Consider the following 56,411-nt stretch of genomic DNA (forward strand, 5'->3'; position numbering starts at 1 on the left):
CTGGTGTTGGATCTACAAATGTTTGTCACTCCTGTGTTTGTGTTACAGTAATGAGCCCTCATCTGTCCTGGAGTGTTGTAACTGGTTGAGGAGCTTAATGTTGAGCGCTAGAACTGCATCGTGGGAAATGTAATTTATAAACACCTTGCGGACCACCAGCCTAAATTGGGACCTGTCACCGGGAAACATCCAGTGGTGTGCAGATATTTCACCAGAGGACAACTTGGCATTTGACCAGGAAATGCAGCTGATGAGCCAGACAGACACTTCCTGGCCCACAACGGTTGGGTGATGTCAGATGACCCCCTGAGGAACTTTGCAGAGCCAGGTCAGCTGATAGTTCAGTAGTATTAGGTTCCAGGTCAGCTGATAGTTCAGTAGTATTAGGTTCCAGGTCAGCTGATAGTTCAGTAGTATTAGGTTCCAGGTCAGCTGATAGTTCAGTAGTATTAGGTTCCAGGTCAGCTGATAGTTCAGTGGTATTAGGTTCCAGGTCAGCTGATAGTTCAGTGGTATTAGGTTCCAGGTCAGCTGATAGTTCAGTGGTATTAGGTTCCAGGTCAGCTGATAGTTCAGTGGTATTAGGTTCCAGGTCAGCTGATAGTTCAGTGGTATTAGGTTCCAGGTCAGCTGATAGTTCAGTGGTATTAGGTTCCAGGTCAGCTGATAGTTCAGTGGTATTAGGTTCCAGGTCAGCTGATAGTTCAGTGGTATTAGGTTCCAGGTCAGCTGATAGTTCAGTGGTATTAGGTTCCAGGTCAGCTGATAGTTCAGTAGTATTAGGTTACAGGTCAGCTGATAGTTCGGTAGTATTAGGTTACAGGTCAGCTCATAGTTCGGTAGTATTAGGTTCCAGGTCAGCTGATAGTTCGGTAGTATAAGGTTCCAGGTCAGCTGCTAGTGCTGTTGTAACTGTGGCCTAGTTTCGTCCTATAATTGCCATATCCAGTCTATACCAAAAGGGGGTGGTAAAGATTGACCTTTTCCTGAGAAATGTGACTCTTTTTCGTTTTAGATATCATTGATATTTCTAACTCTTCTGTTTCATCCCTGTCTGTCTCTACCTTGTACCTGAGGGGAGAGCTGATCTGCTGGGGAGACAGCCTGAAGCTGTGCTGCTGAGGGGAGAGCTGACCTGCTGGGGAGACAGCCTGAAGCTGTGCTGCTGAGGGGAGAGCTGACCTGCTGGGGAGACAGCCTGAAGCTGTGTTGCTGAGGGGAGAGCTGATCTGCTGGGGAGACAGCCTGAAGCTGTGCTGCTGGGGGGAGAGCTGATCTGCTGGGGAGACAGCCTGAAGCTGTGCTGCTGAGGGGAGAGCTGATCTGCTGGGGAGACAGCCTGAAGCTGTGCTGCTGAGGGGAGAGCTGATCTGCTGGGGAGACATGAAGTAGTACACAGAGATCACGACCAAACAATTTACAGGCGTACGCCTGGACAACTGTCGCTTCGCTACACTTGCATGACCGAGATACAGCATGCTGATCTGACTGTAGATCCACACATTCATATCTGCATATCCTGGTGAATATTTTCCATGATACTCTTAAATTGAATGTACTGAGTATTACAGGTGTTACTAGGCCAACATTATCCTCTATTGCTAGGGGGAAAACGCTGAAGTCTTTCTAGAAAAGGGAACCCCTAGTCTTCCTGCCATCTTGTGTGAATGTGGAACATCTAGAGCGTTATGAAAAATTACCAATGCTGTCAAATAAATCTAAGTACATACAGTGCCGTGAAAGGGGGCAAATACTTTATCACAGCACAGTAGTGTTTAAGAACAAATTGTAGCCCCAGGATTCTTTACTGTGATGTGGTGGTCTCTGTAGGCGATGCTGGCACCAGCCAAGGCGGTCAGACCTAACCTGTATGTGATAGTCTGGTCAGAGGCCATGCTACTGCCATATCGTGGTGTAGGACTGTACGGGAACTGGACTAATGCATTGTCCTGACTGAGCATGATGCTAAATCTGTCTGTCTCTCCTGCTCTCTTTCTATTGGTCATCTTATTCCACTGCTTACTTTAAATCTCACATCTTTTGTAAAAAATCATTAATATACACGGAGTATACCAAACATTAGGAACACATCCCTAATATTGAGTTGTGCCCCCCCCCTCCCCTTTTTTGGGGGGGGGGGGGGCAATGCTGACTCTGATGCTTCCCACAGTTGTCAAGATGGCAGGAAGTCCTTTGGGAGGTAGAGCATTCTTTATACACACTGGAAACGGTTGAGTGTGAAAAACCCAGCAGCGATGCAGTTCTTGACACAAACCACTGTGCCTGGCACCTACTACCATACCCTGTTCAAAGGCACATAACAGGTGTTCTTAATATACAAAACATTAAGTGTATAACTATATTTTCCATTATCACCGGACTACCTTTGCACATTCACTTAAACATAAATTGATTTTGTTACTACATTTCCCAACATCCCTTTAACCGGGCTAATTCCCACCATTAACTTGTTTGTTGCCTGGTAATTGACATGTCCCCCTCCCCTCTGTATGTCGTTTTCATATTTACTTTATTTCTTGCCAAAGCCTGTACCCCTTCACTTTCCCTTTCCCATCTCTTGCCCTCTCCTCCTCTCTTGTCTCATATCTATCTCTTTCTATATCCTCTTCCCATCTCTCGCCCTCTCCTCCTCTCTTGTCTCATCTATCTCTTTCTCCCTTCCCCAACATTGCCTGTGTTGCATTGTGTGCCCTGGTCTGTGTATATGTGGTGTGGCTGTGTTATATGTAGTCCATGCTGGAGAGAGCTCGCAAGCTGAAGCCGGACCTGTGTATGGTGGCTGAGCTGTTCACGGGCAGCGAGGAGCTGGACAATGTCTTTGTCACTAGACTGGCCATTATCTCCCTCATCAGAGGTAAGAGCCTGGGAAATGCACAAATGGCACGTAATCTATAGCCTGACTGCCAGTCTATTTGTGAAATCATGCCAACTCCTTGACAATTAGGAAATGAGTTGAGCATTGGAGTTAACCAGAGCACATACAGATCTGGGACCAGGCTACATAATCTGGTAGAAATTGAAAAATAAGTGTTCACTGTTTCTGTTTTGCTTCAACAGTTGGGTATTGCCTTTGTTCATGGTATATTGATACACATGAAATTAAATACATCTGCAATTGATTGTCTCTTGGCTAAAAAGGACCGTTGGGGGTAATATTAGAATATTGGCTATAACCATTTGCCTGTTTTATCTAGTTGCTACAATAACAATCTCTATCTCTCTGTCTGTCTCTGTTCCTCAGAGGCCATGAGTGCAGGAGAGCGTCACGAGGAGGGCAGGCTGGTCTACACATTTGGTGGAGAGCCTGTGGGCTCGTTCGTTCAGCCCAGCCTCAGACGTCTAGTGCCCTCTATCGCCCATGCCATGTTCCTCGACGTTACCCATGACAACGATATGGTGCAATTCACAAACCTATCAACATAACTCCTTGTAACCCCTACTGCCTCTGATCTGGCAGAATCACTGTATTTGTGAATGCTGGAGTGTGCCCCTGTCTGTAAATTAAAAAAGCAAATTAAAATGGTGTTTGGTTTGCTTAATGTGAGGAATTTGATGTATAGCTTTTACTTTTACTCAAGTAAAACAAATGTAGTATTTTTTTCCACCACTGTACAAAATCTTTCAAAAAGAGGTGGTGGGTTCTGGAGGCCAGGACTGTGGAGAGGATCGGATCGCTGGGTCAAACCCGAAAGACAGGAACGGCATCAACAGTCTGCCTAAGCACACTGTAGACATCAGAGAACACATCCAGGTAACATGAAAACAGCACCATAGAATTACAACTTTACCTCCCAGCTAGGGTTACAGGCATGTCTCTATATGCCTGGCATGTGATTGTACACAATGGACAATTTTAGTTTATAAGACATGAGAACCTGGGGATTATTGTGTGATAATTAAGGGCTGTTCTTAGACCTGATGTTTTGTGCTTGGGTCACTTCAGTCTATACACATGTACATGAGTTATATTCCTTTTGTAAGGCACTGCTAGTACCATTATTTCTACTGGAACTGTCCAGCAACATGACAGCAAGATTGTGAAGCATGCTGACGTCACTGGTAAGGGCCGCAGTGAATTTGTTAAGCAGACTAAATTTGAACAGCTCACCCTGGTAGTGTGATATTGTTCAGGTAAGAATACACTGTCCTATTGATTGTCCCAGGTGCCCTATGTATCAAGTGTCAGAGTAGGAGTGTCCCGTGTGTCCATGTAATATGATCTAAATCAGCACGCCTACTCTGAGACAAATGATACACATGGCCTGTGGGTGACAAGTCATGGCTCATCCTATATAACTACTGCTGTACACTCCGTTTCTATTCATATACTGTCTATTCACATTACACACCAGACATACACTGAGTATACCAAACATGATATATGTATATATACACACACATATATACAGTACCAGTCAAAAGTTTGGACACCTACTCATTCAAGAGTTTCTTTATTTTTACTGTTTTCTACAATGTAGAATAATATTGAAGACATCCGTATTCATTCAGAATGCCGTATTCATTGACCTGGCCAAGGCTTTCGACTCTGTCAATCACCACATCCTCATCGGCAGACTCAACAGCCTTGGTTTCTCAAATGATTGCCTCACCTGGTTCACCAACTACTTCTCAGACAGAGTTCAGTGTGTCAAATCTGAGGGCCTGTTGTCCGGGCCTCTGGCAGTCTCTATGGGGGTGCCACAGGGTTCAATTCTTGGGTCGACTCTCTTCTCTGTATACATCAATGATGTCGCTCTTGCTGCTGGTGAGTCTCTGATCCACCTCTACGCAGACGACACCGCCTCTCCTTCCAGTTCTCTGCTGCCATTGACTGGAACGAACTACAAAAATCTCTGAAACTGGAAACACTTATCTCCCTCACTAGCTTTAAGCACCAGCTGTCAGAGCAGCTCACTGCACCTGTACATAGCCCATCTATAAATAGCCCAAACAACTACCTCTTCCCCTAATGTATTTATTTATTTTGCACGCAAGTATTTCTACTTCGCACACTCATCTACTGTCAAATCTACCATTCCAGTGTTTTAATTGCTATATTGTATTTACTTTGCCACCATGGCCTATTTATTGCCTTTACCTCCCTTATCTCAACTTATTTGCTCACATTGTATATAGACTGATTTTTCTACAGTATTATTGACTGTATGTTTGTTTTACTCCATGTGTTCTTATATGTGTCGAACTGCTTTGCTTTATCTTGGCCAGGTCGCAGTTGTAAATGAGAACCTGTTCTCAACTTGCCTACCTGGTTAAATAAAGGTGAAATATATATATATATATCTTTTTTAAACATCAAAACTATGAAATAACATATGGAATCATGTAGTAACCAAAAAAGTGTTAAACAAATCAAAAAGTATATTTGATATTTGAGATTCTTCAAAGTATCCTCCCTTTACCTTGACAGCTTTGCACACTGCATTCTCTCCAACAGCTTCATGAGGTAATCACCTGGAATGCATTTGTGGAATTTCTTTCCTTAATGCATTTGAGCCAATCAGTTGTGTTGTGACAAGGTAGGTTTGGTATACAGAAGATAGCCCTGTTTGGTAAAAGACCAAGTCCATATTATGGCAAGAACAGCTCAAATAAGCAAAGAGAAACGACAGTCCATCATTACTTTAATTAAGACATGGTCAGTCAATCCAGAACATTTCAAGAACTTTGAAAGTTTCTTGAAGTGCAGTCGCAAAAACCATCAAGCTTTATGACCCAGAGTTACCTCTGCTGCAGAATATAAGTTCATTAGAGTTACCAGCCTCAGAAATTGCAGCCCAAATAAATGCGTCACAGAGTTCAAGTAACAGACATCTCAACATCAACTTTTCAGAGGAGACCTCGTGAATCTACTACTAAAGGACACCAATAAGAAGCCAAGAAACATGAGAAATTGACATTAGACCGGTGGAAATCTGTCCTTTGTGGTGAGCAGGTGAACGGATGATCTCACGTGTAGTTCCCACTGGGAAGCATGGAAGAGGAGGTGAAATGGTGTAGGGGTGCTTTGCTGGTGACACGGTCAGTGATTTATTTAGCGTTCAAGGCACACTTAACCAGCATGGCTACCACAGCATTCTGCAGCGATACGCCATCCCATCTGGTTTACGCTTAGTGGGACTATCATTTGTTTTTCAACAGGACAATGACCCAACACACCTCCAGGCTGTGTAAGTGCAATTTGACCAAGAAGGAGAGTGATGGAGTGCTGCATCAGATGACCTGGCCTCCGCAATCACCCGACCTCAACCCAATTGAGATGGTTTGGGATGAGTTGGACCGCAGAGTGAAGGAAAAGCAGCCAACAAGTGCTCAGCATGTGAGAACTCCTTCAAAACTGTTGGAAAAGCATTCCAGGTGAAGCTGGTTGAGAGAATGCCAAGATTGTTCAAAGCTGTCATCAAGGCAAAGGGTGGCTACTTTAAAGAATCGAAAAATATATTTTGATTTAACACTTTTTTGGTTACTACATGATTCCAAGTGTGTTATTTCATAGTTTTGATGTCTTCACTGTTATTCTACAATGTAGAAAATAGTAAAAATAAATAAAAACCCTTGAATGAGTAGGTGTGTCCAAACTTTTGACTGGTACTGTATATAAATTCCGGAGACTGATATTACTCGTTCTGATATTTCTTAATTTCTTATTTCTTTAAAAACGTTTGGTATTATGTTTGTATAAGCATTTTGCTGCACCTGCGATAACATCTGCAAATTTGTGAATGCGACCAATACATTTTTATCTAATTTGAAGTAAAACTTACAGACTCTAGTAGTCTGTAACCCATGTTGTCCTCCCAGGACGAGTCTGGACCCCAAGTTCCAGGAGTAGGTGGGGGTTCTGAGGAGACATCTCGTCCACTTCTGTAATCACTACAAGACAGGTAGTGTGCTTGACGCCAACTCTCCAGCCGTACTCACTACTCCACTGGCAGTACAGTTACTCAACATGATTCTTTTACTTGGTTGTTTTTGTGATGAATCTCAGCCCATACAATATCTGACATATGCATTGCAGACATAGGGCCTATTCATTCACAAAATTAACTACCATAAGACTATGCTGTCTTCTACTGGTAAATGGTAATCTACCTCTTGAGCAAGCAGTAGACTTACAAACCTAACAAAACAAACCACATCACACACAATCTTTGCAGCTGTGTTGTATTGCATTGATTATGTACTGTTTACACTTGGTGTACAAAACATTAAGAACACCTGCTCTTTCCATGACAGACTGACCAGGTGAATCCAGGTGAAAGCTATGATCCTTTATTGATGTCACTTGTTAAATCCACTTTAGTCAGTGTAGATAAAGGGGAGGGGATAGTTTCAAAATATATTTTTTAAGCCTTGAGACAATTGAGACATGGATTGTGTATAGTATGTGTGACATTCAGAGGGTGAATGGGCAGGACAAAAGATTGAAGTGGCTTTGAACGGGGTGTGGTAGTAGGTATCAGGCACACTGGTTTGAATGTGTCAAACTACAACGTTGTTGGATTTTTCACCCTCAACAGTTTCCTGTGTATCAAGAATGGTCCACCATAGAAAGGACATCCAGCCAACTTGACGCAATTAGAGTCAACATGTGCCAGCATCCCTTTGGAACGCTTTCGACACCTTGTAGAGTCCATGTCCTGATGAACTGAGGCTGTTCTGAGGGCAAACGGGTGCAACTCAATATTAGGAAGGTGTTCCTAATGTTTTGTTCGCTCAGTGTTTTTTTTTAGACTGGTGGTGACTATAAACAAATACTGTTCTGCAGTTAAATGATATGTCTCGTGTTGTCCCTCCATGTGAGCAAGTGGTTCCAGGCTATGTTCACATATCCCTTGTACATCACTGGTTACCTGGTGCTGTGCTACTTTGACTCCATCATTGTTGGGGTCTATACAACCATCAATCAAATGTAAAACTGTCTTTAATGACAACTTGCTATTCCTATTCAGAAATAAAATTGAAAAATCTGAATTTGTCAACAAGACTAGTCATGACCAGAGTAAAAGAAATACTGCTGTTCTGAATTAACTTGAAAATGTTCCACAAACCTCTAAGTTCATGGACAGTCCTTCAGTTTATAATATTTGTGTGTTAAGCTTTATCCAGACTGGTTCCACCCTGGTGAAGCAGTTAGCTCTGGGCTCAGTACAGATGTGTGGTGTGGGCCTGCACCTGGCCATGTCCCTGCCTCCCTCGCACCCATGCTGCACGACGTGCCCTACTGTCTCAACGATATATCCAATGATAAAGAGCAGTGATGTGTTTCCCTGGCTGCAGGTAAGGCTTTCAATTCAGTCAAGTTCAATTTAAATCCAATTCATTACAACTTTATTTTTGCCCTTCTGGGTATGGAAAATCCCTCTGACTGTACTGTTACAGAGATACAGATACATCCACATAATGTTGCTCCCTTTCTTTCTCTTTCAGTTACTGGGTGGCCGATATTAATGTTTGTCTTTCTGGCACATTCAGGTTTCCCTCATTTTGCAGCTGGGATCTTCCGTTGCTGGAGCCGGGACAACTTCATCGTGCTGCGAGGTCTGATGCTGGTGACAGGAAGACATCTGGAGGCCAGTTATGTCTCACACTCTCAGCTCTCACCTATAAAGTTTCCATGTGCATGGAGAATAAAACTATCCATAAAAAGTAAGAAACTCCAGTGCACCTGTGATTTTGGATGCTGCCAAACAATTGAATGCATCTCACATAAACGTTTTGGTCAACAGACCTTTATCAGGGTTATACAGATGATTGCTTAAATTTATCTAATGGCTTATATCTGTCACTTTTTTCCACATAAACTTCATCCTGGTGTTCGCGGCAGCCTGAGGTGTGGCCTGAACCCCAACCTGCAGTGTCACAGGACTGGCACTCGCTATAACTGCCGTGACGCAGTGTGGTGGTGGCTGCAGTGCGTTCATGACTACTGCAACATGGTGCCTGACAGTGTCGACGTCCTCATGTTCCCTGTGGCCAGGATGTACCCCACAAACATGTCCAAGCCACAGCCTGCCGGAGCCTGGGTACACACACACACTTTTGTAGACAGTGTTCAATTTTACTTGTCTTTATTGACTGTACATATCAAAGTGGATTTGCAATGTCACTTCTGCAGATCCAGCCGCTGTATGATGTCATTCATGAAGCGATGACGCATCACATGCAAGGGGTGGAGTTCAGGGAGAGGAACGCTGGACCACAGATAGACCGCAACATGACAGATGATGGCACACAGGGCAGTAGCTACATATGCGGACACCGAGGTCTGGACTAAAAATGTTATTAAAAAATATATTTTGGACTCAACCTACTGTTGGGAGTTAGAATGGTAGAATACACAAGGTGCAGTTTTGAAACTTGGTTGTGCATCAGCAATTTCCCTCTTGTTATATGTGACTCATTGACAGGCATTCAATTAGCCCATGTCAGTTAACATTTTTGTTAAATTGGTCTAGTTAGTCTAGCCAGCTATCTAAATTTGTAGTAATCATGGCCGAATTACCAACCGTGAACACTGTGCACGTGCCCAGTTAATATGTAGCGGCTAATCATTTAGTTCTGAACAGAACCACTATTTTTTGTTATTTTTTCATTCCGTACCACTGTTCCGACTAGCAAAAAAAGTTCTAACCCGATCCAACCCCTAGTTGAACACACTGGCCTAGTTAAATAAAGGTAAAACATTTTTTACAAAAATTGGTTTATCTTTCCTTTCTGTTCCTTTTTTAACCTGTGAATTTTTATTTTTTACATTTAGCTCATTAAATTACTTCACCCATCACTGCTGATAAAGCAGGCATGCAAGTTATTTACATACGTGATGGACAGACAAGTGTAGCCTATGACTCAAGATGCGACTGAAATGTTATGGGTGGAGAGAGAGTTGAGGCTTGAAGCGCTGGGCATCTTGTTATGACATGCATTATCTTAATTGGGTCCACAGTATTATAACTAGGAGGAGCGGCTTCTATGAAAGAACTTTGAATGTCATTTGAGCTAGCTAGCTCACAGGCGTGTGTAAAAAGCGGCACCAGAATTTATAAACACATCTTACGTTTTTGTAGTTAGAAATCCAATGTGAAAGGTGATAACTAGGCCTATTGTATCCTTAACTACCATTGAAAAAAGTGAATCCATTCTTCTCTAGCTAATTAAAAATCTCTCCTATCTTCTGAACCACGCTTGTAACGTCAGTACAGTAGCCTATGGTAACGTCAGTACAGTAGCCTATGGTAACGGCAGTACAGTAGCCTATGGTAACGTCAGTACAGTAGCCTATGCGTTGGAGGGGGGAGGGGCAGGTAGCCTAAACACGCACACACGGGCAAAGATTTTCAGCTTGCAGGCAGATACTGGAATACATTTCTGAGTGACAGAGTGAGGGCTTTGCAGATGCACTTTGTTGCGTTTTTTTGTGGGACTAGGAACCTAAAGAACGTGATTAACCGGTTCCCATGTTTTAAAAATAATGGTTCTGTTCCGGAACAGTATGGACTACTTCGTTTCCATTTATGTTCCTTGAAAATGTTTGTTATTTTACAGTTTTCTGTTCCCTGAACCGGTTCCAACCCCTGATTGTTTAGCTAATAGGCTATGTGTTTTTAGATCGACTGAGGGGAATGAAGCTACAGCAACCAATGTGATAATGGTTGGGCTAATTTCTGCTTGTTTTTTCTGTTCTCCAAATTGCATTTTAGAGTTTTTCAATTGTATACAAATGCTGTAAATGAGCTTCAACTTTCTTAAAGTTCTTAAACACACACACAAGGTTTGTTCTTCTATCCTCGTGAGGACCTAAAATGTATTTCCATTCAAAATCCTATTTTCCCTAACCTTAACCCTAGCCCAAACCCTAAACCTAACACCTAACAACTAACGCATTACATTAACTCTAATTGTAACCCTAATCTTAAACCTAACCCCAAAACTAAAAATAGCCTTTGTCCTCATGGGGACATATGAAAGGATTTTCCTTGTTTTACTATCCTTGTGGGGACTTTGGGAGATTTTATGTCCCCACAAGGATAGAAGAACGAACACACACACGCATACACATACATTGCATCGCAGTGCTAGCTGTGCTACTAGAGATTCTGAGTTCGAGTCCAGACTCTGTCGCAGCCGTCCGCGACCGGGAGACCCATAGGGTGGCGCACAATTGGCCTAGCGTCGTCAGGTTTAGGGGAGGGTTTGGCCGGCAGGAATGTCCTTGTCCCATCGTTCACTAGCGACTCCTGTGGCAGGCCAGGTGCAGTGCACGCTGACACGGTTGCCAGGTGCACTGTGTTTCCTCTGACACATTGGTGCTGCTGGCTTCCGGGTTAAGTGGGCATTGTGCCAAGAAACAGTGTGGCTCTCGACCTTCGCCTCTTCTGAGTCCTTACGGGAGTTGCAGCAATGGGACATGACTGTAACTACCAATTAGATACCACAAAATTGTGGAGAAAACAGAGTAAAAATGAATTAATAAATAAACACATACAGTGCCTTCAGAAAGTATTCAGACCCCTTGATTTTCCCCCACATTTTGTTACATTACAGCCTTATTCTAAAATGGATTAAAACATAATACTCCTCAGTAATCTACTACACACAATACCCCACTATGACAAAGTGAAAACAGGTTTTTAGAAATTTTGGCAAATTTATTAAAAATAAAAATCATAAATACCTTATTTACATAATTATTCAGACCCTTTGATATGAGAGTCGAAATTGAGCTCAGGTGCTTATTGTTTTCATTGATCATCTTTGAGATGTTTCTACAACTTGATTGGAGTCCACCTGTGGTACATTCAATTGATTGTATATGATTTGGAACCTGTCTATGTAATGTCCCACTGTTGACCGTGCATGTCAGAGCAAAAATCAAGCCATGAGGTCGAAGGAATCCGTAGATGTCCGAGACAGAATTGTGTCGAGGCACAGATCTGGAGAAGGTTACAAACAATGGCCTCCATAATTCTTAAATGGAAGAAGTTTGGAACCACCCGGCCAAACTGAGCAGTCGGGGGAGAGGGGCCATGGTCAGGGAGGTGACCAAGAACCCAATGGTCACTCTGACAGAGCTCTAGAGTTCCTCTGTGGAGATGGGAGAACCTTCCAGAAGGACAACCATCTCTGCAGCACTCCACCAATCAGGCCTTTATGGTAGGGTAGCCAGACGGAAGCCACTCCTCAGTAAAAGGCACGTGACAGCCCACTTGGAGTTTGCCAGAAGGAACCTAAAGACTCTCAGACCATGAGAAACAAGATTATCTGGTCTGATGAAACCAAGATTGAACTCTTTGGCCTGAATGCCAAGCGTCACGTCCGGAGGAAACCTGGCACCATCCTTTCGGGGAAGCATGGTTGTGGCAGCATCATGCTGTGGGGATGTTTTTCAGTGGCAGGGACTGGGAGACTAGTCAGGATCGAGAGAAAGATGAACAGAGCAAAGTACAGAGACATCCTTGATGAAAACCTGCTCCAGAGGACTCAGGACCTCAGACTGGGCAAAGGTTCACCTTCCAACAGGACAACGACCCTCACAGCCAAGACAACGCAGGAGTGGCTTTGGGACAAATCTCTGAATGTCCTTGAGTGGCCCAGCCAGAGCCCGGACTTGAACCCGAGCGAACATCTCAGGAGAGACCTGAAAAAAGCTGTGCGGCAACGCTCCCCATCCAACCTGACAGAGCTTGAGAGGATCTGCAGAGAAGAATGGGAGGAACTCCCCAAATAAAGATGTGCCACGCTTGTAGGGTCATATCCAAGAAGACTTGAGGCTGTCATCGCTGTCAAAGGTGCTTCAACAAAGTACTGAGTAAAGGGTCTGAATACTTATAATATATTTCTATATATATTTTTAAAATAAATGAGCAAAAATGTCTAAACCTCTTTTTACTTCTTAATTGGTTATTGTGTGTAGATTGAGAGAGAAAAAAACGATTTAATCATTTTTAGAATACGGCTGTAACGTAACAAAATGTGAAAATAGTCAAGGGGTCTGAATAGTTTCCGAAGTTTTTTTCATTAACTTAAGAGTATGTTTCATTTACAGATGCAGGGTTGATCAGCTTTTTTCTTTTTCTCATGACTTGGTTGTCTTTCCCCACCAGGGTTTAATGTTAAGGTCAGGGTGAATGAAGACTGGGTTTGTCTATTGAGGAAATTGTTTTAACTGTGGGACATGGATGGACAAGATGGGAGAGAGTGACAAAGCTCAAAGGAATCCCAGCTACACCTACACCATTGGAACACAGGAGTGATGGTTGCTGATAATGGGCCTCTGTACGCCTATGTAGATATTTCATAAGAAATCAGCCGTTTCTAGCTACAATAGTCATTTACAACATTAACAATGTCTACACTGTATTTCTGATCAATTTGATGTTATTTTAATGGACAAAAAATTTGCTTTTCTTTCAAAAACAAAGACAATTCTAAGTGACCCCAAACTTTTGAACGGTAGTGTATCTGTTTTGTTCTTAGTCGTAATATCTCTTTGCCCTGTGAAGAGTGGAACAGGAGGATCCAGCAGAACTTTGAGATGTTCTATCCCACTGGAATTATACGTTGAATCGACTTCTGTGCCCAGTGTGATGTGTCTCACAACCTTCAGGATCCCAATGAGAAACATCCAGACCTGGTGCACAAGAGAGGCATCTACAAGAACTGCCACCCGTCCCTGGTGTGACTAGCAGCTAAGGCCTAACTTTGCTATCGCCATTGTGGTGGTAAGCACTGTTCCTTTTTACTGCCTCAGCCTTGTAGCTAACGTCCTAGTGTCCTGTCCAGGGAAAATACTTCTACATCAAACTGCCTCATGCTAAATAAACAAGAAGATAGGCCCCTACCCTATGGGCCACTCTGGCTCTGTTAAGGCATACTTAGCTACGTCATTAGTATTGTAAAGGCTAGTCAGTACTCTGGATAACCCTAACACTATAAAGGGGGTTTTATGTTTCCATTGCACCAACATTTTTCTGAATAAGAGGTCACCACTTGGCACAAAATCAGACCCTGCATTTGTCAGCACAGGCTTTAGAAATTGGAAGAAGTTTTCAGCTCATGCTAAAAGTCACTCCCATTGCCACTCGGGTACAGTGAATGCACAAGAATCACAATTCTTACAAATTCACCGGAAATAACAATTTCACAGCTATTTTTTTTTAAATCACCAGAACCTATTGACCCTGACCCTCCCAATATGCAACACAAAGTTACGCCCTTGCATCAACATCACACCAAACATACACAGAACATGGTTGCCATGTATCATGGTGCCGGAGAAGATGGCTGACGATTTACGTGCTCCTAACCAAATGTGTTTAATTTTCTTCGTTTTTTTGCATTGTTTGTAACTTATTTTTGAACTTATTCTGTACATAATGTTGCTGCTACCAACGAACCATCAAACAGGCAAAGCGTCAGTACAGGACAAAGATTGAATTGTACTACACCGGCTCTGAAGCTCGTCGGATGTGGCAGGGCCTGCAAACCATTACAGACTACAGAGGGAAGCACAGCCGAGAGCTGCCCAGTGACACGAGCCTACCAGACAAGCTTAACTACTTCTATGCTCGCTTTGAGGCAAATAACACTGAAACATGCATGAGAGCCCCAACTGATCCAGACGACTGTGTGTTCATGGTCTCTGCAGCCGATGTAAGTAAGACCTTTAAACAGTTCAACATTCACAAGGCCGCAGGGCCAGACGGATTACCAGGACGTGTATTGCGAGCATACACTGACCAACTGGCAAGTGTCTTCACTGACATTTTCAACCTCTCCCTCTCCGAGTCTGTAATACCAACATGTTTTAAGCAAACCACCATACTCCCTGTGCCCAAAAACACCAAGGTAACCTGCCTCCGAGCTTAAGGCACTACAGAGGGTAGTGTGTACGACCTAGTACATCACTGGGGCCAGGCTTCCTGCCATCCAGGACCTTTATACAAGGCGTTGTCAGAGGAAGGCCCTACAAATTGTCAAACTCCAGCCACCCTAGTCATAGACTGTTCTCCCTGCTACCGCACGGCAAGCGGTATCGGACCGCCAAGTCTAGGTCCAAGAGGCTTCTAAATAGCTTCTACCCCCAAGCCATAAGACTCCTGAACATCTAATCAAATGGCTACCCAGACTATTTGCGTTGCCCCCCCTCTGTTACGCCTCTGCTACTCTCTGTTATTATCTATGCATAGTCACTTTAATAACTCTACCTAAATGTACATATTACCTCAATTACTCCATCTAACTGGTGCCCCGCACATTGACTCTGTACCGGTACCCCTGTATATAGTCTCGCTATTGTTATTTTACTGTTGCTCTTTAATTACTTGTTCCTGTTATTTGTATTTTTTAAACTGCATTGTTGGTTAGGGGCTTGTAAGTAAGCATTGCACTGTAAGGAGTTGTATTCGGCGCATGTGACTAATAACATTTGATTTGATTTGATGTTCTCAGAATCAAATCAAATTTTATTGGTCACATACACATATTTAGCAGATGATTTTGCGGGTGTAGTGAAATGCTTGTGTTCCTTGCTCCAATAGTGCAGTATTATTTAACAATTCACAACAATACACACATCTAAAACGATGGAATTGAGAAATATATAAATATTTGGACGAGCAATGTCCGAGTGGCATTGACTAAAATACGATAGAATACAGTGGTATTATACATATGAAATGAGTAAAACAGTATGTAAACATTATTAAAGTGACTAGTGTTCAGTTTATTAAGGTTACCAGTGATTCCATGTCTATGTACATAGGGCAGCAGGCTCTAAGGTGCAGGGTTGAGTAACCGGGTGGTAGTCGGCTAGTGATGGCTATTTAACAGTCTGATGGCCTTGAGATAGAAGCTGTTTTTCAGTCTCTCGGTCCCAGCTTTGATGTAAATTTCATCAACGTCACACCAGACATGTTTCATGGGAACGTGTCCAATGACATTTAAAACACAGGACATTCTGTCATGGTCTCCTGGAGGTTTTTGTCTAGTTCCCAGCTTGTTCCAGGGACGTCCCTAAAGACATTTTTAGGACATTGCCTGATGGTCCTAAAGAAACGTTCTCCAAAAAAGAAAAACTTTACACACCACCCCTTATTACTGTTGCCAGCCCATCAAGGTCCTGATTGGTGAACCACTGATCTATTTACAGCTCTTTGTCTGTTGACAAGGTTAGCGACACCCACACGCAGTGCTTTTAACTTACATTGTTTTCAACTTACATATTTGACACACATGATTACATTGTCTATGTTCATTTATACAGTAAATATTATTCATCATGTTCTCAACTGGGACTCACAATCTCTTGGTTCACGACATTCCGTTCTTGCTACGCCACTATGCCGGTGTCAGTTATCAGTTAATCTAACTAATCTCTCATCTTTGATTTACTTATTTCAGCAATTTGGGGATTTTCTGTGTAGTTGTCTAATGTTTGTGGGGCATATTACTGTGTTTTAATGTTGCTCCTGAATCACTATGATAAATACAATATGTTTTTCTCGAGTGTACTTTTAACAGAGCTGAGATTTACTTGCAATGCATGTGAAATCAATCACTGACAAATACATGGTGGCGTAGCAGGAATATGATAATGCCGTAAACCAAGAGGTTGTGAGTTCAAATCCCAGGTGAGGACATGTTTAATAATAATGACTGTATGTATGAACATGCACAACATAATCATGTATGTCAAAGTGTGTCATATACTGTATGTATGTTGAAAGCACTGTTTGTGGGTGTCCTGAACATTGCCAACATGCAAAGAGTTGTTAAAGTGGCAATCAGATGTAGAAACAATAACAAAGTGATTTCCCCATCCCTGATTCAGTAAAAAGCTGAGTTATAGGGCTGGAGTTCTCCCAAATTCATAAACAGTGATATGGAAGCAAGGACTGATCATCCATGATATCAAAATCATAGGTTTAACCATGTTTTGAGGCTAGATAGTGTTTGTTTACATTTTCTTTGTTTGCAAACATTGAAATAAAACAGGTTTATTTTTGGGGTTCTCATGGGTACGACAGTTGAACTAAGTACATGAGGCATTTATAAGTTATATTCTTCAAGAATCAATGGGTACATATCATAAATGTATACGTCCAAAAATTGATGTAGCAACTAAGGATTGCCGCTTTAATGGATCAGTGGTGCACCTACCAGGGCCTTGATGGGCTCAGCAACAGTAACAAGGGATGGTGTGTAAGGAAACAAGTTTTAATTGGGAGAACATTTCTTTGGGACCATCAGGTGAACATCAGTCTTCAGGGATGTCCCAGGAACAAGCTGAGAACTAGACAAAAAGCTCTAGGGGACCATGAGAGAATGTCCTGTGTTTTAAATGTTCTTGGACACAGGAATGTTCTTCCAATGAAACATATCGTTCTCCAAACCCTCAGAAAGCTGAACACATGAATGTTCTTGCAACATCCCATGAAACATGTCTGGAACAGTAATATTTTATAGAATGAAAACATGGTAACCATGTTATGGGTAACTTCTGTTTGACATGAAGGGAGTGTCTCTACTTTTTTTGTTGCCCCCCCCCCACACATACATTTTTTCAAGAGAAATGTGTTGCCTTGGCAAACACACTTTCAGTTTAGTGGGCAGTGTTAACTATGAACCCTGATTCCAGAAACAAGCAATCAAAAAAACTGTAATATTTGTTGTGATATCAGGCCTATGTAACGAATGGTGAGACTACTTTCTTAATAGATGACAAATTATACCGTTTTGAGAAAGGTACTCTAAGTTGCAAGTGATGCAACTGCCATACCTGGCCTGAAGTAAGTTCTGGCCTGGTGCACCAACCGTAATGTCATGTTAGGCCTACAGTGTGTTCACAACCATGATAAACCAATAGCATGTGTACTTAGTGATAATGAATATACAGACTTCGCTGCGGATTCTGGTAGAGAACACGCTGTAGGCCTAACATCACTGTCATGTGAGGCCTACAGCGTGTTGTATGCGAAGCTATTGCAAATAACAGTTTAGAGGGTGTTAGTTAATTTTGCTAAATAAATCTTCTCATTAATGACAAATTATACTGTTTTGATGTAGTGATTTTAATTTTGAGATGGGTATTTTAAGCTTTGATGGTGTTAGTGCATTTTGCAAGAGAAATGTGTTGTTTTGGCAAACCCACTTCAGTTTAGTGGGCTGCGTTAGTTTGTCTCGATTCATTGAATGCTCAAGGAAACTGCAATCCACATGAGCAAAACTGGGATCCAAATAACTGTATAGCCAGTTAGCCTAGTAATTTCTGATTATCACACTAAATGCAAATGCTAAACAGTTTTTTTTAACATTATATGTAACTATCACAAGACAGTTTTTGCAAAACAGTGGAACCACATGAGACACAAACAGCAATTGTCCAAAAATATTTTTGATCTTTATCGACCAACATGTAAACTCCATTTGCATAATTGTTAACCTAGGCCTACCCCGGCCAAACCCTAACCCGGACTGGGCCAATTGTACACTGCCCAATGTGACTCCCAATCAAGGCTGGTTGTGATACAGACTGGAATCGAACCAGGGTCTGTAGTGACGCCTTTAGCACTGTGATGCAGTGCCTTAGACCGCTGTGCCACTCGGGAGCCCAAGTTGCATTGGGCAGAATATCAGATCTCACAACGATTGGAGGAGTGTTTAACATTACCAGTGTATCACCAATACTCAGATTATCATTATTTAGAGACCCCCCCCCAAAGTTGGACTTTTATTGCCTAGAGGGGAGCTCATGTCTCATTCGCACCCTGATTACAGGTAACATTACAAAAATGTTCTCTCTCCCTAGAATTGTTAGCTGGGATGTCTGTACCTTGTCCCTCTCTGTGTTCTCCAGGCTCCAGAGCTGTTCACAGTGGATAGAGTCTGGGGAGGCACTAGAGATGGCAGAGCAGAAGCTACTCAGTCCCCTGGGAATGAAGACGTTGGTCCCCTGGGAATGAACACTACTTATGACCAGGACCCATAGGGAATAGGGTATAATTTCAGACACAACCACTGACATATTTCATCCACACATTCACATACAGTACATCATTCTTCTTGTGTTGTTGCTTTATTTAGACACATCAGATCAGGATAGAAAGGTGAAAGATAGAGAACAAACAGTTGTAAAATTGACAGCGTAACAAAGATTCGCTCCCCAGCAATAGTCAGGAGACGTCTGTGTTACTCACTAGACTAGACCCATCTCTTGCACCACACTCAGACTTTCATTCTTAACCCACAGTTAACATATCTATTTCCTTTCCCCTCATGAAGTGACATGAAGTACCGTGGTGTCTATGATACCGCTCTGGATAGCGAGGATTTCAATGTCGCTAAGGGCTTCAAGTACCACTAAGGATCCGTTAACGCATTTACAGCCCACATAAACATTTCTTAATAGCTAGGAACTGTAGTTTTCCAAGAAGATGGGAGATCTAAGACAAGACTGCTAACCTAGTGAAGAGGAGGCTTCACATCCACTTGGAGAGGTAAGACACAAGCCAAAGAATGGAAGTGACCGCACATACTATAACGTTCTCAATTGTTTAAACGGTAAGTGACCAAAATGGTCACACGATGGAATAATGTTATTTTTGAGTCAGAAGTACATTACATTTTTCCATTGTTTCACTCAATTGTTATGGTTGATTGTAATTGTCACATAATCAATATTTTCTCTTATCACCTACCAGATTATCTTGGAAGGGTCTACTTGAGCTGACCAATGACAATGGCCAGTACTGTCCCTTCAGCTGTGAGACCCAGGCCTGGTCTATCACCACCTTACTGGAGGTCCTACAAGATCTGTAGATGGAAAATATTTTCTCCTCTTTTATTTTCTACTTTTCTCTTCCCAACACATTACAGTTTCAGCCTCCCAGTTTTCAAAAATATTTCACTTATGACAGTATTTTCAGTGAAGACATTTGAAACATTATCTCATACTCCATAGCTGGAACCCTGTGTCTATCTAAAAAAAAACTGCCTTTAACAACATAAGAAACCTCTAAACCCCTCAAACTCTGTTACATTTGGATATTATGCCAATGTGTGTTTTTATAAATGTGGCTTGCATGGTCAATGTAGGCCTAGTCAATACTTCTTGAATTGCTTTGAAATCTTGTAGACTATAATAATACTTTAGAAGTACTTTTTTCTTAATTCTGCACTCATCCCTGCAAGGGTGAATTGCCCTTCTTCCAGTTCTAAATGCTGTCTCATACTGTAGCCTGTATATTTTTGCCTTCATGACTGATGAGACAAACTGTGAATCAGAAATATCAAATATTTTGTGAAAATCTATAAATCCACATGTTACACCACCGACCACTTTAATAAAAAATAACACATTTTTGTTCCAGTTTAAACTTGTATGCATAATACCAGTAGAAATAATCCTCTTGCTGTTTTCTGCATAGTCATGATGATTCAGCCCCTTTTTTTCTGCATAGTCATGATGATTCAGCCCCTTTTTTTCTGCATAGTCATGATGATTCAGCCCCTCTTTTCTGCAAAGTCATTGTATATTCATCCTCTTACTGGAATCTCCAACACATTGTTATTAGATACTGGTAGTGGCATTGTCCAATGTGTTGATGTTTTTCTTCGCCCATTTAGGTGTGGAAAAAAAGGAGACGCACATCATCTTAGTCACACACACAACATGCCTTAAACACACACACACACCACAAAGAGGGGGGAAGATCGTGGGAAAAACACAGTCTGATGTACAGAACACTGCACAGGCATTATAAACAACCTCACCTGCACATCTTTATTCATCACACACATTCCTGAGTGAACCACAACCGCTCAACCACGCCTCCCCACACATCGAACCAGTCACTAACACAAATAAACACACTTAAACACCTGCACGTACATCATCAACACACACTCCTGAGTGAACGAAATCCGCCAAACCACACCCAGACACGCATCGGAACACCTGACCTACTTAACGTACACTACCGTTCAAAGGTTTGGGGTTTGGGGTTAAAATAACATCCAATTGATCAGAAATACAGTGCAGACACTGTTAATGTGGTAAATGACTATTGTATCTGGAAAATGCTGATTTTCTAATGGAATATCTACATAGGCATACAGAGGCCCATTATCAGCAACCATCACTCCTGTGTTCCAATTGCACGTTGAGTTAGCTAATCCAAGTTTATAATTTTAAAAGGCTAATTGATCATTAGAAAACCCTTTTGGAATTATGTTAGCACAGCTGAAAACTGTTGTTCTGATTAAAGAAGCAATAAAACTGGCCTTCTTTAGACTGGTTGAGTATCTGGAGCGTCAGCATTTGTGGATTCGATTACAGGCTCAAAATGGCCAGAAACAAAGGACTTTCTCTGAAACTCGTCAGTTTATTCTTGTTCTGAGAAACGAAGGCTATTCCATGTGAGAAATTGCCAAGAAACTGAAGATCTTGTACAATGCTGCATACTACTCCCTTCACAGAACAGCACAAACTGTCTCTAACCAGAATAGAAAGAGGAGTGGGAGGCCCCGGTACACAACTGAGCAAGAGGACAAGTACATTAGAGTGTCTAGTTTGAGAAACAGATGCCTCACAAGTCCTCAACTGGCAGCTTCATTAAATAGTACCCGCAAAACACCAGTCTCAACGTCAACAGTGAAGAGGCGACTCCGAGATGCTGGCCTTCTAGGCAGAGTTGCATAGAAAAAGCCATATCTCAGACTGGCCAATAAAAAGTAAAGATTAAGATGGGTAAAATAACACAGACACTGGACAGAGGAACCCTGCCTAGAAGGCCAGCATCCCAGAGTCACCTCTTCACTGTTGACATTGAGACTGGTGTCTTAATATAACCTCGGCTCCAGGCTTCACTCATTGTCTTTCTATTGTCACTGATGGGAAAGGTAGGGGCTTCAGCACTTGTGTCCTAATCTCGTTCACCATACACTTACTGGTTACTTGGCATCTATTGGGTTCCCCAAAAGGTTCTGCCTGGAACCAAAAGGGGTTCTTTAAAGTTTCCTACAGGGACAGCCGAAGAACGATTTTGGTTCTAGATTTGACCTTTTTTTCTACTATTGGAAGTTGATATAAAGTGAACAATAATGTTATTTCAACAATTCATGTTCAATACCCTTTAGTGACATATTTTGAACTGATAGTAGATCAATTATATTTAAATGTTTGTAGGCTATAAAATATATATTTTATATGGCCATCTAAATGGTTATAAAGGGTTAATTAATAATAATCTATTTCTGTTTTACTTTATTATTGTAATAAGTCCATCTGAAGCTCTGTGAGATGGAAAGATGCCATGTCTGAAGTAGGCTATCTGTGAGGGAGAGGCATTGGACTCTTTTGAATGTGTATGAAAGTTATTTCTTCAGAGCAAGCGTGTTTGTATGTTTTGTATTCATCAACATTCAAATCCTTCCACAGCCTACTCAGCGCTTACTATCAGTCCCAACCGTAAGCAGTTAATTGTTTAAGTATTTTATTTGTCTTAATTTTGAGTAGCTAAGTTTTGTATGGCAGGTCACACTCCAGGTGTACCTGATTAGTTAATTGCTCAAGCCACAGTATAAAACCAGTGTTTTTAGAATGTTCTAATCTAGAAGGTCCATGTCTGAAAGGTTAGATGTTGTTTTATCACATGATACTGCCATTTAGTTTTGTTTTATCGTTTTTGCTAAATGAAAGCTGCAATATGTAACTTTATAGAGTTATAGATCAGACATTCTCATTGAAAGCAAGTCTAAGAAGTTGTAGATCTGTTCTATGTGAGCAATTTCTATGCTTCCCATTCTTAAGTTTCGTTTTCGTGTCTTTTACTTTTGGTTTTGTTCCACAGCTTCAAACAGATGAAAATACAATATTTTTGGTTACTGAAAATATATTTCACAGTGGTTTAGATGGTACAATGATTCTGTACACCAGGGGTATTCAACTCTTACCCTACGAGGTCCGGAGCCTGATGCTTTTCTGTTCCAACTGATAATTAATTGCACACACCTGGTGTCCCAGGTCTAAATCAGTCCCTGATTAGAGGGGAACAATGACAAAATGCAGTGGCACTGGCTTCGAGGTCCGGAGTTGAGTTTGGGGCTCTACACCTGCTTGTTTTGTCACATAAACTGAAATTCGACAAACAATTTAAAAAAATTGCAACCAGGAAATGGCGAAGAGATTTCTGCACCTTTAAGTATTTAAAAAAAAAAACGTTTTACCTTCAATGTACTTTTTAAGCCTTTAAGTCACGTGTCAAACTCATTCCACGGAGGGCCGAGTGTCTGTGGGCTTTCGATCCACCCTTGTACTTGAATGATGAATTAAGGTCACTAATTAGTAAGGAACTCCCCTCACCTGGATGTCTAGGTCTTAATTGAAATGAAAAAAACAAAATCCCGCAGGCACTCAGCCCTTCGTGGAATGAGTTTGACACCCCTGCTTTAAGTGCTCAAGGCTACAGCCAGCTTTGTCAAACTAGCTATCCAGGGCCCGGTTTCCCAAAAGCATCTTAAGGCTAAGTACATTTACATTTACATTTAAGTCATTTAGCAGACGCTCTTATCCAGAGCGACTTACAAATTGGTGCATTCACCTTATGATATCCAGTGGAACAACCACTTTACAATAGTGCATCTAACTCTTTTAAGGGGGAGGGGGGGGGGGGTAGTACATCGTAGGCGCATTGTTAAATCTCCGAGCTGTTTCCCAAAACCATTTTTTTGCACTTGAAAACGACCGTAATCTAACACCTGTCTCAGACCGCTTGTAGAACAGCTAAGTGGGTTGTTAGATGCTTTTTTGCCCTCGTGCGTCACTTTATAAACAGAAGATCTCCGCTAAATATAGAATTACATGGTTTATCTGCCTCCTGTGACACCAATAACTTCAAAACAAGGTTGACTACAAATTCAAGGTTGCGATGTCTTTGCAATTGATACAAACAAGCGAAATATAAAAAGATGCCTCAAATTAAAACTGAGATGACGCATTAAAATATACTATACAGTAGGCTATAGGCCTATTTCAATGGCTACCCCTACCCCGGTCAACAGCTCTGCACCCCCCACAGCAACTTGCCCAAGCATCCCCCATTTCTCCTTCACCCAAATTCAGATAGTATCTGAAAGATCTGCAAAATCTGGATCCCTACAAATCAGCTGGGCTAGACAATCTGGACCCTCTCTTTCTAAAACTATCAGCCTCAAATGTTGCAACCCCTATTACTAGCCTGTTCAACCTCTCTTTTGTATCGTCTGAGATCCCCAAAGATTGTTAAGCTGCCGCGGTCATCCCCTCTTCAAAGAGGGAGACACTAGACCCAAACTATTACAGACCTATATCTATCCTACCCTGCCTTTCCAAGGTCTTCGAAAGCCAAGTTAACAAACAGATCACTGACCATTTCGAATCCCACCGTACCTTCTCCGCTATGCAATCTGGTTTCCAAGCTGGTCATGGGTGCACCTCAGCCACGCTCAAGGTCCTAAACGATTTCATAACCGCCATCGATAAGAGACAATACTGTGCAGCCGTATTCATCGACTTGGCCAAGGCTTTCGACTCTGTCAATCACCGAATTCTTATCGGCAGACTCAACAGCCTTGGTTTCTCAAATGACTGCCTCGCCTGGTTCACCAACTACTTCTCAGATAGAGTTCAGTGTGTCAAATCGGAGGGCCTGTTGTCCTGACCTCTGGCAGTCTCTATGGGGGTGCCACAGGGTTCAATTCTCGGGCCGACTCTTTTCTCTGTATACATCAATGATGTCGCTCTTGCTGCTGGTGATTCTCTGATCCACCTCTATGCAGACGGCATCATTCTGTATACTTCTGGCCCTTCTTTGGACACTGTGTTAACTAACCTCCAGATGAGCTTCAATGCCATACAACTCTCCTTTGTGGCCTTCAACCGACGGTTCTGACTTAGAATATGTGGACAACTACAAATACCTAGGTGTCTGGTTAGACTGTAAACTCTCATTCCAGACTCACATTAAGCATCTCCAATACAAAATGAAATCTAGAATCAGTTTCCTATTTTGCAACAAAGCATCCTTCACTCATGCTGCCAAACATACCCTCGTAAAACTGACTATCCTACCGATCCTTGACTTCGGCGGTGTCATTTACAAAATAGACTCCAACACTCTACTCAGCAAATTGGATGCAGTCTATCACAGTGCCATCCGTTTTGTCACCAAAGCCCCATATACTACCCACCACTGCGGCCTGTATGCTCTCGTTGGCTGGCCCTCGCTTCATATTCGTCGCCAAACCCACTGGCTCCAGGTCATCTAAGTCTTTGCTAGGTAAAGCCTCGCCTTATCTCAGCTCACTGGTCACCATAGCAGCACCCATCCGTAGCACGCGCTCTAGCAGGTATATTTCACTGGTCACCCCCAAAGCCAACTCCTCCTTTGGCCGCCTTTCCTTCCAGTTCTCTGCTGCCAATGACTGGAACAAATTGCAAAATCACTGAAGCTGGAGACTCATATCTCCCTCACTAACTTTAAGCATCAGCTATCAGAGCAGCTTACAGATCATTGCACCTATACACAGCTCATCTATAATTTTTGCTCCTTTGCACCCAGTATCTCTACTTGCACGTTCATCTTCTGCACATCTATCACTCCAGTTTTTAATTGCTAAATTGGAATGATTTCGCCACTATGGCCTATTTATTGCCTTACCTCCCTAATCTTACTTCATTTGCACACACTGTATGTAGACTTTTCTATTGTGTTATTGACTGTACGTTTGTTTATTCCATGTGTAACTCTGTCGCACTGCTTTGCTGTATCTTGTCCAGGTCACAGTTGTAAATAAGAACTTGTTCTCAACTGGCCTACCTGGTTAAATAAAGGTGAAATAAAAATAAAATATTGAAATACATTTCATGTTCAATCAATTGAGTTATATTTTGCTACTTGTAGGTTACTGTCTGTAATTTGTCTCAATATATTTTATAATGTGTTGTGCCAAATCTTCATTTAGTGCATTAATATAGGGTAAGCATTGGAATAAGCTGCCTCTATCACGTTTCAGGGAAGACCCAGATGCAAGACAATGTCGAAGTAACAAAAGTTTATTGCTAGAACGGGGCAGGAAAAACCACAGGTCAAGGGCAGGCAGAGGTCAGTAATCCAGATCAGAGTCCAAAAGGTACAGAACAGCAGGCAGTCTCAGGGTCAGGGCAGAGAGAATGGTCAAAACCGGGAAAACTAGAAACAGACAGGAGCAAGGGGAAAAATGCTGGTAGGCTTGACGAACAAAACGAACTGGCAACAGACAAACAGAGTACACAGGTATAAATAGAGGCGGCAGGTAGCCTAGTGGTTAGAGCGTTGGGCCAGTAACTGAAAGGTTGCTTGATTGAATCCCCGAGCTGATAAGGAAAAAATCTGTCATTCTGCCCCTGAGCAAGGCAATTAACCTACTGTTCCCCGGGCGCCGAAGACATGTCTGTCGATTATGGCAGCCCCCCACACCTCTGTGATTCAGAGAGGTTGGGTTAAATGTGGAAGACACATTTCAGTTGAATCAAATCAAATCAAATGTATTTATATAGCCCTTCTTACATCAGCTGATGTCACAAAGTGCTGAACAGAAACCCAGCCTAAAACCCCAAACAGCAAGCAATGCAGGTGTAGAAGCACGGTGGCTAGGAAAAACTCCCTAGAAAGGCCAAAACCTAGGAAGAAACCTAGAGAGGAACCAGGCTATGAGGGGTGGCCAGTCCTCTTCTGGCTGTGCCGGGTGGAGATTATAACAGAACATGGCCAAGATGTTGAAATGTTCATAAATGACCAGCATGGTCAAATAATAATAATCACAGTAGTTGTCGAGGGTGCAGCAAGTCAGTACCTCAGGAGTAAATGTCAGTTGGCTTTTCATAGCTGATCATTAAGAGTATCTCTACCGCTCCTGCTGTCTCTAGAGAGTTGAAAACAGCCGATCTGGGACAGGTAGCACATCCGGTGAACAGGTCAGTGTTCCATAGCCGCAGGCAGAACAGTTGAAACTGGAGCAGCAGCACGGCCAGGTGGACTGGGGACAGCAAGGAGTCATCATGCCAGGTAGTCCTGAGGCATGGTCCTAGGGCTCAGGTCCTCCGAGAGAGAGAAAGACAGAGCATACATAAATTCACACAGGACACTGGATAAGACGAGAAGTACTCCAGATATAACAAACTGACCCTAGCCCCCCGACACATAAACTACTGCAGCATAAATACTGGAGGCTGAGACAGGAGGGGTCAGGAGACACTGTGGCCCCATCCGATGATACCCCCGGACAGGGCCAAACAGGAAGGAAATAACCCCACCCACTTTGCCAAAGCACAGCCCCCACACCACTAGAGGGATGTCTTCAACCACCAACTTACCATCCTGAGACAAGGCCGTGTATAGCCCACAAAGATCTCCGCCACGACACCAGACAGGAAGATCACGTCAGTGACTCAACCCACTCAAGTGACGCACCCCTCCTAGAGACGGCATGAAAGAGCACCAGTAAGCCAGTGACTCAGCCCTTGTAATAGGGTTAGAGGCAGAGAATCCCAGTGGAGAGAGGGGAACCGGCCAGGCAGAGACAGCAAGAGCGTTTTGTTGCTCCAGAGCCTTTCCGTTCACCTTCACACTCCTGGGTCAGACTACACTCAATAATATGACCCACTGAAGAGATGAGTCTCTCACATGGATAGGCAGACCATTCCATAAAAATGGAGCTCTATAGGCGAAAGCCCTGCCACCAGCTGTTTGCTTAGAAATTCTAGGGACAATTAGGAGGCCTGCGTCTTGTGACCATAGCGTACGTGTAGGTATGTACGGCAGGACCAAATCAGAAAGATAGGTAGGAGCAAGCCCATGTAATGCTTTGTAGGTTAGCAGTAAAACCTTGAAATCAGCCCTTGCCTTCTTAACAGGAAGCCAGTGTAGGGAGGCTAGCACTGGAGTAATATGATAAAATTTTGGGGTTCTAGTCAGGATTCTAGCAGCCGTATTTAGCACTAACTGAAGTTTATTTAGTGCTTTATCTGGGTAGCCGGAAAGTAGAGCATTGCAGTAGTCTAACCTAGAAGTAACAAAAGCATGGATTAATTTTTCTGCATCATTTTTGGACAGAAAGTTTCTGATTTTTGCAATGTTACGTAGATGGAAAAAAGCTGTCCTTGAAACAGTCTTGATATGTTCGTCAAAATAGAGATCAGGGTCCAGAGTAACGCCGAGGTCCTTCACAGTTTTATTTGAGACGACTTTACAACCATCAAGATTAATTGTCAGATTCAACAGAAGATCTCTTTGTTTCTTGGGACCTAGAACAAGCATCTCTGTTTTGTCCGAGTTTAAAAGTAGAAAGTTTGCAGCCATCCACTTCCTTATGTCTGAAACACAGGCTTCTAGCGAGGGCAATTTTGGGGCTTCACCATGTTTCATTGAAATGTACAGCTGTGTGTCATCCGCATAGCAGTGAAAGTTAACATTATGTGTTCGAATGACATCCCCAAGAGGTAAAATATATAGTGAAAACAATAGTGGTCCCAAAACGGAACCTTGAGGAACACCAAAATGTACAGTTGATTTGTCAGAGGACAAACCATTCACAGAGACAAACTGATATCTTTCCGACAGATAAGATCTAAACCAGGCCAGAACTTGTCCGTGTAGACCAATTTTGGTTTCCAATCTCTCCAAAAGAATGTGGTGATCGATGGTATCAAAGGCAGCACTAAGGTCTAGGACGAGGACAGATGCAGAGCCTCGGTCTGACGCCATTAAAAGGTCATTTACCACCTTCACAAGTGCAGTCTCAGTGCTATGATGGGGTCTAATATCAGACTGAAGCATTTCGTATACATTGTTAGTCTTCAGGAAGGCAGTGAGTTGCTGCGCAACAGCTTTTTCTAAAATTTTTGAGAGGAATGGAAGATTCGATATAGGCCGATAGTTTTTTATACACTGCTCAAAAAAATAAAGGGAACACTTAAACAACACAATGTAACTCCAAGTCAATCACACTTCTGTGAAATAAAACTGTCCACTTAGGAAGCAACACTGATTGACAATACATTTCACATGCTGTTGTGCAAATGGAATAGACAAAAGGTGGAAATTATAGGCAATTAGCAAGACACCCCCAATAAAGGAGTGATTCTTCAGGTGGTGACCAGAGACCACTTCTCAGTTCCTATGCTTCATGGCTGATGTTTTGGTCTCTTTTGAATGCTGGCGGTGCTCTCACTCTAGTGGTAGCATGAGACGGAGTCTACAACCCACACAAGTGGCTCAGGTAGTGCAGCTCATCCAGGATGGCACATCAATGCAAGCTGTGGCAAGAAGGTTTGCTGTGTCTGTCAGCGTAGTGTCCAGAGCATGGAGGCGCTACCAGGAGACAGGTCAGTACATCAGGAGACGTGGAGGAGGCCGTAGGAGGGCAACAACCCAGCAGCAGGACCGCTACCTCCGCCTTTGTGCAAGGAGGAGCACTGCCAGAGCCCTGCAAAATGACCTCCAGCAGGCCACAAATGTGCATGTGTCAGCATATGGTCTCACAAGGGGTCTGAGGATCTCATCTCGGTACCTAATGGCAGTCAGGCTACCTCTGGCGAGCACATGGAGGGCTGTGCGGCCCCACAAAGAAATGCCACCCCACACCATGACTGACCCACCGCCAAACCGGTCATGCTGGAGGATGTTGCAGGCAGCAGAACGTTCTCCACGGCGTCTCCAGACTCTGTCACGTCTGTCACATGTGCTCATGTGCTCAGTGTGAACCTGCTTTCATCTGTGAAGAGCACAGGGCGCCAGTGGCGAATTTGCCAATCTTGGTGTTCTCTGGCAAATGCCAAACGTCCTGCACGGTGTTGGGCTGTAAGCACTACCCCCACCTGTGGACGTCGGGCCCTCATACCACCCTCATGGAGTCTGTTTCTGACCGTTTGAGCAGACACATGCACATTTGTGGCCTGCTGGAGGTCATTTTGCAGGGCTCTGGCAGTGCTCCTCCTTGCATAAAGGCAGAGGTAGCGGTCCTGCTGCTGGGTTGTTGCCCTCCTACGGCCTCCTCCACGTCTCCTGATGTACTGGCCTGTCTCCTGGTAGCGCCTCCATGCTCTGGACACTACGCTGACAGACACAGCAAACCTTCTTGCCACAGCTCGCATTGATGTGCCATCCTGGATGAGCTGCACTACCTGAGCCACTTGTGTGGGTTGTAGACTCCGTCTCATGCTACCACTAGAGTGAGAGCACCGCCAGCATTCAAAAGAGACCAAAACATCAGCCAGGAAGCATAGGAACTGAGAAGTGGTCTGTGGTCACCACCTGCAGAATCACTCCTTTATTGGGGGTGTCTTGCTAATTGCCTATAATTTCCACCTTTTGTCTATTCCATTTGCACAACAGCATGTGAAATGTATTGTCAATCAGTGTTGCTTCCTAAGTAGACAGTTTGATTTCACAGAAGTGTGATTGACTTGGAGTTACATTGTGTTGTTTAAGTGTTCCCTTTATTTTTTTGAGCAGTGTATTTTCTGGGTCAAGATTTCGCTTTTTCAAGAGAGGCTTTATTACTGCCACTTTTAGTGAGTTTGGTACACATCCGGTGGATAGAGAGCCGTTTATTATGTTCAACATAGGCGGGCCGAGCACAGGAAACAGCTCTTTCAGTAGTTTAGTTGGAATAGGGTCCAGTATGCAGCTTGAAGGTTTAGAGAACATGATTATTTTCATCATTGTGTCAAGAGATATAGTACTAAAACACTTGAGTGTCTCCCTTGATCCTAGGTCCTGGCAGAGTTGTGCAGACTCAGGACAGCTGAGCTTTGGAGGAATACGCAGATTTAAAGAGGAGTCCGTAATTTGCTTTCTAATGATCATGATATTTTCCTCAAAGAAGTTCATGAATTTATTACTGCTGAAGTGAAAGCCATTCTCACTTGGGGAATGCTGCTTTTTAGTTAGCTTTGCGACAGTATCACAAATAAATTTAGGATTGTTCTTATTTTCCTCAATTAAGTTGGAAAAATAGGATGTTCGAGCAGCAGTGAGGGCTCTTCGATACTGCATGGTACTGTCTTTCCAAGCTAGTCAGAAGACTTCCAGTTTGGTGTGGCGCCATTTCCGTTCCAATTTTCTGGGAATTTTCTGTGTACCAGGGAGCTAGTTTCTTATGACAAATGTTTTTAGTTTTTAGGGGTGCAACTGCATCTAGGGTATTGCGCAAGGTTAAATTGAGTTCCTCAGTTAGGTGGTTAACTGATTTTTGTCCTTTGACGTCCTTGGGTAGGCAGAGGGAGTCTGGAAGGGCATCAAGGAATCTTTGTGTTGTCTGAGAATTTATAGCACGACTTTTGATGCTCCTTGGTTGGGGTCTGAGCAGATTATTTGTTGAGATTGCAAACGTAATAGAATGGTGGTCCGATAGTCCAGGATTATGAGGAAAAACATTAAGATCTACAACATTTATTCCATGGGACAAAACTAGGTCCAGAGTATGACTTTGACAGTGAGTAGGTCCAGAGACATGTTGGACAAAACCCACTGAGTCGATGATGGCTCCGAAAGACTTTTGGAGTGGGTCTGTGAACTTTTCCATGTGAATATTAAAATCACCAAAAATTAGAATATTATCTGCTATGACTACAAGGTCCGATAGGAATTCAGGGAACTCAGTGAGGAACGCTGTATATGCCCCAGGAGGCCTGTAAACAGTAGGTAGCAGGCAAGCCTGGAGAAGTGGGCCCACTCAAGGACCAAGGAGCCAACCGCATCAGGAATGAACATCCGGTTATCTGCCCCCCCAAGATGGGAGCTGTGGTGAAACGGTGTTTGAGATTCCGGAATGCCCGGTCAGCAGTTGGGGACCACGTGAACGGAACGTTGGGAGAGGTGAGTGCAGACAGGGGAAGCCAGGGTGCTGTAACCCTGGATAAAGCGGCGATGAAAGTTGGCGAATCCCAGGAAATGTAGCAGCTGCACCCTGGACGTAGGCTGGGGCCAATCCACCACCCTGCGATGATGTAACCCAGGAAGGGTATGGTGGAGCAACGGAATTCGCACTTCTCTGCTTTCACAAAAAGCTGGTTTGCCAGGAGGCGTTGGAGAACCAGTCGGACGTGGAGCACGTGTTCTTGGGTGGTCAGGGGGGAGACGAGGATGTCGTTGAGGAAGACTAACCGTTTCAAGATGTCGCAGAGAACATCATTAACCAGAGCCTGGAACACAGCTGGGGTGTTGTTAAGGCCAAATGGCATGACCAGATACTCGTAGTGAACGCTGGCCGTGTTGAAAGCCGTCTTTCACTCGTCCTCTTCCCGTATCCGCACCAGGTGGTAGGCATTCCGTAGGTCCAGCTTGGAGAACACGGTGGCCCCCTGGAGCGGCTCGAAGGCCGAGGAGATGAGTGGTAGTGGGTAGCGGTTCTTCACCATGATGTCATTGAGGCTCCGGTAGTCGATGAACGGGCGCAGGTACCCGAGAGGTCCGGGGCAACTACCGAGCCCTTAGGAAGACGTCCCGGGGCAGGCTGCGCTGACTTCTGGCAATGAGTGTGGCAGAACGGGCTCCAGACCATTATGGCACCAGCAGACCACTCAAAAAGGGGATTGTTTCGCTGGAGGCAAGATAATACCAATACCATGGGAACCTAAGGAGACTTAATGAGCAGAAATTGGATCGTCTCGCTGTGGTTCTCTGACACACGTAGGTTGATGGGGTGGTAATTGTGGGTGACCCGGCCTATATAGCACCCGTCCAGGGCTCAAACGTCCATGGGAATGGAAAGGGGCTGAGTGAGGATGCCCAGTCCATAATCACTTAACCGTTTGGTAAACCTATAGATTTTAAACTGTTTTTTCTACTACAGATTTTGAGAACTACATAACGAAAATTTATGTTTGTAAAGTATTAACATATAAAGTATGATATACTGTCATGTACTATTATGATGATGACTTATTATTTTACACAGAAAGTTTGAAACAATCTGATATGGACAAGATCAGAGATGTATTCTGCTTAACAATTAAGACTGAAGTCTTTGTGTTATCTGAAAATCCAAGTAAAAACTAAGGAAAACAGCAGTAAGTAAAGTTACTGCACTCTGGCTTTGTTCCACCATGTTTTGACTGCAGTTACTACGGTTTGCCTTGGTATTCTATCGCGTTCCGAGTTCAGGCCATCACGATCATGACACACCATGAGACACATTTGCTTTACCCATGTAGTTTTAAGGTCATACAAAGGCAGAGTGCAGTATCAGCAGTCCGCTTCCTGTCCCTCCTATCGCCATAGGTACACCTTCCTGAGAACTATGGCACTATACTTTGCTTAAACCTGTTCTGCCTTAAAGATTAGATGCCTTTAAAGATTAGAATGTTCCATTGTGGTTAGCCAAAAAGATGACAAAATATTTCACACATTCATCATTCAGGGTTACTGTCAGAGATATGGTCACATTTCTGTTTTGTCCATAACATTTTCCCTACTTGTAGCAGGTCGCATTTACATAAATCTTTTTCTATAACCAGGATTTCATGAGAAAATGTTTCTGCAGTGAAGGGTGTGTAATGCAAGTCAAGGTGTCCTTGGATGAATGTCAACAAGCTGTATAAACAGCATTGTTAAATGGCAACTCCGCCACTTTTCAACGTATTCATTATCTCCAGCATCAAACCGGGGCCTACATGTGAAAATGGTGTGTTTCTGTGGTGAAAAAGATTAGAAGAAAAGTTCTAAATGTAAGAAAAACTGTGATTTTCAAAACTGGCAATGAGTTTCTAGCCAGAGGGAGGGTATTTTCGTGCTCCCCGTGTTACTGCGAATCACATAGTGTTTGAAATATCACCATTTTTAAAAATGTAACTTTTGATGTCATCCGGTAGAACTTTAAGGTTATATTTTTTTCTACAAAATGAAGAAATGCAGCATTTTCACATACTGATTTGGAGCTAGAGATAATGAATGAGGTTGAAAAGTGGCAGTTAATTTGTGGAATTTCTTTCCTTCTTAATGTGTTTGAGCCAATCAGCTGTGTTATGACATGGTATGCAACCTTTATTAAACTAGGCAAGTTAGTTAGGAACAAATTCTTATTTACAATGTCGGCCTACCAGGGAACAGTGGGTTAACTGTCTTGTTCAGGGGCAGAAGACAGGTTTTTACCTTGTCAGCTCGGGGATTCGATCCAGCAAACTTTCGGTTACTGGCCCAACGCGCTAACCACTAGGCTACCTGCCGTAGGTGTGATATACAGAAAATATCCATATGGGGATGCCTTGCTTGACCACACCCTCCTTCCTTGCTCCTGGCCTGCCCTGCCTCTTCCACCAATCCATTTGTTTTTTATGGACAGAAAAGAGCAGAAGCTCTGAGCTGTCCGATCAGGTCCATTGTTTACTGATCGCAAGAACAGCTCAAATAAGCAAAGAGAAATGACAGTCCATCATTACTTTAAGACATGAAGGTCAGTTAATCCGGAAAAGGTCAAAAACTTTAAAAGTTTCTTCAAGTGCAGTCGAAAAAACCATCACGCGCTATCATGAAACTAGCTCTCATGAGGACCGCCAAAGGAAAGGAAGACCCAGAGTTACCTCTGCTGCAGAGGATACGTTCATTAGAGTTACCAGCCTCAGATATTGCAGCCCAAATAAATGCTTCACAGAGTTCAAGTAACAGACACATCTCAACATCAACTGCTCAGAGGAGACTACGTGAATCAGGCCATAGTTGAATTGCTGCAAAGAAACCACTACTAAAGGATACAAATAAGAGACTTTCTTGTGCCAAGAAACACGAGCAATGGACATTAGACCGGTGGAAATCTTTACTTTGGTCTGATAATTCCAAATTTGAGATTTTTGGTTCCAACCGCTGTGTCTTTGTGAGACGCAGAGTAGGTGAACAGATGATCTCTGCATGTGTGGATCCCACAATGAAGCATGGAGGAGGAGGTGTGATGGTGTGGGGGTGCTTGCTGGTGACACTGTCAAATTCAAGGCACGCTTAACCAGCATTATACAATGATACGCCATCCAATTTGGTTTGCGCTTAGTGGGGCTATCATTTGTTTTTCAACAGGACAATGACCCAACACACCTCCAGACTGTGTAAATTTATTTTATTTAACCTTTATTTAACTAGGCAAGTCAGGCTGTGTAAGGGCTATTTGACAAAGGAGGGATGGAGTGCTGTATCAGATGACTTGGCCTCCGCAATCACCTGACCTCAACCCAATTGAGATGGTTTGGGATGAGTTGGACCGCAGAGTGAAGGAAAATCAGCAAACAAGTGCTCAGCATATGTGGGAACTCCTTCAAGACTGTTGGGAAAGCATTCCAGGTGAAGCTGGTTGAGAGAATGCCAAGAGTGCTTTGAAGAATCAAAAATATATTTTTTATTTGTTTTAACACTTGTTTTGGTTACTACATGATTCCATATGTGTTATTTCATAGTTTTGATGTCTTCACTGTTATTCTACAATGTAGAAAATAGTACAAATAAAGAAAAACCCTGGAATGAGTAGGTGTCCAAAGTTTTGACTGGTACTGTATTTGAGGCTTGATGTTTTTTTCCCCAGGTGTATGAACAATGAGGAGAGTTACTGTGATGTCGATGAGAACCAATGGCCAAATGCTCAAGATTGATTCAAACTAGTGGCTGCTAAACGTTACGTTTCATTCAATTCCTTTGTTTCATTTGATTACAGTTATCGGTTTGGATTTTTGTACTAAGAGTTTAGAAAATTCATCACATACTTGTGATAATTGCACCAAAGCTAATGTAGAAAACTGTAAGCCTGGAAGGAACATTGGTACGGTATTGTGGGAAGCAACCATAGAGATGCATACAGCCCCACAGTGGAGGTGAACTAATACCCATAAAACCTAGCGGTCAAACAGGGAATTTTGACAAATGTCAACTTGTCCAAGAGATTTACAGGGTTATCAAAACATCACACCAGGGTAAGCCTACACGAAACACAGCTCTTATTTTAAATGTTTCTAAAATCCCCCATGGGAAAAATGAATGGTGGAAAAACAATTGGAACCTTTTTCCTGTTTGACCGCTAGGTTCTATGGGTATTACGACTCATACTGTGGTACTCTATAGAGGTCTCGAGTACCCAAAAGCCAGTTTTAGCATGGGCAGCACCATTGAGGACTTTCACCATTTTAAAGTAGTCAACTGGATGGGAACTAGATTCAGCCACGGGCCATTTTTCTTTTCTTGAGTGGATGGTCAAGGGGCCGGAACATAATAACAAATAATTTGTAGATGGCAAATTTGGGCAAGAAGCCCTTCTATGGAAGCAACCTGTTATACCCTGCATTCATAACCCAGTGGGAAGGTGGTATTTACCCATACAACTCTGAAAAATCCACTTGAATGCCCTTCCAACTGGTAATTACGAAAGGAAAACTCGTCTATCATACCTGAGCTCCGACTTCTCCCACATGCTGACCTCTGAAGTCAAGGAAGTGACCTCGATAACAGCATTTTCGGCAGTTAAATGCAACAACAAAACACAATTTCTTAAAAACAATCTATTAATGTGGTTTTTGAACACTATCATTTGTTTACAAGCATAATGGCTGTACTTTTAGTTTATGGTTGACAGAGCTTGTTGGTGAACTTGGCCATTAGCCAATCAGCATTCTATCAAGGAGTGAATGCATCCAACTAATATTTACGACGTCACAATTGGTCATTTCCACCATCCCACTTGGTTATGAAAGCAGCATAACCTGTCGCGACTAGTCTACTCTCCACCCACAAGGCACTATAATACAAATTCTACCCCTCACCCAAACTTCACAATTTTCCGGCATCGGTGGGTTATGGTCTCCATCAGTAGGCAATTTTTTTACAGTTTTCGTTTTAATAATTTAATCTAAATGGAACGATACATATTTATCATTGTGTTATTGGCGTGTTATCTGCGTGCGGTGCAGTGCTACAGCTCCGGAAAGGTGACTGGGGCGTGTGACAATATGACACCGCAACACAAAAAAGGCGCGCATCAAAGTCCCGCTCCATTCTCTGTCACCACTGACCGGTTTAGCTTTAAGGAGGGCGATGAAATCATAGGTGAGACATCATGTAGTTTCCTCTATTACTGGAGGGTTCATGCAGAGATATTGAACCCTCACTATAGGCCTATAGGCTTTATTAATCTATCTATGGTTTGGCTATTATAGGTAGATATGCTGAAAAGTAGATATGGAATGAATAACGGTCTCCATTTTCTATGGTGGTGTTTAAATCAACTAAACACTGTTGTTTACAGTCAGGCTCCTGGCAGCTTCCACTCCATTCATTGGGTTTATGTTACAAGCCAGAGAGGTTGGAGGAAGCAGTCCTCTGGGATCCTTCACTGTAACAAGTGGAGAAGCCCAGCTACTCAACTGCAACGGACTACCTGTGAGTCTATTCCCATAGAGACTGTATAATTCCATTTAATTCTGTTTATTCCCACCTATCTATTACCACCTGACCTATTGCCTGCTTTTCTGTTATGTTATGAGAGCTACAGTATTACATATAACCAGGGGCGTAACTTTGGTTTTAGTAGTGGGGGTGCATAACTATTTTTTTGTATTATTATTTTTATCCACTCGGATAAACACTCCAAACAGCCTACCCGACCACTCGGAGGTATCCGCATGGTTCTAAAGCACACCATTGCCTCGTTTTGTATCACATTCCAATGATAGGGAACCCGAGTGGTGCAGCGGTCTAAGGCACTGCATCTCAGTGCATGAGGCGTCACTACAGACACCCTGGTTCGAATCCAGGCTGTATCACATCCGGCCATGATGGAGTCCCATAGGGTGGCGCACAATTGGCGCCACCCGTCGTCTGGGTTGGCGCCTAGCAACGCCACCCGTCGTCACAATTGGCGCCTAGCGTCGTCTGGGTTTGGTCGGGGTAGGCCGTCATTGTAAATAAGAATTTGTTCTTAACTGACTTGCCTAGTTAAATAATGGTTAAAAAAATGCAATTTCAGAATGTGAAAGTTGCACCTCTGCATATAACATTGAAACAGTAATGGTTGTTTAGATCTTATAAATGTATTTATGAGACAGAAGAAAAAAACAGATCAGTTATTCCGTGTTCCTGCATGGGTCCTCCTGCTACCCTGTCAGGTAGAGTAGAGGCTGTAAGTCTACACTGAAAAACTTTAACAATGCAGTATAAAAATCAAAAATAGCAGTGTCAATATAGAAGTAAAAAATACAAATAAATGTAAGTGTCAATGCCAGTAGAGAAAGAACACAAGAATGTACATGTACTGATATGACTGCAGGGACACTGGTGATACAGTTGAAGTCGGAAGTTTACATACACCTTAGCCAAATACATTTAAAGTCAGTTTTTCACAATTCCTGACATTTAATCCTAGTAAAAATTAGGATAGGATCATAACTTTATTTTAAGAATGTGAAATGTCAGAATAATAGTAGAGAGAATGGTTTATTTCAGCTTTTATTTCTTTCATCACATTCCCAGTGGGTAAGAAGTTTACATACACTCAATTAGTATTTGGTAGCATTGCCTTTAAATTGTTTAACTTGGGTCAAACATTTCGGGTAGCCTTCCACAAGCTTCCCACAATAAGTTGGGTGAATTTTGGCCCAATCCTCCTGACAGAGCTGGCATGCTTTTTCAGTTCTGCCCACACATTTTCTATGGGATTGAGGTCAGGGCTTTGTGATGGCCACTTCAATACCTTGACTTTGTTGTCTTTAAGCCATTTTGCCACAACTTTGGAAGTATGCTTGGGGTCATTGACCATTTGGAAGACCCATTTGCGACCAAGCTTTAACTTCCTGACTGATGTCTTGAGATGTTGCTTCAATATATCCAGATCATTTTTCTTCCTCATAATGCCATCTATTTTGTGAAGTGCACCAGTCCCTCCTGCAGCAAAGCACCCCCACAACATGATGTTGCCACCCCCGTGCTTCACGGTTGGGATGGTGTTATTCGGCTTGCAAGCCTCCCCCTTTTTCCTCCAAACATAACGATGGTCATTATGGCCAAACAGTTCTATTTTTGTTTCATCAGACCAGAGGACATTTCGCCAAAAGTACGATCTTTGTCCCCATGTGCAGTTGCAAACCGTAGTCTGGCTTTTCTTATGGCGGTTTTGGAGCAGTGGCTTCTTCCTTGCTGAGTGGCCTTTCAGGTTATGTCAATATAGGACTCGTTTTACTGTGGATATAGATACTTTTGTACCTGTTTCCTCCAGCATCTTCACAAGGTCCTTTGCTGTTGTTCTGGGATTGATTTGCACTTTTCGCCCCAAAGTACGTTTATCTCTAGGAGACAGAACGCGTCTCCTTCCTGAGCGGTATGACGGCTGCGTGGTCCCATGGGGTTTATACTTGCGTACTATTATTTGTACAGATGAACGTGGTACCTTCAGGCGTTTGGAAATTGCGCCCAAGGATGAACCAGACTTTTTTCTGAGGTCTTGGCTGATTTCTTTTGATTTTCCCATGATGTCAAGCAAAGAGGCACTGAGTTTGAAGGGTGGCCTTGAAATATATCCACAGGTACACCACCAATTGACTCAAATGATGTCAATTAGCCTATCAGAAGCTTCTAAATCCATGACATAATTTTCTGGATTTTTCCAAGCTGTTTAAAGGCACAGTCAACTTAGGGTATGTAAACTTCTGACCCACTGGAATTGATATACAATGAATTATAAGTGAAATAATCTGTCTGTAAACAATTGTTGGAAAAGTTACTTGTCTCATGCACAAAAGTAGATGTCCTAACCGACTTGCCAAAGCTATAGTTTGTGAACAAGAAATTTGTGGAGTGGTTGAAAAACAAGTTTTAGTGACTCCAACCTAAGTATATGTAAATTTCCGACTTCAACTGTAGATGAGGTAGTTAAAAGCATACAAACAAGGGTAAAGAGGCTGAGAAAAAGGATATATTTATGTAAGGTTGTGTGTGTTTGTTTAACTATCCTTGTGGGCAAGGTAAAACAAGGAAAATTCGGGGACATTTTGCCGGTCCCCATGAGGAAAAACCCTATTTTAGGCTTAGGGACTAGGTTTTGGGTTACAATTAGGGTTGGGGTTAGGAGTTACGATTAGGTATAGTTTTAGGGGTTTAGGGTTATGGTTAGGTTAGGGTTAGATTTAGGGTTAGGGAAAATAGGATTTTGGATGGGAATCAATTCTTTGGTTCCCACAAGGATAGCAATAGAAAACTGTGTGTGTGTTAGGAGAGCACATCCTGTAATTGTGCATAATCAGTGCAGATCAAAAATAGTAACTAAAATATGTCAAACACCTATTTTTCAGTGGCAACTGACAAGACTATAGCTAACTAAATAGACCCAGAAAAAAACTATACCTAAGCAACAATTACTTTTCATTTCAGTTGACTAAAACGAGACGAAACAAAATGATCTCTGTGACTAAAATCTGACTACTAAATTGAATGGAATGAGAGTTTTTGGAGAGACTGAGAGCTTTTCAGTGATGAGCACAATTAATGAGCACAACAGCATTCGGAAGGATGCACCACACACAGCCTACATCAGCTGGTGAGCTGCGGGTGAGCAAGCTATGCAGACAGGCTCCGCCTTCGATTATAAACATTGCGCAGGAGACTTTAATGGCTGTGATAGGAGAACTGAGGATGGATCAACAACATTGTAGTTAATCCACAATACTAATCTAATTGACACAGTGAAAAGACGGAAGCATTTACAGAATAAGAACTATTCCAAAACATGCATTCTGTTTGCAATTCACTTTTTGTCCTGAAAACAAATTTTGGGCAAATAAAACACATTACTGAGTACCACGCTACATATTTTCAAGCATAGTGCTGGCTGCATCATGTTATGGGTATGCTTGTAATCGTTAAGGATTGGGGAGTTTTTCACGATAAAAATAAATGGAAAAGGAGCTAAGCACTGGCAAAATCCTAGAGGAAAACCTGGTTCAGTCTGCTTTCCCAAGATGACAGTGAATGTTCCGGAGTGGTAGAGTTACAGTTTTGACTTAACTTCTACAGGATCGGTGCCCCCCCCCCCCCCCCTCCCCGCGGGATGGTTGAGCTAACGTAGGCTAATGTGATTAGCATGAGGTTGTAAGTAACAGGAACATTTCCCACAAACTTCAAAGTGTTTCCTTTCAAATGGTATCAAGAATATGCCTATCCTTGCTTCAGGTCCTGAGCTACAGGCAGTTAGATTTGGGCAAGAAAATATTTAAAAAAGGGTCCGATCCTTTTAAATCTGCTTGAAAAATCTATGGCAAGACCTGAAAATGGTTGTCTAGCAATGATCAGCAACCAATTTGACAAAACATGAATAATTTTGAAAATAATAATGGGAAAATGTTGCACAATCCAGGTGTGGAAAGCTCTTATAGACTTACCCAGCAAGACTCACAGCTGTAAACGCTGCCAAAGGTGATTCTAACTTGTATTGACTCAGAGGGTTGAATACTTATCTAATCACGATATATTAGTGTTTTATTTTTCATGAATCTTTTATCTTTTACAATGTTAGACTTTTTCTTCCACTTTGACATTAGAGAATTTTGTGTAGATCGTTGACAAAAAAATGACAAATCAATTTTAATCCCACTTTGTAACACAACAAAATGTGGAAAAAGTCAAGGGGTGTGAATACTTTCTGAAGGCACTGTATAGCCTAAGGTTTGTATCACAACTAAAGTTGCATAATTAACTCTAAATTAAGCATATAGGAGGACCTGTTTCTAATGATCACTTTGTTAACCTCTCAACATAGAATAGCCGTATGTACACACTCCCTCAGAAATATCATTTCTATTTATTCAGCTATGTTGAATTGTATTCTTCTTACTATAAAATATTTTTAAATAATGCCACAGGAATTATTAAATTAGCTATTGTAGCCCACAGCCATATGACATTGCCAGATCAGGGCCTAACATATGGACGACTCAGAATATGCTATTTGGTTCTTCTGAAATAGACTACATTTTCTTCATATCATGTTTCTTTAGACCTGCCTTAAATAAATTATGGATTTATTGTGATTGTGTAGGTTATATTAAATTGATTTATTTGAGTTTTTAAAATTTATATTTTCCAAAGGTCTGCATCAGAGACAGGGAACTACTAGTGTCAAGCACTTCAGTGAGACTTTGACCATTCGCTTTCACAGGTAGCAAGACTGACTCTCCCCCACTCTGCCTATCCTGAACACCATCTCACCCTCTGGGCACTTAACAGTAAACCTGAGAGCTTGGACTTACGTGGTGGACACATCGAAGCTTTGTGCCCTTGCTGCTGACAATAAAAACAGGTCCCTCCCATCTGAACAAACTGCACGATCCCTTACTTACTCCTCCTAGACACAACCCCCCCAGAGTTACCTCCACCATCTTTGGTGTTCCTGGTGTCCCTTATGCCTCTGAAGCTTCTTGGAGTGGATGCTGCAGGTTGTGATGGGCTCCTTTTCGTATGTTGAGGTACTGCAGTGCCAGCTTGGCCGCCATAAGCCCATCCTTGGGCTCGTGCTCTCGGACCCAGGTCCGAGTGTTGTGTGGCAGAACTTGTAGAAGTTGCTCGAGGATGACGACCTCACCGATCTTGTCCTGTGTCTTCTCCGGTCGAACCCATCGGCAGTAGAAGTCCCTGAGGCGGTGGGAAGTCTTCGTCTGTGACTCTCCCGATGGTGTCGATCCAGCTCTGAAGCGTTGAAGGTAGGTCTCTGGAGAGATGTCCAACTTCACCAGCAGTGCTTCCTTCAGGTCCTTGTAGACTATGGACAACCCCTCATCAGTTGCTGTGTAAGCCTCTATGGCCTTTCCCTTGAGCAATGAATTTAGACGGCAGCCCACTCTTCCTCTTGCCACCGCCACGCCTTGGCCATTCGTTAAAAACCTCAGCAGGTTGTTTTCAATGTCCACCCTCTGCTGGTAAGAAGGCATTTTCGGCTCCTTCCTCGGGAATGCTGGAGGGTTGACATTGGTGCTGCTGGACTGGTCTCCTGGTGCTGGGGTTGGGGTTGAGGTTGAGGTTAACATCATTGCTACTTCAAAACCCTGCTGTGGAGTTGAAGTCCTTGCTATGTCAACCCTCAGTCGACTTGGTGTTGGCAGACCCATTCATGGGCTCTGGCTGGCAAGCTCAGCTTGGGAGACGTGAGGGATGTGAGGTTAGATTGTCATAGACCCCGGAACTCCTGCTTGAGGTCTTTGTCCCGCCTCTCCAGGCTACCATGGTTGGATGTGGTTCTGGGTCCTTCAGTCGGCTGCTCACATGGACCTTCTCTGGTTGTATCTGATGATTCCATTGGCAGCTCACGCAGGTCTGAAAACCTTTACCTTACGCAAATGTTTGCGGCGCAGGTAGGTTCTGTCGCTTGTATTTTCAATCTATTGACGCATTGCGCGTGATGCACAATATGTAAACAATAGCTGAATATAGTCGACAAAGGGAACGTTTCCTCGCAATCAGCTGGAAGTTCGGCGAGGCTCGGCCATATTGTGCAAGTGTTTGTCACATGTGAATTGCATCAGTATTGAAAATAAAAAATGTAAATAAAAATTAAATACAGACCAGCATACTGAAGGTCAAGTTGATAACACTACTCTGTCGATATTTGATGTCACATTCTTACCTGCTAAAGGACCAACCTCACGGACAACCGGTAAAGTATAATTTTATTCATCATTCTGGCTGGTAGAGGTCGTGAGAGGAAACTTTGCTCAACCAAACGCACATATCTGCCCAAAGTAGAATTCTATGCAATTCAACGTCGGGTCTTCAGGCTAAGTTAAATTTTTTATTTTATTTCACCTTTATTTAACTAGGTAAATATTTGATCAAATAGGGCTATCTTCTGTATACCACCCCTACCTTGTCACAACAAAGCTGATTGGCTCAAATGCATTAAGAAGGAAACTTTTAACAAGGCACACCTGTTAATGCATTCCAGATAACTACCTCATGAAGCTGGTTGAAAGAGTGCCAAGAGTGGGCAAAGCTGTCATCAAGGCAAAGGGTGGCTACTTTGAATAATCTCAAATATAAAATATATTTTGATTTGTTTAACACTTCTTTGGTTGCTACATGATTCCGTATGTGTTATTTCATAGTTTTGATGTCTTCACTGTTATTCTACAATGTAGAAAATAGTAAGAATACAGAAAAACCCTTGAATAAGTAGGTGTGTCCAAACTTTTGACTGGTACTGTATATATACTGCCTGAATCTCAGGTGGGAACAGTTCCGGCGACCTTTATGATTGCACATTCGGCAAATCACCAGCAGACGGAGTTTCCTTTGAATCCATTTTCCCATTCACTGTGTTGGTGGTGCTCATAAAATGTATCATATCTCAAAGGTGGCACCACAGGTCCCAGAGTGGTGGGGCGATTTTTTTCTTCTTCCTGAATGTAACCAGGTAAAACTCAGAAACCTGATTGTAGCAGGCACCTTAAGGGTTCCCCTATTTCCTGGGGCAAGTAGACTGAGAAGTCGGGAGAGTTGAGCCTGCTCTGTGGTTGCCCCTTGGAAAGTGGGAGCGCGCTCTGCTTTCTTTGAAGACGAATGTCTTTTGAGATATTCATATTTTGAATGTTGAATAAATTAAAGTATATTTTTGAATATCAGAATCGAGACATACTCCATATTTTGGAGCACACCATCAGGAGTATAATGACACAGATGTTGTCTGTAACATGTACGGTTCACGGATCATAGGATCTTACAGGAGGCATGTATACAGTGCATTCGGAAAGTATTCAGACCCCTTGACATTTTGTTACGTGACAGCCTTATTCTAAAATGGATTAAGTTGTCCTCCTCAATCTACACACAATACCCCATAATGACAAAGCAAAAATAGGTTTTTAAAAAACGGAAATAATGATGCTGACACCACCAAGTTTCACCATAGCGATGGTGCCAGGTTTCCTCCAGACATGACGCTTTGCATTCAGGCCAAATAGTTCAATCTTGCTTTCATCAGACCAAAGATTCTTGTTTCTCATGTTCTGAGAGTCCTTCAGGTGCCTTTTGGCAAACTCCAAGCAGGCTGTCATGTGCCTTTTACTGAGGAGTGGCTTCCGTCTGGCCACTCAGAGATGGTTGTCCTTCTGGAAGGTTATCCCATCTCCACAGAGGAATTCTGGAGCTCTGTCAGACTGACCATCGGGTTCTTGGTCACCTCCCTGACCAAGGACCTTCTCCCCCGATTGCTCAGTTTGGCCAGGCGGCCAGCTTCTGGAAGAGTCTTGGTTGATCCAAACGTCTTCCATTTAAGAATGATGGAGGCCACTGTTCTTGGGGACCTTCAATGCTGCAGAAATGTTTTGGTACCCTTCCCTCGACACAATCCTGTCTCGGAGCTGTCGTGTCTTTGCTTATCGTTAAATTGAAGATTTATAGTTTTTATAAAATATTCCTGTAATTAGGGATTACGCTATCACTTGAGTAATAACGTAACTAATTAACTATGAATTCGAGGGCACCAGGGAAAGTTATTAGATTACAAAGTTATAATTTCCCAATATAACCTTTCAGATATTTTCATATCTGATCAATAGTCTTCTGATTAATGATTTATTTACTGTACCTCACGTCAGTCTCATTCCAAACGTCGTAAATCGTTGATTATCTGCACGAACCCAGTCTTCACTATGAGTCATCCATACATCAATTGTCTTAAATCATTTATTTATTACTAACTAATTAATTCACAGAAATGCATAAACAAACAAACAAACTTAAAATAGTTACATGAAATGATGGGAGCAATATGCCCTAGTGGGCTGAACCGGCATGGCGGCTTGTTAGACAAAAGGGATGGATGGGGGGTCGATTCAGAAGTCACTACAGAGTATACTCTTTATAACAATTGACATGCTAATCCTTACACATGAACGCTCACTCATTCGGGAACAATTGCAATCAATATATATATATTTACGCTCATTGTTTGTGTCGTCTTGATCGTCGGAGAGAAGTTCGTTTTGTTGGAGCTCCTTTTGTCGTAGTTATTGTGGATTGTTCAGAGTGACATTCGTTATAGAATGCTTGTTTCGGCGGTTGTCTTTCTTCGCGTTCAATGATACCGAATTCCTAGCTGCAGACTAGTAGTCAATATCAAAACTTGTTCTTATTAGTATAAGAGTTTTAACCACGTGGTATGGTTAAAACTTCAGCAATGTTACATTCAACCTTCGTTCTCCCCATTGAGGATAAACATGGTCTAAATGGTAATTTCTTAAAGTTGACTTTTATTCAGATAGCAGAGAGGGGTGGTTCCATGGTCTCTGACCCAACTGGCTCAGGGGCGGTCCTTGGATTTAGTTCAAATACAACAGGGAGTTGTATTTTCCTTCGTTAAACAGTTCAAAATCATATTACACAATTATACAAACAGTATCATACTCACTCATTCATTTTATACAACACACAGATGTAAACCTCATATCTGAGGTTATTATATAAACAGCGGTATGGTAATGTGGTCCCACAGTCTCACATGAGTTTCCCACATGGGGACAAATGGACATGTTAATAGCTAGGATCTTCACCGAGCTTTCCTACTTTTGCAGGAACATGAAATATGTTCGTACCTCAAGTTCTGTGAGGTGGAAGAGAATTCCTTTGTCCTGAAAGTTTACCCTCTCTCTTAATACTGTTTGTGGTGGGGGGATTCTCAGGAATTTACGACATCTCTCTGTGATCACCGCATGGGTTGTGGTAGGAAAGGGAGAGGCAGAGAGAGGGGGATGGGGTTTGAAGTACCCAAGCAGGCAACATCATGACAGAGCTCTACGGACAATTCCTTCGACTTAATGGCTTGGTTTTTGCTCTGACATGCAATGTCAATTGTTGGACCTTATATAGCCAGGTGTGTGCCTTTCCAAATCATGTCCAATTAATTTAATTTACCACAGGTGGACTCCAATCAAGTTGTAGAAACATCTCAAGGATTATCAATGGAAACAGGATGCACCTGAGCTCAATTTAGAGGCTCCATGGAAAAAGCTCTGAATACTTATGTAAATAAGGAATTTCTAAAAACCTGTTTTCACTTTGTCATTATGGGGTATTGTGTGTAGATTGACAAGGAAAACATTTAATTTAATACATTTTAGATTAAGGCTGTAAAATAACATTATTTGGAAAAAGTCAAGGGGTCTGAATACTTTCCCAATAATGCACTGTAGGTCTAAAAGGGCCTAAAATGGCCACTTTCATCATGATGCCACCCCCCCCCCCCACCTAATTGTTTTAATACAAATGTAAAAAGCATAACAAACATCCCTCCTCCCAATTAAATGTTTATGTGAGAATAGCCAGAACAATCTAAGAAACCCTAAATATCTTTGGGTCTCCCTGGCATGGAATCACACTGTTGCATCTGAATAAAACTAAATCTTCATGGATCCTTTTTTCCCCTTCCTTTTCTCAGAATTCTGCAGTTTCTCACACATCAGATTCACCTAAATCCTCCATCCAGGGAATATGGAGGGCCGACATATCAGGCAACCTCAACTCCATCCAATTCAGGTGATTCACCCATCCAATATCCCCTAGCTCGTGAAGCAGAATGTTCACGTCTTATACCCTGGGGCCCGGTTTCCGGTACACAGATTAAGCCTCGTTCTTGACTAAAACACACTTTCAATGGAAAATCCGTCCCTTAATGTTATTACATTGCTTTACTATTGTTCTGCCATGCCATTTTTACAGTGCATCCTTTGTAAAAGATTACTCCACCTTCTGGGTTGGAGTGAGAAGTTCTCCAGTTACATACAACGTTGCTGCTGCACCCTCAACTAACAGCAAATCCATATCCATCCCCTCTACCTCCTCCTTCGCCTCATCCTCAAAAGTGAGTAAGATTACATGCACACAATAATAGGATTATTGTGAATATTCAGATTAATATAATAATTTGATTAAAACATTTGCATGCTTTGCAAGAAGAATGATTTCCCTAATAATCCTGTTTATTTGGACACAAAATCAGGCTACTGATGGGACTTTGATAAATGTGGAAAATTGCCAATCAAAATATACGTGCTACCATGTTATTTTTGGGAAGCCTATTTGATTCTGACTTCTGACATTTTTAACTCCCTTCACTCGTGCAAAGGAGGGAGGCTTGCACTGGTGATTTTATCACATGCGCAGATCAAATACACTGCTGGAACTACGATTAAGGTGTTTACACTCTTCAAAGGTGCTATCTAGAACCCAAAAGGGATATTTGGCTGTCCCCACAGGAGAACCCTTTGAAGAACCCCTTTTGGTTCCATGTAGAACCCTTTTGGTTCCAAGTAGAATCATTTTGGGTTCCATGTAGAACCCTTTTCACAGAGGGTTCTACATAGAACGCAAAAGAGTTCTACCCTGGAACTAAAAAGGGTTCTACCTGGAACCTTAAAGTCTCCTTCTATGGGGACAGCTGCAGAACCCTTTTGGAACCCTTTTTTATAAGAGTGTACATGTCCTAATAATTCTAAAGTTTGCTCAGAAACCAGATGTTTTAATCAGCGTATGCTTACTTAGATTATGAATTTACGCCAATTAAGATAAGCAGAGTAAGGTGTTTACATGACTAATGCCATACTCGGCCTACTGCCATAATCAGTTTAATATCGAATTATTAGTGTGCATGTAAATGTACTCAGTATTTCCATTGAAATCCTTAGTACTTATGGTAATAGATAATAGTACAAATATGTTTTATCTAAACATAAACTTGTCTTAACAATGTATCACAAGTGTAATTGATAGTCTATCAAAAGGGGATATTTGTATTTGTCCTGTTTCATTGCATGTAGAAGTGGGTAACCTGTACGAGCGTGAGGTGTGAAATGGAAATGTGTTTTTTGCATTTCCCAACTCCCCGAGAGTGGGGTCATTGACGGCGACCCTGGAGCAATTAGGGTTAAGTGCCTTGCTCAAAGGCAGATCAACAGATTTTTCACCTTGTCGGGTCAGGGATTCGAACTAGCAACCTTTCAGTTACTGGCCCAACGCTCTAACCTCTAGGCTACCTGCCGCTCACTCTCAGACAATATTGTCATATTACATTTTCAAACAAACAATAACATTTATTTTTACATCAGTTGTCCCAAAGTGCTTTACAATAACATTGAATATGTTTGTAATAGTTGTCCAACTCCAGCACTGGATGTGGCAGCACTAAGGTCTGTTTCAGCCAACCTCTGAACTGTGACCCTGGGGTCAGTCCAGACTGTTACTTCCTGTCTGCTATGACTTCTCCCGGTGATACAGCCATCCAGCTGGAGATGACTGGCCCTTCAGATGGCTACATCGCCATCGGCTTCTCAGATGACCAGAGGATGGTAATGTAGCCTTTTCAGAAGTAGTGCATGCACATCCTGCAATTCAATATGCTTATCCAAATTTCGAGGCACTCGTCCAGATACTTTCACTTCAATGAAAACGGTGAACAAGTTTATTTTTAAAACGAAGAGGGATTGTATGAGGGCAGTTGGAAGGGAGCCAATAAACTGCAGGAGCATTCAACAGTATGCTATTTTTATTTTATGAATTTTTGTTTATTGTACCCTGCACCTTCAAGTGGCCTGTGGCAGGGTTGATTGTGTTCCTCTCATAATCTGTTTTCCTCTGCATCACATAAGGGAAATGATGACATCTATATTTGTGGACGGGACAGTGGCGGGCTCATCCAATTGCAACACGCCTTTTCAACAGGAAGGAAGATACCGGACATACTTCCTCTGGTACTTGCTTGCTATTATGACATATGAAAAGCTAAGAGGATGATAGAAATTGAATATGGACTGGAATTAAAGTTCTGATTTGACTGATTTGAAATGCAATGTACCTCCAACCCTGATGCTATAATGACTCACAAAACAATCGGTAATGACTCAAATGTCTCTTGTTTGTCCTTTTCTAGGGAAATGTTTCTGATGTTAAATCCTCAGTGAATAATAGTATCATTAGCTGTTCCTTTACGACTAGGAACCCCATTTCAACTCAGCGGTCCGGAGGGTCCAGTTCCCTCTACTATCTCATGATCGTTCACGGACCCTCCAGTACTGGTACAGTATGAGCCAAAAGTTTACAACATTGTAGCACCAGTCCTGTTACAGAGGAAGTGGTTGTGTCCCTCTGTCATTTTATTTACATAGTGCTATGACATCTTTAGATAATAATGACTGACATTACATGGACATGGAAGACGGGATCTTAACTCAGCGCTCCTACTCTGAGATATTTTATGAATACGGGCCCTGTTATTTAATAAGTATTCAAATATTGTGGGCCTGGTACTGATGAAGAAAGCGGTCTGCTTCAGTCAAGCAGTCATATGTTTCATAATATCCTTTTATTCTATTTCTCTTCCATTTCACTTTTCGGTTGACTTTGACAGGGACAATCGGCTTTCACACTGGCACCTTCATCACTGACACTAAAGTGGATATTTCAAGTCCTCAAGTTGTTACAAGTGAAAAAGAGCCACCTATTATTAAAGCACATGGTAAGGTTGCCGTTTCCTTGGTGAGAAGAGTTTGCATGCATAACCTCAAACAAATTGTTATACGGTAATACACTGATTATAACTACATATACAAGCTTATAGATTTGTGTATTGATTATGGATGATTGATTTATTATCCTGTTGTACTTCAGGTTCCCTGATGTTGATATCGTGGATGACCACAGGTAGTTTGGGAATGATCATAGCCAGGTATCTGAAAGGTGTGGCCAAGGGGAAACATTATTTTGGGAAAGATGTTTGGTTTCTGGTGAGTTTCTATAATACTGTCCCTAATGTGTTAGTGTAACAAAATTAGATTGTACCGTAAGTTAGATTGTACTTGAAATATTTTCACTGCTATCGAATTGGTGCCTTTTCTACGTATAGCGTGACTGGGAGAGTGTGTCAAGCAGGCGAGGAAGCTATACTGTTAATTAAGCAAGCAGACTGACGTCCGTCAAGTTTCAAATTTCAAGTTTTATTAGTCGTATGTACGGGATACACATGGTATACACTGTCCAACAATATGCTGACTTGCAGGTTCCTTCTCGACAATACAACAACAATAAGAAAACAAATATATAAGAAAATGAACATAAAAATTAGTAATGTTTTTAGTTCCAAATAATAATGTCATATAATCTGTACTCTTGACTTGCATGTTCCTCAGGCGCACGTGTCTCTTATGACACTCACTGTTGCCGCCACCATCATCGCCTTCATTTTGGCCTTCTCAGAAGTTGGAGGCTGGAGTGGGGTATGTATCATAAACCTTTACTGCGCGCCGATTGTTATTTAAAACAAACAGACCTATCTGACAAATGCTGTGCCGTCTACAGTTTTATGAAACCTACTCTATTATGGAAGGCTCAGATAATTGAAATAGTTATGAGAGACAGTTTATGAGCCCAGTGTGTTTATAGGGAGCCCATCTGTGTTTATAGGGAGCCCATCCTGTGTTGGGCTGCATCGTTATGATCCTGGCCTTCTTCCAGCCAATCGCTGCCATGTTCCGATGTGGACCTCAACATCACTGGTAAGGGTTCCAGACTCATACCTAGTGTATGTCAGTTTGCTCATGTGTATGTAAATCCAAAAGTGGCTTGTTTTCTCAAGGTAATGTATTATTTTTGTGTTATTGTTTTTTCACAGGCGATTCCTCTTCAATTGGTCGCATGCTTTGAATGCAGTGGCAATAAAACTTTTAGCTGGTAAGGAACTGTGATCATGACATTGTTTTTTGTTGGATTTTATTAGCATAGTACAAAGTACCGTATCTTCTCAGCCAATATCTGTCAAACATGTTTGCTGTTGCACTACTACCATGTTAGTAATTGTGTTGACATTATCTTCCAGTGGCAGCCATATTCACTGGGCTGTCGTATTTTGACACCTCTGAGGATGGTTGGCTTCTGAAGGTGATGGGGGGGTTTGTTGGATGGGAGGCAACGATGTACATCCTGCTAGAACTCCACATGCGCTGGAAGCTCAATGGTGAGATCAAATACATAATGATATCGATCTTAATTTAGTTAAATTCAGGTTGATGATATATGGCCCCCTATAATATTGAATAACCTCATATTGTGGATCTGCCATATAACTTTTGTCGGCCTCTTGGCCTACGTCAAAAGCTCTGACGAAGGACAAGAGGCCGACACGTAAGCTTGAATAAACAAAGTGATACAAGCAAGAGAAGTGTGCAGGTTTCTCTTTTCTTTTCAAATACTTCAATATAACTTTGGTTGTTCTTCTAGATCATGCAGAGAGTGCTTCTGAATCGGTACGCTGAATCCCACCATTTAATCCCACACATTTAAATGTACTTATTGTGTCAGTGAATTAGTAAGTGACTCATTCTTAACAACTATTTTGTCTGCCACGGCTGTACTTGACTTTTCATTTCTCCCCCAGACAAGAATGGAGTTGTTACTGCTGGTCTTGTTTTTCCTTGGAAATATAGCCTTTTTGGTGGCACTACTTGTTGGAATTGGCTCGTCATGAAGATCCGCTGAGCAATGGACTGAGATCGGAATGTTGTGATACAGTATATCTATAAAATAGCTCACTGTACGGTATATTTTAAGTTGTTTTATATTTGTTTGTTGTCAAATGTTTTAAAGTATCTGTCCATTGATTGAGGATTGAATCCGATCAGATCATCAATTTATACAGTATCCCTCCATATAAGTATGACAGACCTTCCACGAGGACAGGCATATTGGAAATTTAACCAGGGTTTATTGACTGACACTTCTTTCTTAACACAAAGTAAGGAATTCTTAACAGACTTTTTCTTGCACAATACTGGTTCAGTGGACCCAATTATTGTACCTTTAGAGGCCATTGAATTCAATTTTCATCCCAAAAACGGTATCGGTCAACAGAGAAAAGAATTTCAACAGAAATAGAACATCTAACATTACACATCAATGGTGTTGAATGTACCACAGAATCCCTGAATAATCTACACACAAAACAAAAGGAGATTGAGGAATTTATTCAGGAAAGACCGAGTTAAAAAACATTTTTTTCCCCCAGAGCAAATTCAATACAGTAACCCGACCAAAAAGAACCTACAGAAAAAAGTTACAAACAATGGAGAAATCCTTCTCACCAAAGGAGATTCTGAATGAGGAAGGTCCTCCAACCTGAGTTGATGATGAGTTTTGTGATATACAGTACCAGTCAAAAGTTTGGACACACCTACTCGTTCAAGGGTTTTTCTTTTATTTGTACTATTTTGTACCTTGTAGAATAATAGTGAAGACATCAAAACTATGAAACAACACATATTGAATTATGTAGTAACCAACAGTGTTACACAAATAAAAATATATTTGAGATTCTTCAAAGTAGCCACCCTTTGCCTTGATGACAGCTTTGCATACTCTTGGCATTCTCTCAACCAGCTTCATGAGGTAGTCACCTGGAATGCATTTCAATTAACAGGTGTGCCTTGTTAAAAGTTAACTTGTGGAGTTTCTTTCCTTCTTAATGCGTTCGAGCCAATCAGTTGTGTTGTGACAAGATAGGGGTGGTATACAGAAGATAGCCCTATTTGGTAAAAGACCAAGTCCATATTATGGCAAGAACAGCTCAAATTAGGAAAGAGAAAAGACAGTCCATCATTACTTTAAGACATGGTCAGTCAATTTGTAAAATTTCAAGAACTTTTAAAGTTTCTTGAAGTGCAGTCGCAAAAACCATCAAGCTCTATGATGAAACTGGCTCTCATGAGGATCGCCACAGGAAAGGAAGACCCAGAGTTACCTCTGCTGCAGAGGATAAGTTCATTAGATTTAACTGCACCGCAGATTGCAGCCCAAATAAATGCTTTACAGAGTTCAAGTAACAGACACATCTCAACATCAACTGTTCAGAGGACTGCGTGAATCAGGCCTTCATGGTCAATTTGCTGCAAAGAAACCACTACTAAAGGACACCAATAATTTGGAGAGACTTGCTTGGGCCAAGAAACACGAGCAATGGACATTAGACTGGTGGAAATCTTCCCTTTGGTCTGATGAGTCCAAATGTGAGATTTTTGGTTCCAACCGACATGTCTTTGTGAGACACAGAGTAGGTGAATGGGTGATCTCTGCATGTGTGGTTCCCACCGTGAAGCATGGAGGAGAATGTATGATGGTGTGGGGGTGCTTTGCTGGTGACACTGTCAGTGATTTATTTAGAATTCAAGGCACAACTAACCAGCATGGCTACCACAGCATTCTGCAGCGATATGCCATCCCATCTGGTTAGTGCTTAGTGGGACTATCATTTGTTTTCAACAGGACAATGACCCAACACACCACCAGGCTGTGTAAGGGCTATTTGACCAAGAAGGAGAGTGATGGAGTGCTGCATCAGATGACCTGGCCTCCACAATCACCCGACCTCCACCCAATTGAGATGGTTTGGGATGAGTTGGAGCGCAGAGTGAAGGAAAAGCAGCCAACAAGTGCTCAGCATATGTGGGAACGCCTTCAAGACTGTTGGAAAAGCATTCCTCATGAATTTGGTTGAGAGAATGCCAAGTGTGCAAAGCTGTCATCAAAGCAAATGGTGGCTACTTTGAATCTTAAATATAAAACATATTTTGATTTGTTTAACACTTTTTTGGTTACTACATGATTCCAGAATGTGTTATTTCATAGTATGGATGTCTTCAATATTATTCTACAATGTAGAAAATAGTAAAAAGAAAGAAAAACCCTTGAATGAGTAGATATGTCCAAACTCTTAACTGGTACTGTACGTTTCCCCACAAATCATGTTAGACTATCTGCTACACAAAAATATATTGTGAAGGCCTAATTTCACAGGACTAACTATGGTTGGCAATTGATTACTTTCAGATGGGGAAAATGCCTGGCCTCGATGGCATTCCAATAGAGATAGACTTTTTATGAACTACTGAAAGATCAATTAATGTCAGTTTATATACAAGTAATTAAAACATATCAGACACACAAAATTAGAGACTGATCTCTCTCCTACTGAAGCAGGAGCCAGGGGGCCAATACAAAGAGCCAGTCTCTTTAAAAACATTGGAGTCACCCCACCATGCTAAAATATTGGTAAAATGTACTGCTCGTAGAATTAAAAAGGTCCTACCGGTAAATTAAGAGTCAACAACATTATTTGGGTATTATTAAACAGAATATGAGCTTTACAAATGAGATAAAAAATAAAACAAGATTTTCACTGGACAGTTACTTTAAAGAATTTCCTGTGAGAATCATGCCACAGAAATACCTATTTTTTTCACTGGATGACAAAGTTGTGTTTTTATACTCTGTCACACCATTGTCATTATATTACATGACATTTAATAGTGGAACTGATTTATAATAAAGTGATTGCTCAAAATCTGTACAACATTTTACAAATAATGAATTTCTTATTTACCTTGCTATTATAATCATAAGGTGACAGCCAAGTATATTGGCACCCTTGCACTTTTCTTCAAATAAATTGAAATAAACAAATATATACATTTTGGTTCCACAACTTTTTGGATTGTCAACATTGCATTTTTTTAAACTTAAGTTTACAATTTTATTTGATAAAATAAAATGGTACAACATTTAGTGTGCCTGTTTGAACTGAGGACTTACAGTATGGTAAGAACCCATTAGTTACAGGCTGCTTTTTTTTTTTTACTGACTGACAGTACTTTTAGAAAATGCCCCCCCAAAAAGTGGAGAAAGTGAGATATACAGCTGGTGGGAGTTGTAGTTCTAATGAAACGGTGGTAACTTTTCAGCTTCGTGCTTCTTCTTGGCCGTCCAATTGATTGACCTTCATGTATTAAAGTAATGATGACTGTCATTTCTCTTTGCTTATTTGAGCTGTTCTTGCCATAATATGGACTTGGTCTTTTACCAAATAGGGCTATCTTCTGTATACCAACCTTACCTTGTCACAAGAGACTGTAGAGACAGCATCCAAGATGGACGTTCGTATACACCGTTTCATGAGGCTTGCCATCTTTCTAGATCCAGTTTTACTGGGATTACTACGCCTGCGCACTAGCACTCAGTGCACACAAGGAGCAGTGGTGATCGTCACTTGATAGTTGTTATTCAGCAGTCTTAAAAGTATGCCTTATCTATTTTTAAGAACTATTGAAATAGGGATTTCGTCAGGCAGCAGGCAGTTTGTTTACTTGTCTCATGATTATAGTGTACGTTCCATGTATTGGGCTTAATTGCTCTATTTAAACTGCACTTTAGCATTTAATTTTCTTCTGTTTGTTTGTTTTTTCTTAATTATTTTCTTTATTTTAGTTGTTGTTTTATCTTTTTGTTGTCAATGTGGAAGATAACTGAAATTCC

General features: G+C 42.0%; 1 protein-coding gene and 1 pseudogene across 1 annotated transcript; both read left to right on the forward strand.

Annotated features, from left to right (window-relative positions):
* Nucleotides 1-2,207: 2,207 nt before the first annotated feature.
* Nucleotides 2,208-19,857, forward strand: LOC120049114 (annotated as a pseudogene).
* A 9,800-nt stretch (nucleotides 19,858-29,657) lies between these two features.
* LOC120049115 (putative ferric-chelate reductase 1) lies at nucleotides 29,658-52,575 on the forward strand. The gene is made up of 16 exons (XM_038995357.1): nucleotides 29,658-29,685; nucleotides 36,957-37,133; nucleotides 37,333-37,466; nucleotides 47,500-47,597; nucleotides 47,781-47,922; nucleotides 49,211-49,405; nucleotides 49,706-49,807; nucleotides 49,987-50,131; nucleotides 50,464-50,571; nucleotides 50,724-50,839; nucleotides 51,242-51,328; nucleotides 51,516-51,607; nucleotides 51,724-51,782; nucleotides 51,928-52,065; nucleotides 52,329-52,354; nucleotides 52,486-52,575. Exons 1-16 carry the CDS (start codon nucleotides 29,658-29,660, stop codon nucleotides 52,573-52,575), a joined length of 1,737 nt encoding a protein of 578 aa, XP_038851285.1.
* Nucleotides 52,576-56,411: the final 3,836 nt, after the last annotated feature.

The sequence above is a fragment of the Salvelinus namaycush genome, chromosome 6, assembly GCF_016432855.1.
Source record: "Salvelinus namaycush isolate Seneca chromosome 6, SaNama_1.0, whole genome shotgun sequence".
Lineage (NCBI taxonomy): Eukaryota > Metazoa > Chordata > Actinopteri > Salmoniformes > Salmonidae > Salvelinus > Salvelinus namaycush.

What these genes read in the sequence shown, in the direction of transcription:
- LOC120049115 (XM_038995357.1), top strand. Translation starts at nt 29,658, where the DNA reads ATGGAGGGCTGTGCGGCCCCACAAAGAA. An exon ending in CCTTCGCCTCATCCTCAAAA is followed by an intron (nt 47,923 to 49,210) that starts GTGAGTAAGATT and finishes TGTTTGTAATAG; the next exon opens with TTGTCCAACTCCAGCACTGG. An exon ending in CAGAGAGTGCTTCTGAATCG is followed by an intron (nt 52,355 to 52,485) that starts GTACGCTGAATC and finishes TTTCTCCCCCAG; the next exon opens with ACAAGAATGGAGTTGTTACT.